This window comes from Magnolia sinica, chromosome 4 (genome assembly GCF_029962835.1).
Source record: "Magnolia sinica isolate HGM2019 chromosome 4, MsV1, whole genome shotgun sequence".
In the NCBI taxonomy this organism is placed as follows: Eukaryota; Viridiplantae; Streptophyta; class Magnoliopsida; order Magnoliales; family Magnoliaceae; genus Magnolia; species Magnolia sinica.
The window spans coordinates 113,137,699-113,207,445 of record NC_080576.1 but is presented as its reverse complement, the minus strand read 5'-3'; the positions used below and the strand labels follow the sequence as shown (position 1 = coordinate 113,207,445).

The 69,747-nt window shown below is 40.1% G+C and overlaps 3 protein-coding genes and 1 pseudogene across 3 annotated transcripts; 1 reads left to right on the top strand and 3 right to left on the bottom strand.

The window, feature by feature from the left end:
• Nucleotides 1–13,548: 13,548 nt before the first annotated feature.
• LOC131244648 (laccase-7-like) lies at nt 13,549–18,046 on the top strand. The gene is made up of 6 exons (XM_058244146.1): nt 13,549–13,806; nt 14,407–14,558; nt 15,425–15,669; nt 15,928–16,056; nt 16,337–17,278; nt 17,775–18,046. Exons 1-6 carry the CDS (start codon nt 13,720–13,722, stop codon nt 17,903–17,905), a joined length of 1,686 nt encoding a protein of 561 aa, XP_058100129.1. The 5' UTR covers nt 13,549–13,719; the 3' UTR covers nt 17,906–18,046.
• A 1,017-nt stretch (nt 18,047–19,063) lies between these two features.
• On the bottom strand, nt 19,064–19,600 carry LOC131243909 (large ribosomal subunit protein eL36y-like). Its single transcript, XM_058243524.1, has one exon. It carries the CDS (start codon nt 19,571–19,573, stop codon nt 19,241–19,243), a length of 333 nt encoding a protein of 110 aa, XP_058099507.1. The 5' UTR covers nt 19,574–19,600; the 3' UTR covers nt 19,064–19,240.
• A 9,567-nt stretch (nt 19,601–29,167) lies between these two features.
• Nucleotides 29,168–48,478, bottom strand: LOC131244303 (laccase-7-like; annotated as a pseudogene).
• A 12,940-nt stretch (nt 48,479–61,418) lies between these two features.
• LOC131244647 (laccase-7-like) lies at nt 61,419–65,548 on the bottom strand. Its single transcript, XM_058244145.1, has 6 exons — nt 65,430–65,548; nt 64,658–64,809; nt 63,424–63,668; nt 63,019–63,147; nt 61,763–62,704; nt 61,419–61,549 (listed from the first exon to the last, which is right to left on the bottom strand). The coding sequence occupies exons 1-6, from the start codon at nt 65,514–65,516 to the stop codon at nt 61,419–61,421; spliced, it is 1,686 nt and encodes a 561-aa protein (XP_058100128.1). The 5' UTR covers nt 65,517–65,548.
• Nucleotides 65,549–69,747: the final 4,199 nt, after the last annotated feature.

Genomic DNA, 69,747 nt, shown 5'->3' with positions numbered 1-69,747 from the left:
ATTAAAGAAAAGGAAAAAAAGGAAAACCTCATATTTGAGGAAAACTGTAGAAAAAGGACAATATTTCGTTTCCATAAGGCTGAGAAAGGAAAAGGAAATTATCCTTTCACGAAGAAATCTAACCAAAATTGAGAAAAAAGCATATCAATTTCCTCCATCCTTGTCTTTCACAAATGAGAGAAACTGTCACATATGAAGAAATTGATAATCTTTCCTGATGTAGAGCGGTTCGCGGACAGCTTCATGGCCAAGATGGATCAGAAAAGGCCCGGTCGACAACAGACGTGATCCGGACCGTCGGACCTTAGATCGGGCGTATCTCGTAATCTGGAATGAGTTACCTGACGTAAAATATATGATTTTGGGGTAGAACAAGCTACTTTAGCCAACCAACCCCGCTATGCCGGGTTACGCAGCCCGAAATTATGAAAAACCCTTAGATCGACGATCGTTTCCCTGTTTTAATTTCATTTTTACTATAAATAGTAAGTTTTAGTTTGATTATAACTCTTTATCCGTCGGGCTTTAGGAGTTGCGCCCAACGTGAAAAGAGCTTAGAATAATTAGGAGAACGGTTTGGTGAAGCCAAATAGGACACTTACTATTTTTGGCTGAAAACCTTGCGCACTAGTAGACATCACGACCGTCTATAAATAGTAAGTTTACTATTTACAGTAAGTCGCGGATTTTGAGTTGTAGTTTGATTCTGATTTCTTTTCCATTGCTTGGTACCCCTATTTAAAGGGTTGTGAACTCGTTTTTATTCATCAATTAATCAATTTCGAATTTCTTAGAATTTATTTCTCTTTTCTGCTTTCTTTCCTCTTGGATTCGAGAAGTCTCTTTGAGGAGTCCAGAGAAGCTCCGTGGATTGGGAGTAGTTATCCTCATCACGTTCATCCCTACGTCATTTCCTCAATTACTTTTATTTGTCACCGCTCTAGTAGTTGTTTAAATGATACTTAGATGGAAAATTCAACATTGGGACTTACATGACTGATTAAAGATAATGAGGTGTGGTAAATGGGCTGGTTCCAATGAGCCCCTAACTTGTGGAAGCTCATGCATTGTTACATGGAATACATGCATGCCATCTGAACTGTCCAAATAGTAGGCCGAAAACTGCAGCCAATACGATCTCAGCCATCCAATTTCATCTATTTTATGTGGACTAACCAGCTGTCAAATTACTTCTCACACAATCCATGTCTGGATCGGCATACCTGTAACACCACATGGATGGTCGGATGAGTTACCACGGACTAGTTGGTGCAGCAATGTCACAATGGCCTGTAGCTAGCTCATGGTAAATAAGGGTACCGTACCTTTGTTTTGTGTACATCATTTTTTTCTAAGGACTACAGTCGATCCTTTGTTGGGCATGGATGCATTTTCTAAGGGTAGAGAAGCAACAGGACTTTGATACAACCTGTCATACGCACCCCTCTCTCAGGTCATTTTCTACGTTCATGTGCTGAATTCCATCACTCTCAGGTCATTTTCTACGTTCATGTGCTGAATTCCACTACCATCTGTGTTTTCTTGTTTTTTATATAGGATAGGGTCTATGGAACGTTGGATGGGACACTTCAGTGGATTTTAAGGACACCCACTTACCATTTCGATGGTGTTTTTTTCATAAAATTCTGATTCTTATATGGGCTGATTGGTTAAAAGTTGTTGGATTTTTTTACCCATTTTGGGTGTGGACCATCCCATTTTTAGGATCTGAGGAATGCTTGTGGGAAAGGTGAACATGGCCTAAAATGATCGTTATCTGAATTGCTTATTTACAACTATATATTTGCAGTAAGTCCTTACTCATGCCTAAGTGGTAGACTCACAAGAGTTTCAAACAAGAGGTCCTGGGTTCAGAGTGCTCATTGTGGTGAAAAACCACTATGTTGGGCCACTGCCGATCCTTCCGTGGTGCATGATGATATCATTGAATGCTGTTTTTGTTTTTCTTCTTGTTGCTAATAGGAACTAACATTTATACTTCTTTATTTGATTTGTAATGATAATATCATTGAATGCTGTTTTTGTTTTTCTTCTTGTTGTTAATAGGAACTGACATTTATACTTCTTTATTTGATTTGTAAACCCATTTAGAACTCTCAATTATACCTAGCCAAACATCTCATCGTTCTGTTATCAAAAAGTTTACAGAAGGGTAATGTGTAGAGAAAGAAAAGGATCAAACCTATGATGTAACTTGGCACATGTGACACATGAAAGGCATATAGGCATATGAAGGAGAATTAAAAGAAGTCAAGCACGGCAAATGTACAACCTTCACATGTGACATGTTGGCACATGCACACATCAATTGAGTACACAACCACTTATTGTATCAAGGACAAGTATAAACCACACATGTAAGAACAAGGTAAATCTCTCCAATGAATCGTAGGTTTCAGTTCTGTATAGCATAACATATGACAGACGCATGGACGAGGATTGCGACAAAATAATGTCGTAAGACTTGATTGTGAAAGTACGATCGACTATGCATCATTTATGGAGATAATAAAACTGAATAATTGAATTTTTAATGCATTTTCTTTAGATGTAAATTGATGAACTTAATCTTTATACCTTACATCTTTTTACAAATCCTTTTAATTAGAATTTGAATTTTTTATATACCTGCTTGTGGGGATCAAGATATGTATTTTTATAAGTGGATTTTGGAGCAGTTCAACCAACTACAGGTATTCTTTCAAAGGAACCTCTACACTAGATGGAGTCTACCACCCAACTATGCATATGAATTAGTCACAACTGCTGTGGGATCCACAGGTATACTCAATCTACACATCCAACCGTTAGATCATCCAAACCATTGATCACCAGGGGCCACCTAATAGAAGTCTTACAAGTAAACCTGGACGGAACTGAATATTTTATAACTGCTATCAATCTTCTAATAACTTCCTGGCAACTCCTGTTAAAGGTCACTGTCATTTCACCACCCATCCAAGGCACGTCATACATGTACTGAAATCCAGACCGTCAAAATTGCTGACAGCGCGTGACGGATGGTGCATCAACCCAAAAATTCAGACTGAGTTATGGCAGTGCCCATCTGATCACTCATCAATTTAATTTTTAACTGTTCACTTAATAGACACCAATCGCTTGCTAGCACTGTGGTTGATGGTTGCCAGTCTTGATCTGTAGTTTTCAATGAGTCCCTCCAAACTCAAAAAAGAAAAAGAAACAAAAGTGGGATCCAGCTAGCTGGCCCATTGCCAACCGTTGAATGGATGAGATCTTGATCTGGTACAAAAGCATGATGGATTTTCCAATAAGTTGTGTCAGAGGGTAGAAAATTCTCCAATGCAGGCAATCATGTACAAGGCTGCTAAGTGCACTTGCGCACTCGAAAAAAGCAAGCTAGGCTCTTACTGATCGGCCCACCTACGAAATTGCCGAGATCACTTCGAGCTTGGATGGCTTTTTCATTTGTTTTTTTGAAGATAAAAACTCGGATATATACTCTGGCAGGGTGTGACGGATGATACACAGGTGTCTAGAAATTGCATACATGGCATGCAAGTAATTAAAGTTAAAATGTCGAAAATATGGCTCCTGGTGTAGATGATGGTGGACCAAAATTTAAGATCATTTAGTTATCTGCCTATGGGATAGGTGGGCATTTATTGCGTGGTTAAAAATGAAAAATATCTGATGGTCCTAATTCAAGGTAATTCAAGGCCCCATGTTGTTGCCATTCTTCCACCACATGCCTTTGAGGAAATTGGAAACCTTACCTCGTGGGCCTCAATCTAGTGATGAGACCATAACACTGGACTCCCGTTTTGATATTATTTTCATGGCAGACAACCAACCAGTACACAAAAAATTTCAGAGCTAATGGAGAGCTAATGGGGAAGGATCGATTTATTTCTATATGTAGGCCCTCCTAAGTAAACTTGGGCGAAACTTTCCCATGGGCAACTCCCACTTCGCATGGATCTCCGAATCGCATGATGCCACAATGGGCCCCACCTCGTGGTCACTATGTATCTCACAGACCCTACCTCATAGGCCACTCCAATATCTAGCATGGAGATATGTTGCATTCTTGGAATCACATTAAGATACTCTCGCATTAGTATCAAATAATTCCCTTAGTTAAGTACACTCGCCTTACACTATCATACATGAAAATCGAGGCACATGGTGGTGGAATTAAAGTTGCTCGTTAGGTGATCCCAACTATTAGAGCTCATGCCTTGGAAAACCAATATGAGCTCTTATCTATTAATTGTACGGATGTAATTAGGATGATCTTAGCCATAGATCATGATGACCATGAGTCTTTAGTAGATATCTTATTAATCTTCATTATAGATTTGTTGAGGAGTGATTCCTTTAATAATCTTTGAAAACTTGAGATTAGACATGATAGTCATTAACATGACAGAGTCGTAATTCATGACTCTAAGTAACTTATTAGACCATGATCTTCACAAGTGCATGGGACACACTCTTGAACATTAATTCTTGAGGAGTACGATGGTCTTGTGTGAGGGGCTGACTAGGGTTAGGACAAACAATCGCTATTGGAGACCAACTTAATGTCAATTTATCCCATGTCCCTACTAATTTGCATAGAAGTATGAGTGTGCCATGAACAAAGGATTTGAGTTTAGACCATTGGTCACTAACGTTGATGAATCGATATGAAATTAACAGTCTTGGGGCCATCACCATATACTGTAATAATGAAATTAGGACTTAATGATACATAAAAGATTGTTAATTATTAATCTTAAATACATATAAAAATTATAATTTTGATTGGTCGACTTTTGTTCTTCTTATAATATCCATAAAGAGATAATAAAATATAAATTCTAAGTTTATAAATAATTATTACTGAAAAATATAAGTTTTGAGTTCCCACCAACAACATGATGCATGTGCCGCATTATCACACGTGCATGACATTCAATCTCTTCATCATGTGCCTCAACTCTTAATTATGCTCCTTAAAAATAATCTAATCCAAAACTTAGATGGGCCACACCACATGTAATTGCTAGGGATGGGGGGCCATTATTGAAAACCTTTTCAGATTGTGTGTGGGACCTACCACATTTTGTATATGCCAAATCCATTCAGAAGATCATGCAACTCACCAAGAACTAGAGTACGAAACTGGATTGGGCAGGCCGAGTCCGAGTTGACTCAGACAAGTTACATTGGCATCGTCCGAGTCTTAAACTCATGTTCACAGTGCTGAATAGATTGTTGGACGGTGAACATCAGAAGTAATCAACGGTCTGAATTCAGTGAACAACTGTCCAAAAATCTGAGTGTTGGATGACGAAAGCCGTGTACCACCTCGTTCCAGTGGGTCCCACGAGTTGGACAGTTCATATCTGGTTACACGTATGCCACGTTTACCACTTTTGTGTGCACGCGTATATTAATCATTTAACTCGTACTAAGTCGGTGAAAAAATCATACTTTGCTGAGTGTGATGTTTGAGTTATGGAATACAAATCAAACCGTTGAAATCGTGGGCCTCTGTTTAAGTCGATCATGCACCCAAAATTACATTGATTTGATCTTTTAAATGGCTGATTAATGGGAATTTAATGAATGATTATTAAACAGTATTCAACATCCCATATTCAACCAACCAATATCCACTAATCAGAGGTTATAAGTGTTAAATCAAACTTTATAAGATTCATGACATATCTACAGTGGGTCCCCCAGTTTGGGCGGTTTACTTTTGGGTGTATGTATGCAAAGTGTATAACATCCGAGTGCCTGTGCATCAACCAGCACACGCTGTCCGAGTATCAAATAACTCCCTTTAAAATGAGTATTCATACAAGACTCACAAGCCCCCTGCACCTATCAAGCGAAGTGGATTGTTCGTGGGGCCCACCGTTGATGGGTTCCCACATATCTGCCGAACTGGGAGATCCTAACCATGGGTGGCAGTGGACCTGGCTTCAATGGTCAGATTTTTAAACAGGCCCAACAATTAGGTTGGAACACGGCTCATTAGTAACTGGGCCTCGAATTTAGGTCCAAGACAGCTATTCAAGTCATAAACGGTCCTTTACTCAATTGGGCCTCAACCATTTTTCAATCACGCTCCAAAACAGGCTGGCCAGACGCAATGGGCCTATTTCACATGCCTGAGCCCAACCCATATTAGGTAGCTGGACACACCAACAGGCCGACTGGGATTCTTGTCATCCTAGCCACTGATCATCTTTGCTGCTGTACTTCTCTTTCCTCTTCTCACCGTTTATCCTTATCATAACGATCTAAAGGTTAGGATTCTAGAAAATATTTGAACCATAATCAATTGATAGGGTGGCCCATTAGATTTACATGAGAGATAACCAAACCACAAATCCCACATATAATCCAACTGTACATGTGGGCGCGGTACGTGTTGGCCCGGCTCATGTAATGGTCCATATGGGCTGGTTAGAGGTTGACCACTCACCTAAAGGGTTCGAGTTCACGAAGTGTGGTCCCTATCTCTGTCTTTCTACGTACCCATTATTTTCAAACTATCATAATCCACGGGAAGAAGCAAGATGAGCCGAAAATAATATTTACATAACACATGTAAACGTCTGCCCTAACTCCTTGGGTTGTGTTTTGATGCTACTCACCCACCCCTTCTTTTTAAATTTTTTTTTTTTTTTCATTAATTTCTGTAAGTTAATAATATCTATTCTTCAAATGGCCCATCATCACATCTTCTTTTGAATTTGAATCTATTGGGCTTTGTACATCTGTGGTGGACCCATCAAAATGCCACTTTCGAGGGTTCACCCAAATGGGCCCTCAGGTCTAGGATTGATATCTTTATGGGCTATTATTGGGCCTTAAGTTCTTTAGGCCTTCAAGTGGAGTTCAGTCCAGAATTTTTGACCTGACAAACTAATGAGCTGGGCTTCAAGTGCATCCTATTGATAGTTTAAACTGGTCAGGCCTTCTAATTATTAATTTTTAACACAAATAATGAAAACTGATCACAAGCATCCATTTGTATGGGGCCCACCTTTCTAACTTATGCCTTTGGATTTTTTCGTTTCACCTTTTCCATTAAAATTATTTGATATTTTGAAAGAGCACCTGACTGTATACTCAGACCTATATTAAGCTTGAAATAGGTGTCTATATCCTTATTTGGTATAGTGTGCAATTAGAATTTCGAGTATCCGATTATTATTAAAAAAAAATTTAAAAAACAAAGTAAATATCTTACTATTAATTCAAAACATGCATCTTTATGCCACATCTAGCACTATTATTGTAGAATTACCTTGGCAAATTGAACAATTCCGTTTTTAGACGTCGTACGTGGTTCACATTGATATGTGTATGCCACACAACTATTGCATCAAGTGATCCTGACATCATGATGAGATACCCCAAAAATAAGACTATCCAGTCACCATGTGGGCCATTCCATAGAAAGGAATGATCAGACAAATGAAATTCTAGTTTCACATGGTGGGATGGTGTGTGCACTGCTTTGAACTTTGGGATTGCCTAGTTTCTAGGTGGGGTGATCCTCTTGGATGGGTTGGATGGCATACACAATGTACGTACCACTATAGATGCCACAGGGAATTGTTCTATTTTTTAAAATATAAATTTATAATTTTAAAAAGGTATTAATATGAAGATAAATAGTAACTTATTGATTATAAATTAATTAGAGCACCATATGTGTGTGGAGAGAGAGAGAGAGAGAGAGAGAGAGAGAGAGAGAGAGAGAGAGAGAGAGAGAGAGAGAGATGGTCTCCTGCCCATGATAGTGACTTTATATTGTTGGCTGAAGAGAGAGAGAGAGAGAGAGAGAGAGAGAGAGAGAGAGAGAGAGAGATGGTCTCCTGCCCATGATAGTGACTTTATATTGTTGGCTGAAGTGGGCTCTACTGTGATGTTTAAGTGAAATCTATTGTTAGTTGAAGTGGGCTCTGCTATGATGTTTAAGTGAAATCCACCCTGAGAGAAATGGTCTCTTGCCCGGGAGTGGCGTAGGTGATCACTTTATCCATGGTCATGAGGTCACTGGCTGAAGTGGGCCCTACTATGATGTTTATGTGAAATCCACTCCGAGAGAGATGGTCTCCTCCCCACTAGTGCCACAAGTGACCTTATCAATGGTCATAAGGTGGCTGGCTGAAGTGGCTCCACCGTAATATTTAAGTGAAATCCACCTGATCACCAAGAGCATAATACTATTTTATTAGCTGGCAAAATTGGACTCGGTCCTTGATATGAATTATATATAAGGAAATAGTTGAGAGAGGGACATCTGCTTTTAAATTTTATATGTTTAAGAGAAATCCATTCCAATCATTAGATGCATGGCTTCAAATCACTTACAGGTCGAAACATCAGGCTCAAACCTGATTCAGTCAATGAAAAAGTTAGAAGACAGATATTAACCCTTAAATTTTTTAAGAATCTACGTGATGATTATATGAAATCCACTCCATCCATTGCATGAAAAACTAAAATTTAGACTCAGGGCTAAAATATCAGCCCAATCTGTGATTCAGTTTGACCACACAAGGGAAAATAATTTCAAGGGTGCGTGTTGTCCTATATACTATTTTTCAATCATGTGGTCCACTGAATCATAGATGGGGCTAAATTTTGATGTCTGGACTAGTCGTCCAAAAATATTTCACATAAATATTACTGTGGGACCCACCTAAGCCGCCAACCATTTTACTTGCACCCGAATACTTTTCTGGTCTGGTTAGCAGGAAACCACCACCGAGGAACATCAAAGTCTCCAACAAAGAAGTTTGAGCGAAATTCAGTTTGCGGAGTTTGGGGCTATGGTTAGTCTATCCAACGACGGCCCCACACGTTGGATTGACTATTCCCCATAAATTCCCCGAACAGCTAAACTCTAACCTTCTCTTCAATGGCACGTGAATAAATGATTAAAAATAAATGCATTGCACACGCTGCATTTAATAGAGAAAAGACGAAAGATTTAATGGCTAGGATTAGCTGATTTGGGAGAGTTTTTACAGATTGTCTAAACATGAAGGTGGATGTCAGATCAATGGCTTGGATATATCAACCATGACTTCAAATTAACAAATTGAGTTTTGCACAAGGAACTAGCTTATCAAATGAATAGGAAACTCGGATTTATATATAATCGTAGTCGGGTCCATTTCGGGTGCAAGTTTTGCATGGTATCTTTTGTATGTGTTCTAAACTTATTGGACGGTTCAGATTGAGCGATTGGACTATACAAATGAACCATGCCAGTAGGAGCACTATAACTTATGGTACTTATAGATCACTGGAACATATCTCTTAAATTAATTAAGATAAGACATTTTTAAATGTCTCTTAAATTCAATACATATAAAAGATGTTGACATGTGATAAATGGTTATATAAAGATAACATTATTTACATACAGCCCCATCCTTACTGCCAACGGTCATTTGTGCAGCTCATCAGAGCCATGCAAAAAGAGGGCCACACCATGGAGATCTTCCAAGGTGAAAATCAGGTTGTTCTATTAATCAGAAGGTGCAAATTGATGCAAAGGCAATGGTTTGACTTAAGCAAAGTTGCAGAGCACCTAATGAATGGGATCATCCTGATTTTCATAGGATGTGATCTTGATGGCATGGCCTATCATTCAAACAGCTCAGATTTCCTACATACATGGCACATTGGAGGAAAAGATGGTGCCATAAAGTTCATTTGTTTTTGTTTTTGTTTTTGTTTTTTTTTTTTGTAAGTTTCCAAGTGGTTAATCGCCTAACCCATTTAAAAGTCGTGGTTGACAAAGGTTGGAAGGGTTTAATATTGACTGCGTCAGGTGGTTGCCAGCTAAGAAAATCCCTTTTTATGGTTTGGATTTTGGAAGGGAGAAGATGACAGTCTTATTAAATTACTAAAATACCCTTGATATGATATTAGGAAAATGATTAAATGTATAAACAGTACAAGGTATAAACCATGTCTATTATTTTTATTTGTATTGGTGAACGTATCCATATCCTAAAAGTCACTTGTGTATAGAGCTGGGCACCAATTGGCTCGACTCGGCTAACTCGACTCGACCCTAGTCGAATGGGTGAGTCGGTCCGAACCGAGTAAGCTTCACCTAATCCAAACTCAAACTGAGTCGAGTTCGAGTTACCTAGTAACTCGACTTGAAGCTCGATCTTTCAGACTTGACCCGTTTCGAAACCCAACTCGACTAAGATAATAGAGTATATAGAGTGGGTGTATATGTTAAATCCAAGTGGGTGTACATGTCAAATCCTAGAGTGAGGTGAGGGTGTACATGTCAAATCCAAAACAACAATTACGGAAGCAGATTGCGTAGTGCTACGCTTAGGGCTTGTTTGATTTTTCGAATTCATTGTAAATGCCCTGTAAATTCTTACTTATTACAATTTCACCCAGTTTGAAAATAGGCAGATACTTCTGCTTGGGAAAACGGTCCAAAAGGATTAACGTAAATTTGTGGGCCCCACCATGATGTATATGATATATCCGTGTTGTCCATCTGCTTTACTATGATATTTTGAGGCATGAGCCAAAAAATGAGGCAAATCCAATGTTGAAGTGACCCACACTAAAGTAAACAGTGGCCCCAAGAAGTTTTTAACAGTGGGTGTTCGATTCCCTTTTTCCTTATGGTGTGGTCCACTTGAACTTTAAATCTGGCTCATTTTTTAGCTCATGCCCTAAATTTAGTTGGCATAACGGATGGACGGTGTGGATAATCCACATACATCATGGTGGGCCCACAAATATTTAGTAGCATTCTCAATTTTAGTGTTGAGAAAAGTAAGAGTCAAATTAATCTTAGAAAACGATGACATAATTGCACATGGAAATAATTATTACCTATTTACAATGCAATTACGTTTATTTTAGAAAATCAAACAGTCCCTTAGCGTATTGAGTAAACTCTGTAAGGTCCACCATGATTTATGTATTTTATCCTCTCTGTCCATCCATTTTAAAAGATAATTTTAGCTCTTGAGCTAAAAAATGAGGCATATCCCATGTTCAAATGGACATGGACCACACCATAAGAAATAATTTAATTGAATTTCTAACGTTGAAAAATTCTTGGGAGCCATAGAAGTTTTGGATCAAGCTTATATTTGTTTCGTACCTTCATCCCTATCTTTATGATCTCATGAAGAGGTTGGATGACAAATAAACATCACTATGGGGCTAGAAAGGTTTCAATGGTGGAAATCATTATCCCCACTATTTCCAGTGGTTTGATCCACTTGATCTTTGAATGTGCTTCAATTTTGGGCTCAACCCCCTTAAATTAAATGGAAAAACGGATGGATGGTGTTGATAGACCACATACATTCAAGGTTGGCCCAACTAAGTTTACTCAGTACGATAAGAGTGTACTTAGTACGCAATCTGATTTCAGCAACTGCGCTAGAGAGAGAGAGAGAGAGAGAGAGAGAGAGAGAGAGAGAGAGAGAGAGAGAGAAGGTGATACAATAATAGGCGTGGAATAGGGTGGAAGGGCTATAAGCATGTAGGACAGCACGACTGGGGTGGGGGACATCATGCGATTGTATGAGGAGATAGGGGTCATACAAAAGAGTGGGCGACATCCTTTTCAGGTTAGAAAAGAAAAACACAGGAGTCGTACTCGATCCGAATCAGTATTTTTGATCGGGCCGGACTCAGTTCGGATCAACCTAGCCCAAACTTGAACTCGGATCGAGTCAAGCATGCTGGACTCGATGTCGAATTGGATCAAGTTCGGGTTAGGCCATTTTCAAAACCGGATCGAATCGAGTTAGACCTAACTTGGTCTGACTCAACTCGATGCCTACCTTTACTTGTGTATGTTTAGCGTGATCTAGATTGTTGACTCAGTGGGGCACTATTTGGATGGGCCATTCCTAAAAAGCATGCTACTAGACTGGTAGTTATTAATGGTACAGGTAATTAAAATATGATGATTGCCGGTTGCATTCATTAAAAAAAATAATTCAAAATAATCATATGATCAGCGTTGTCCAATCACCACTAATTTTCGCCTACCAACCATAAACATTGTGGCTCATAGGACCAACGGTCCCGACTATGGTAAAAGGCTTACCACATGTATGGAGTGGAAATCCTGAGTAGAATTCCATGAATCACGGTGAATCCTTTGGAATGCAATTCAATATGCATGCCTAAGTCCAAACATTTTAGCAAATAGGGCAATTTAGAAGGTTTCAATTGTGGATCTTCACAATGTTTCCTGTCATCTGGCCCACTTAAGCTTTGAATCAACTTCATGTTTTTAGTGCATGTCATAACTTGAGCTAGCAAAATTGATGGACAGTGGGGATTTCAGCAGACACCATGATGAGTGTAATGGATAAAAATGGACTGACAAAAAAGAAGAGATTAGCTTGGACATCTCTGCTAGACACAAGGTCGGCCAGTGCCGGTCATGACCAATGAGCTCCTCAATGGCCAAAGAAGAGAAGTTACCATGTTTGCCATCTGCCCAATGATAAGGGGAGGCTTAAAGCTCATTCAACTCAGGTTAGGTTGGCTAAGATAGGTTGTCATACTACCCCCAGGTCAGGTCTTCAACAGGTTGGCATCGGTAGGTCAGGTTGGCCATAGACCTCAGCCTCGGCCATCTACTTCAACTTTCTTATGGTTCGACCGCTAGAACTTATCTTCACTAAAGATCATGCGAAACGGTTGAGAGACGTCCATTGAGTACGCACCTGTAATTCAAGAAACGTCTCCACCCACATAATAAACTCTTGCCCTATAAATAAATGACTTATCTATTGTGAAAGGTACACAAAATCTTTTACCCTAAATCCCTCAACGCACCTACACCCAGATACTTCACCTGACTTTAGTATCGGAGGGTCCCTTGCTCTAATCAGGGTCTCCTTTGCCCTTCTCTTGTGGGGGTGCTCGGAGGCCTGAAGAGAGCGGTCCTTGCATCAACAATGAGTACAAGGGATCTACTTATATGTGGGCGTACAGTAAAGTCAGGTACATATTAAAATCCAGTCAACTCATCATGTGGGCCACAAAGTTTGGTTGGATATAGGCCGTAGAGTTGCTTTCTTTCTCACCATCCATCTTACTCGCATGAGTACGTTCAACCTGGTAAGTGCACTCCCTGATTCATGTGCTGCGGAATCTAACCTTTACAATAGATTCTTCAAAGTCCAAGGGTATTTTGGTCATTCCAAAAGAGAAATGGATATCATACACGTGTTCCCATTTTGACGCATGTGCCCACAGTTTATCCCTTTCAATAGATTCTTCAAAGTGTAAGGGTATTTTGGTCATTCTTCATGAGAAACGGTCACCGGCGATTACTTGAAGAAATGAAATTCTACCTGCTCATTTTCATTCTGGCTAGTCCTCTTACCAAATTCGTGCCGATTGTTTTAGAACCGTTCCCGATTCAGAACTTATATATAGTGCCATTGGAGCTCATTTTTTATAACATAGAAATTTCTTTCAAACGGATTAAAAAGTATATACATAGAGATATTGTGTATATCCTTCGTTGGATTCTCAACAATCTCAAATACATAAAAAGGAAGTGTTTTTCCTCCCATTCTTTCTTCCATCCCTTCAACCCCATTGCCCACACTCCAACAAGGAGAGCTTCTCCTCCCATTCTCTCTTCCATCCTTTCCATCTCATCGCTCACACTCCAACATGGCACGTGCCATGTGGTTGCTAGTGTGCACTTTCGCCGTGCTTGCCTTCATGGCTTCTGCCAATGTTGTCCAGCACACATTTCGGGTATGCTTACAAGCATTGTATTTTCTTCTACCCTTTTTCTTATTAATTCTTGAGATATGATTACACACTATTGAATATTAATTCAGTAGTTACAACCATAGCTCAAGCTGTGTGAGGCCCACCAATGACATGTATGCATAATTAAAATTGTACATCTATTGCTCCTCTCATGGTTTTTTAATTGTGTGTGTGGCTACAATGATGTCTCTTAGGGCCCATTTGGATACCACTACATAAGTTACTTTTTCTACTTCCAATATTAGTAGATGGTTATAACTTATTTGAGATAATTAAGTTTGGTTTAAGATCAATTATAAGTAACTATTATTTTACTTAAAGGTACTTAATCACTTACAGCTTAATAATTAGTAGAAATCAAAATAAGCTACTTGAGGCATAAGTAGTTTAAGTAACTTGCAATCTTCAGAAAGAGACATCTAAGATACTTATTCACCCTTTCTTATCTTCCAATTCATTTCCAATGTCCTTCTAAAACTCGTTCTTTCAAAGAATGTTTTAAATTTTGTGAGGTTGATGAATTAGCCTCTTATGTTATTATTATTATTATTATTTTTCTTTCTAAAATTTATACATGTTCAGGTCGGCAATCTAACGGTCAACCCACTATGTGAAGAGCGGGTCATCGTTGCCGTGAATGGGCAATTCCCTGGCCCAACGATCCGTGTTCAAGAGGGCGACACGCTGGTAGTTCATGTCATCAATGAGTCACCCTACAACATCTCCATACACTGGTAATTCTCTACTTATTCTTATGACACAAAACGTGTTTTTTTTCTTTTTTAATGCCCTCGTTGATTTTTTCCTATGGGCCCCACATGCAGAAATGGGATGATTGGAACAGAATACCACACAATCGTAGATTGACCATCCAGTTACATGCCTGAACAATGACCATCTGTGTTAATTTCTTGAATTGAATGTGAACTTTGGATAATTCACCTCTCTACTGTCTATTATCAACCCAACGACCGAATCCACTGCAAAGCTGTATAGGTTAATCTTAATGTACATCGAAATCTACGAGGCCTATCATGGTATGTGCATGACATCCAATCCATCCATCATATGCACCCCATCATCTTCTCCTTAGCACCAAATAATCAGGCACGTCAAACATTTAGGTGGGTCGTGCAATCGTCTTGATGGTGTGCATGTTAATTGACTGGATGTCATACACAAAGCACAGTGAGGCCCACACAATCTGGCAGGTTTTAATTGGGTGTCCCGGTCACAACTGTTCCCTATGGTACGGCCCGCTTAGAGTTCTCTATCAGCCTGAAGGGTTGGGCATGATGGACGGATTGGATTTTATGGACACCTTATTGTGGGCCTCACACATGGAGTTGTAGGTTAAGCTTAGCCTACAAATCTTTGCAGTACTGTATCCAGCCCTCCTCATCTATAACTATATATTTAGCTTAGAATTATCCATTTAGCATGAGGTTTGGTACGTAAACCACCTGAAATACGTCTAATAAGATGAACCGTTCAGATCATCCGATCATATTTAAATGTGGGCCCAACAGAGTGATGCATGTTAGATGATCACATTCTCAAAATTTGCTAATGGCCCGTTATGATGGCAATGGTTTTACAGGCATGGGATATTTCAAAAGCTAAGTGCTTGGGCTGATGGGCCAGCGTACGTGACCCAATGTCCGATGGTTCCCGGGAACAGTTACACTTACAGGTTCAACGTCACAGCTCAGGAAGGGACACTTTGGTGGCATGCCCATGTATCGCTGCTCCGAGCAACGGTCTACGGTGCTCTGATCATTCATCCTAGAGCCGGTCGATCCTATCCTTTCATCAAACCTCACAAGGAATTCCCCATTGTTATAGGTAAGAAAACATTCTCACCATGGATCGATGGATATCAAGATCTATCATGGATCAGATCATGGTAGCGGTCTGGTCAAGCGCCACTGAAAATAACAGTTAGACCAAATTCATTTTAAATGGCTTAGATCATCCAATTGGGTTGATTTTGGTCGGGCGGGTCATTGGCAATATCAATGGTCCAGAATCATTGACGATGGCCCCCCCACCATTCAAAACCGTACTTCTATATTTTTAAATGACGAAAATGCCCATGCACAGGGGAGTGGTGGAATGCGAACGTGGTGGATGTTGAGGACGAGGCTACTCTCACTGGAGGTGCACCCAATATCTCTAACGCCTATACAATCAACGGAAGGCCCGGCGATCTCTACCCATGCACCAGCATTAGTAAGTTAAAAAATTACAGAAAACATACAACACCAGCGCATGTTAGCATCTATGGGTCGGATGTTCAGGTTCAGGTCGAGCTAGTTTGGGCTCAGCCCTATCCTGAGCCCAGCCCATTTACTAAATAGGCAAATGGTCTTAAGCTTGAGCTAGGTTCGGGCCTTGGACCATACTTGTTTCTGGGCCTGAAAATAGCCTGCCCCCCCAAACATGACCACCTGCGCATGTTAGACTCTTTCGTCCTTTCCATTCTCACGTGACACTCTCTTTCATAATCCAGAAACGCACAAGATTGAAGTGGTGCAAGGTAAGACATATATGCTGCGAATCATCAACGCTGCCATCAGTAACCAGCACTTCTTTAAGATCGCTGGCCACAATCTGACGGTTGTGGGCATCGATGCCACCTACACTGAGCCGTACGTTACCAATGTCGTTGTTGTGGCCCCAGGCCAGACCGCAGACGTCCTCTTCGTTGCAAATGGCCCACCTGGGGCCTACTACATAGCGGCTCGCCCTTACGCGACGGCCCAGGGCATAGATTTTGATGACACGACCACCACCGCCATCCTCCAGTACAAGGGCCCCACGTCATCAGCAACGCCCCTGATGCCGGTCCTACCAGCATTATTCGACACCCCAACAGCCCACCGGTTCTACAGCAACCTAACTGCCCTGCGTGGTTGGGGTCACAAGGTGCCTCTCCACGTGGACGAGCACATGTTTATGACCGTTGGATTTGGGCTCGAACCGTGCGAGGAGAACGCCACGTGTGCGGGTCTAAATGGAATGAGGTTCGCAGCGAGCTTGAACAACGCTTCGTTCCGGCTGCCCACCACGCTATCCATGCTGCAGGCGCACCATAGCGGCGTGCAGGGCATCTTCACGGACGACTTCCCAGACACGCCCCCGCTCGTGTTTGACTACACGAACGCTAACGCGAGCCAGTTAGTATCAACGACCCTGAAGTCAACACGTGCCAAGAGGCTCGCGTACAACTCGACGGTGGAGATAGTGTTTCAGAACACGGCGATAGTTGGGGTAGAGAACCACCCGATGCATCTACATGGTTTTAATTTCTACGTGCTCGCACAGGGGTTCGGAAATTACGATAGTGCCACGCATAGGAGCATGTTCAATTTGGTGAACCCGCAGGTGCGGAACACCATAGCAGTTCCCGTCGGCGGTTGGGCTGTCGTCCGATTCCGAGCCAACAATCCCGGTAAGAAAATGACATTCCAATGTACACATAAAGTTTATGTTTATGTTCAATCCAGACCGTCCATCGGGTCTCACATTACATCTCAATAATCACCTAGATCCAAAACTGAAGTGGGACACACCAAGGGAAGTTATATACAATCACGCCTACAACATATATTATATTTTTTTGTGGCCCACCTAGGTTTATTTATGTCCTGTCATTCCCGTTGGCAGACCTGATCTGAACGGGCAGAATGACATAGATAAAACACGATGGATTCCACGTTCCATCCATCTGGAATGTCCCCTTTGCTGCCTTTGGTATGGCCTACTTCAGTTGTGTGAAGAATTTTGTGATCTAAGCCCCACATCTTGAGTCACATTTAATGAAAAGGTAGGATGGCACTCACACGTCTTGAACGTTAAAAAAACGCATGTGTATGATCTTTCTTTTTAATTTTTTTCATGGGAAACTGACATACTAACGATTCTCCTTGGCCATCTGAAACGTACAGGTGTATGGCAGCTCCATTGCCACTTGGATGCCCACCTGACATGGGGATTATCCACGGCTTTCGTGGTAGATAATGGACCCACTGCTTCATCGACACTGCCTCCACCACCACCCGATCTACCTCGTTGCTAGATCATTACCATTCATTCATGATACTATCATATTTGTATATGTTTCCTAGTTTCATATGCATCTCTACTCGCAGGCAAACGACACGTGTATCAGGTGGGGCCCATTTTGTAGATGGTCTAAACAAAAATGCAGGCCGGTCTGCTTTTAGTTGGCTGCTTGTATCAGAAATCAACAGACAGGCGCCTAAAAATAAAAATAAAAAAAAAAAAAAAAAATCAGACAGCCTAAAAAACTGCTGCCTTGATTATACGAGGCAGCCATTCTTGTCTAGCAAGATCTACACTATGGGTCCCATCAGATACATGGCTGGGACACCACACGTGCCTGCTTGTAGAAATACATGTGGAGCTTGAAACCTCATATTTGTTTGATTAATTCATTGCTTAGTTGTCTACGAACTTTCATGCTGTAATTGTCTCATGTAATAAAGTTATTAGTTATATATGGCCGAGTAACATTAATTCATTTTTTAATAAGCTCTGTGTAATAAAGTTATGACCATGGTCATGTGTAGGTTTTATACATTTATAAAAAGAATTGTTTCATAAATATTTGTATTTATACATGTTTCTTGAGTTGAATTTACGGTATTAAAGTAATGAAAGTTCGGCGACAATGATGGGTAACCTACCCTACTACCGTCCAAAAAATACATTATTTTGTCATTTCTCTTTGGATACAGATGGCTCGTATGTGGACAACAAAATAAATAAATCCAGAAAATACATTTCTTATATATATATTTATATATGGTAATTTTGCCCAAGATATTTCATATTGCTTATTGGTAAAATGTAGGACTCATGCTGCAAGAAACCATGACGTGGGTTCGACATATGACACATGATAAAATAAGATCTACGTGGCATTTCCATGCACACGTTCTTATTGTTTAGAGTTAGGATATTTTCCAGTGAGAAAAGCAATGCAGAACTGTCCTTGTCCGAAAGAGAAATTATGATAACTGCCGCGTGAGAAGTTGTATCCGCTGACCACATTCACAGTTTCGCGGGAAAGGGAACATGTATGTCTTGAACATTTACACGTGTACAAATATCCCGAACAAGAACGGTCTCTTAAAGAAAGGCAGTGTCCTTATGAAATATTTAAATTCAGGACATTTTTTTTTTTTTTTTTTCTTTTGATAGATAAGTCAGGTGTGCGGAGGCATGGTTTGTAATTATAAACGGAAACAGATGAAACAAAAATTTCAGAATCCAAACATTGCATGAGCTAATTAATAACCTGTTCGACAGCAAGGGGAGGGATGTTCCTACTACTTGAGAGAAAATTAAAAACACTACAACTTCTCACTTCTCTCCAACTCCACTTTTATCACTTCTTCTTCTCTCCACCTCCAGCGGACCTCATCCTGCGTAGAACATTAGACATCTCCTCACGCTTCTTTTGTGCCCTCTTGTGTGTGCCCAGCTTTCTCTTTGCAACTTTCAATGCCCGCTTGTCTTTCCCAACTTTAAGAAGTTCGGTGATCCTCTTTTCGTAAGGTGCAAATCCCGCAACTTCCCTGATTATACTCCTGACAAAATGGACCCTTTTACTTGTTTTCCCCTTTCTAGCAGATGGGCGGGGAGCCAATTCTCTTTTAGTTACAACATGGCCTTTGTTTAGCCCCACAAAGAGGCCACTATTTGGCTGTGATGGAGCCATTACCTTCCGAAAAAGAAGAACCGAAGAAGAGGAATTTTATCTAAGAGAAGTTGTCATAATACAATTTTAAACATTTAATTCATGGTTTGGGATTCATTTATCTTTTCAGGTCCTACATATGTAAAATCCAATCCATCCATCGATAAATAACCTTATTTTCACTGTACATGCGATTAAATTATAGAACCTACTAAGTTACAATCCAAAACTCTAGTTGATCGAACAATCCTAACTTTTGATTTGTGGGCACCTGTTTATTGAAATAGGGTTTTATCGGATTCTTTTCATTTTTATCTGTCCAATAAGTGTCTGCCAATCTGATAGCGAGATAATCGAATAACCACACATTTTGGTACATGATCCACAACTAAAGTGGTACCTGACATGAATGATTTAATTTGAATGACCTGTATAATGCGTGTACAGTTTTTGAGTAAGTACTGCTCACGTATCATCCATCACACAAGCTTTCATAGTTTTTACCTTTGCAAGACTCTCTCTGTTGTATGAGTAAATTTGTAGAGTGTGGTATTGTTGATGTCTTAAATCCGTAAACAACAGGGTCTGTCGATGCTATTGACAAACAACTCGATATCATTGAGTAGACGTCGATGCCATTGGAAAAATCCACAAAATTCATATTTTTATCACTGGAACATTTTGGTGCATTCCTCAATGTTATCGAAGGTGTTCAATGCCATCGAAGTCCCATTGAAGGTGCCATCAAGCGTATACGCAGAAGAGTGCGGATCCTCTGCCTCCCGGAGGCAGGAACTCCCTGCCTCCAGCGTTTTCATTGGTCAACGTCAGTATAAGTGCCATGTAATCAGATATTTTAAATATATTAAAAAAATACATTTAATAAGAAGTATAACGGAGACGTTAAATAGAAGCGGTTTGCGTGCCGAGTAAACCAGTAGGGTAAGCGTACTGAGTAAAGTCTGTGGAGACCACCGTCGTCATTCGTGCATTGTATCAACTCCATCCATCTCTTTTATCATCTACTTTTACGGTTTTATAACAAAAATTAATCATATCCAAAGATCAAGTGGACCACACCACCTGAAACAGTATGAATTGAATTCTACTGTTGAAAAGTTGTTGGGGGCCCACAGAAGTTTTATATCAAGATGATATTTGTTTTTTCCATTCATCCATCTCTTTCTGATCTTATGAACAGTTTGGATGAAAAATAAACATCAATGGGAGCTTAGAAACATTTCAATGGTGAAAATCAATACTTCCATTGTTTCCTTTGGTATGTTCTACTTGAGCTTTTGATATACTTCAGTTTTGGGCTCAACCCCTAAAATGATCTGAAAAAATGGATGGACGGCGTGGATAAACCACATGAATTCAAAGTAGGCCCAACAGAGTTTACTTGGTACGATAAGACTCGTATGCCATCCGATTTCACGTGTATAACGGGGGACGCGGATTTCCTGCCAATGCCTTTTGTAATAATATCCTGGGCAAGGATTACGGATGGGCCCACTTTGACATTTGTGATAAATCCAGCCCGTTCATCCATTTTTAGATATCATTTTAAGACATAATACCAAAACTAAGGTGTATACAAAACTCAAATGGGCCACACGAGAGGAAACAGTGGGGATTTAGTGTCTATTGTTAAAATATTTATATGGCCACAAAAGTTTTGCATCGGCCTAATATTTTGGTGTTTTCACTTCATCCTAGTAAAAATGACCTTATAAACAGTTTGGATGGCATATAAACATCAAGACGCCTAGGAAGGCTTCAACTGTAGGAATTTCTTTCTCCATCGTTTCAACTTATATGGCCAGTTGAGTTTTTGATCATCCTAATTTTTAGTTACATGTCTTAAAATGAGATCTAAAAGTGGATGAATGGATTGGAATTCTTATAAACATCATGGTGGACCCCACCATACATCCCAGTGCTGGAACTTCATGCAAAAGGTTTTTCCCGGTGAATCTGCGTCCACGGTTTCCATTGGAAATGGACTGACTACTCCCCTACCACTCGGTACTATGTGGGCCCACCATGATGTATGTGTTTCATCCATGCCGTCCATTTATTTTTCTAGATCATTTTATGATCTAAGATAAAAAATGAGGTATAACCCAATCTCAAGTGGACCACATTACATGAAATAGTGTTGAATGAACGTTGACCATTAAAAACTTTTTGGGGGCCATAAAAGTTTTAGATCAAGCTTTTCCCTTCATTTGGGTCTTTATGACCAAACCAACAGATTGGATGTCAAATAAACAGTACGGTGGGCCTTAGGAGGACTTTAATGATGGATATCCAATCACCATTGTTTTCCTGTGGTGTGGTCCATATGAGATTTATATCCCTCTCATTTTTGGGGTCAACCCCTAAAATTATATGTAAAAATTAGTGTTGCAACCTCTTCACTTTGTCTAGTGAACCCCGTCACTTTGTCTACTGAACCCCGTCACTTTGTCTACTGAACTCTGTCACTTTGTACTGCAACATCGTCACTTTGTCTATTGTACCCCATCACTTTGTGCTACAACCTCGTCACTTCGTCTACTATACCCCGTCACTTTGTGTCGCAACCTCGTCACTTTGTCTAGTGAACCCCGTCACTTTGTACTGCAACCCCATCACTTTGTCTACTGAACCCCGTCACTTTGTACTGCAACCCCGTCACTTTGTCTATTGTACTCCGTCACTTTGTACTACAACCCTGTCACTTTGTCTACTGAACCTCGTCACTTTGTACTGCAACCCTGTCACTTTGTCTACTGAACCCCGTCACTTTGTACTGCAACCCCGTCACTTTGTCTACTGCAGTACAAAGTGACGGGGTTCAGCAGACAAAGTGACGAGGTTACAGTACAAAGTGACGGGGTTACAATACAAAGTGACGGGGTTCAATGGATAAAGTGACGGGGTTGTAGTACAAAGTGACGAGGTTCAGTAGACAAAGTGATAGGGTTGTAGTACAAAGTGACGAAGTACAATAGACAAAGTGACGGGGTTGCAGTACAAAGTAACGAGGTTCAGTAGACAAAGTGATGGGGTTGTAGTACAAAGTGACGGGGTTCAGTAGACAAAGTGATGGGGTTGCAGTACAAAGTGACGAGGTTACGGCACAAAGTGACGGGAGTATAGTAGACAAAGTGATGAGGTTATAGTACAAAGTGATGGGGTACAATAGACAAAGTGACGATGTTGCAGTATAAAGTGACAGAGTTCAGTAGACAAAGTAACGAGGTTGCAGTATAAAATGACGGGGTTTAGTAGACAAAGTGACGAGGTTGCAGTACAAAGTGACGGGGTTCACTAGATAAAGTGACGAGGTTGCAACACTAAGTGACAGGGTTCAATAGATAAAGTGACGGAGTTGCAGTACAAAGTGACGGGGTTCAGTAGACAAAGTGACGAGGTTTAAATTGGATTCAGTCGTAATAAATGGTGGGCGTGACTTTCTCCACTATTTTTTGTGGTAGGATCCACTCGAGTTTTGGATCTGATTCATTCTTTGGCTCATGCCCTAAAATGATCTCTCCAAATGGATGGACGGTGTGGATACAAAACATATATCATAGTGGGACACATATAAATAGGTGACATCACTTCAGTAGCGAGTCTCATTGCTCAATGTGACACTGAATCCTAAATGGAAATGAAAGCGGATTGGCTACTCCCCCCACCACCAGCCCAGTGGTGGTCGTGGTCGGTACTCTGTGGGCCCCACCATGATGTATGTATTTCTTCCATTCCGTTAATCTATTTTTACATATAATTTTAGGGGTTGATCCCAAAAATGAGAGGGATATAAATCTCATATGGACTACACCACAGGAAAACAATGGTGAGTGGATATCCATCATTAAAGTCCTCCTAAGGCCCACCGTACTGTTTATTTGACATCCAATCTGTTGGTTTGGTCATAAAGACCCAGATGAAGGGAAAAGCTTGATCCAAAACTTTTATGGCCACCAAAAAGTTTTTAATGGTCAACATTCATTCAACACAATTTCATGTAATGTGGTCCACCTGAGATTGGGTTATACCTCATTTTTGGTCTCAGACCATAAAATGATCTAGAAAAATAAATGGACAGCATGGATGAAACACATACATCATGGTGGGCCCACAAGTACCGAGTGGCAGGGGAGTAGTCAGTCCGTTTCCAATGGAAACCGTGGACACGGATTCACCGGGGAAAGCCTTTTGCATGAAGTTCTAGCACTGGGATGTATGGTGGGGTCCACCATGATGTTTATAGGAATTTCAATCCATTCATCCATTTTTAGAGCTCATTTTAAGATATGTAATAAAAAATTAGGATGATAAAAAACTCAACTGGGCCATACAAGATGAAACAATGGAGAAAGAAATTCCTATAGTTGAAGCCTTCTTAGGCATCTTGATGTTTATATGCCATATAAACTGTTTATAAGGTCATTTTTACTGTTTCCTATCATGTGACCCATTTGAGTTTTGTATACACCGTAGTTTTGGTATTATGTCCTAAAATGATTATGTCCTAAAATGATATCTAAAAATGGATGACCGGGTTGAATTTATCACAAACGTCGCAGTGGGCCCATCCGAAATTCTTGCGCAGGATCTTACTGCAAAAGGCTTTGACAGGAAATCCGCGTCTAGACATGTGAAATCGGATTGCGTACTAGTCTTATCGTACTGAGTAAACTCTGTTGGGCCCACTGTGAATTCATGTGGTTTATCCATGCCGTCCATCCATTTTTTCAGATCATTTTAGGGGTTGAGCCCAAAACTGAAGTATATCAAAAGCTCAAGTAGACCATACCAAATGAAACCGAGGAAGTATTGATTTTCACCATTGGAATGTTTCTAAGCCCCCAATGATGTTTATTTTTCATCCAAACTGTTCATAAGATCACAAGGACATGGATGAATGGAAAAAACAAATATCATCTTGATATAAAACTTCTGTGGGCCCCAAACAACTTTTCAACGATAGAATTCAATTCACACTGTTTCAGGTGGTGGGGTCCACTTGATCTTTGAATATGATTAATTTTTGTTGTAAAACCCTAAAATTAGATGATAAAAGAGATGGATGGAGTTGATACAATGCACGAATGACGACGGTGGGCTCCACAGACTTTACTCAGTATTCTTACCCTGCTGAGTTACTCGGCACGCAAACCGCTTCCGTTAACGTCTCTGTTATACTTCTTATTAAATGTATTTTTTTAATATATTTAAAATATCTGATTACATGGCACTTATGGTGACGTTGACCAATGAAAACGTTGGAGGCAAGGAGTTCCTGCCTCCGGGAGGTAGAGGATCCGCACTCATACGCAGAATTGCATAAGTGCGGGATTTGTCTCCTATTCCGATTGTGATTCTCATGCAAGGTATAAATAGGGGTCGTTTGGCACCGTGGATTGGAGGGGTTTTGAGGGGGTTTTTGATCCCTTGGTTGTTTGACAACATAAAGTAACTGGGGGTTTTAAATCCCCTATTTGAGGGGGTTTGCAATTCACAGTGAGAGCTTGGATTACACCTAAAATCATTTCAATAGTTGCAGATGTAACATGTGTGTCACTATACACTGTCATTCTATTGGGCACATGACCCACTAATGATGATCAACACCGTCCAAACATTGTCCATGTAAATTAGCACCGTCCAAACATTGTTCGGCACCGTCCAAACATCGTCCATGTAAATCAACGATTAAAAATCGTTGGTTAATCACTTAGATATGATCTTGTGCTTGTGGTCCATCCGAGACTTGGAGTTTCATTATTTTCAAGCAAAGCATATATTTCAACGGGCTTATCACAACCATTGTGTCAAGAATTACATATCTCACTAATTAGAGATTAAAGTCAATGTAGTAATTAAATTCAAACCTATGTAAATATATCATCGATAGGTACTTTTGGATTAAAGTTGATTCACACTCCAGGGTGCTAAACACATTGGGAGGATTGTAAATCCAGAGGGTTTCTAATCCCGGGGGTTCTGAATCCAGGGGGTTCCAAATCCACATTCCCAAACAGGCCCTTATGGGTGTAATTGGGATTTAGATGTACAGGGAGCTTTCTAATTCATTCGGATATACCTTTAGGAGATTCGAGGCTTGTTTGAATTGAATAATCTTAATTTCTTGTAATTTTTTACTTTCATAGTGCATTATTGTGGCTTTATGTTGTGGCTTTTCCTCGCAAGGATTTTTCTACATTGAATTTGATTTGTTTGTGTTTGAACTTGGTTGTGTGATTGTAATACTTTGTTTGATTCAATTTTGTATGCTTCTGCAGTTCCCCAACACGTAATGTGGTGTTTGTTACTCATTTTTTCATTGTCAACATGGTTTTTAAACTCCATGGCTCCAATCAACTCTTTCCATCTCAAATTGAATCATGAGCTGCAGGAGGCAAGGTGTAGCGCCCTAACTCACCCGAGTCCCATGCTACCGGGGGTGACTCGTGGAATTAAACTGGATGGTGTAGCACCGAATACAAGTTGACAAGTCTTATCGGACACATCCAAGTCTTAAAACCATGTATTCATCAGTGGTTGGCTTTCGCGCAGCATAAACATCAATGTAATCCAAGCCTATCAATAAATAGGCTATGCCTTAGATGAAACATAAAACCACATAGAGGTGACCAACCTAACCATTTATTGAAAAATGGAAAGAAAGAAAAAAAAAAAAAAAAAAAAAACAAAAGTTCCATGGATATATTGCCCATATTTTTACAAATTTTAAAAAAAGAAAAAGAAAAAGAAAAAGAAAAGAAAGATACTCTGAACCAATGGGTAGAATTGTCTAATTGGGGTGAAAATTTTGGATATGACCTTCATAGTAGTGATTATTCCATGCCCTATTCAAATAATCTTTTTTTTTTTCTTAATTATCCTCCATTATCAATCTTGACAATTTGGCTTTGTGGGTCTGTATAAACTTATGTCAGTTCAATTGCAAAGATGAAAAATTAGTCTTTCTTCCTACGCACTTTCTGAGCAAACAATGCTCCTAATCTATGAATCGATTTGGTAGTGCAACTAGAGCAGTGAATATGATTTGAGAGTGGGTAATTCAAATCATGAGAACATTTGTTATATGATGAGCTTATATTAGATTAATTCATGCCTATGATCATCTAAATCTTTTTCATATAGGGTTGGCCCTAGCTCAGCCCACCCCACCCCTCAGGACCAGGGCGTTTTCAACCTGAATTGAGCTAGGGTAGGTAGGGCTATCAATGGACCAGACTGGCCAGTTTGGCATTTGGGTCGGACTTGGGCTAGAGTATCTGGCCCGATGGGCTGAGCTTAGACCACTACAATGGCCCATCAGCCCAGCCCGTTAGGCCTATTAAGGTAAAATTGAGAATTTTTTATTCTCCACTCCTAGCAACTCTCTCTCTCTCTCTCTCTCTCTCTCTCTCTCTCTCTCTCTAGATAGGACATCATCAGTGTAATAAAGTTGCAGGTGGAATGTATGCAAGCAAATGATAGCTCTAAAACTCCCTAACTCAACTTGAATTATTAAAATATATATATTGAGTCGAGTCATAACTCACCTCAGCCCAGTTGGCACGGAGTGCAGTTCAAGTTTTTGAGCTATATAAACCACCGTATTCTACCAGAGTATCAAAGCTTCTCCAAATTAATATTTTAGTCTAATATTTTCTTGAGGTCCACTCAAATACATTCGGACTTTAATATGTTGGGACTTTAGTGTTTGAATCTGGGTCATCTTCTAACAGTTTATATGACAGGCATCAATTTGTACAATGGAAAGGCAACAAATAAAAAGTCTCAATAGGATTATTTTAAACCAATAATAATATGGGTCTTTTTCTATAAGAGGGTTGAAATATTCAATTTGATAGTTTTTTGGGCATCCCCCATCAAGGTGAGTCCTGATATTTTATTATGTTTAGTGAGCAACCATTAATAATATTTTATGTCATTGAAAAAGGCCAAATCCAACTGCTAGAGTCCTGATATTTCTTATTATAATGAGTTTCAATGGAATCAAGCAAACCTATACTTTATGATGTTTAGTGAGCAACCACTTATGAGACTTTTACCAATCTGACACATGAAATCCGACCCCAAATTCATGGGAAAAAAGGCTACAATAAGGTGATGATGATGTTAACTGTATTCAAACACAACATTAATTTGTCGTTTGAGGTGCAAATAGTTTAAAATCTGTAGAGCGTTCAAATGAAAACAAGATGATTTGAGATAAGAAAGTGATAGACTTATAGGTTCACATCCCGATTCGAGCAATATCTAGACATATAGTTGCTGCAATTTTCTAGTAAGTGCTAAAAAAAATAAAATGAAAATGATAAACTTACAAACTTGAATTCCAACATTCACACTTCTAAATATTGAAATCAATCTAAAATAAAAAAATAAAACTTTCAAATGAACATTTAAAAGAGGTTGAAATGGGTGCGAAATAAGCAAGAACAAATGAATATAAAAATTGCATTATGTTAACTTCTCTTAGATAAAATGTCATGGATTTATAGATTTCATAAGGACTTGTGCCTTTCTTTGAGAGACCGTTCTTCTCCAAGATATTCATACACACTTCAATACACGTGTAAATGTCCAAGACATCCCATGTTGGCTTTCCCACACAACTGTCATTGCAGTCAGCATGCCATGTCATTGGATACAACTTCTCACGTGGGACTTATCATAGTTTGGATAAAGACAGTTCTATATTGCTTTTGTCACTCGAAAATATCCTAACATTAAATAACAAAAACGTATGCAGGGAGATGCCACGTAGATCTTAATTGATCACGTGTCAAGTCCAACCACGTCATGGTTTCTCGCAGATGAAGCCCTACGTTTTACCAATAAGCTACATGAAATATCTTTTAAAATGTTACCATATATAATATAATATTTACTTTCTAAATTATATTTATTTTGTTTTCCACAAACCATTAACCAAAGAAAATTGTGAAATAACATCCCAATCGCATCGAATTGCAAGCCATCTGAGCTTGACATTTGGATGGTGGTGGGTAGGTTACCCATCATTATCGTTGAACTTTCATTACTTTAATACCGTAAATTCAACTCAAGAAACGTGTATAGATAAGAACATTTATGAAACAATTCTTTTTATAAATGTATAAAAATTACACATGACAAGAGTAGCTAGCTTATTAAAAAATGAATATTACACGACCATAACCAATGACTTTATTACAGGGGACTATTATAACATGAATGTTTGTAGACAACTAAATAATGAATCAAAAGAATATGAGGTTTCAAGCTCCACATGTATCTCTATAAGCAGGCACGTGTGGCATCCCAGCCATGTATCTGATGAGACCCTTAGTGTAGATCTTGCCATACAAGAATGGACGTCCTGTATAATCATGGCAGTCATTTTTCACGCAGTCTGTTGATTTATGATACGTGCTGCCTACTTGAAGGCAGACCAGCCTGCATTTTTGTTTAGACCATCTACATGATGGACCCCACCTGATACACTAGGTTGTTGTCTTTTGCCTGCGAGTAGAGATGCATGTGGAGCTTGGAAACGTATACAAATATGGTAGTATCATGAACGAATATGGTTATGATCTAGCAACGAGGTAGATCGGGAGGCAGTGTCGCTGAAGCAGTGGGTCCATTATCTATCACGAAAGCCGTTGATAAGCCCCATGTCATATGGGAATCCAGGTGGCAATGGAGCTGCCATACACCTGTACGTTTTAGAAGGCCAAGGAGATTCGTTAGTATGTCAGTTTCCCATGAAAAAAAAATAAAAAAGAAAGACCATGCACATGCGTTTTTTAACGTACAAGATGTGTGAGGTCCACTGTGATGTGTGAGTGTCATCTTACCCTTTTTTTTCTCTCTCAGAAAGTGGACATCTACCACGCCAAATTCATTTGATGAAGAAAATTTACATCCATTCAGGACGGTCCCAACAAAAAGGGAGGACCAGACCTATTATATCGACTATAGACACCTAACATGGGTGACATCAAAGGGATCTGATAGCTCCTAAGCCTATATTATCTAAAAAAAGAAAAAAGAAAAAAAAGAAGAAGCCTATATTATCTAGCACTAATGCTCCTCTGACATTCCTCGGCAATTGAGCGTGATTAGAGTAAATTTGATTTGTGCAACCGTCACTTGCCAGTCTGGCCAAAGCATCAGCAACCGAATTCCCCTCCCGGAAAATATGGCTGAAGGAAAGGCTCATGGAGCGACGTCTTTGCTGAATAGCTCCCATTTTATATCAAATATTCTAGGGGTGAGGAGCTAGCAAGTCCTTAGCCGATTCCGCAATAAGTTTAGAATTAGTTTCAACCATGATGTTGGTAAGACCGAGTGAGAAACATATGTCCAATCCGTCTAGGACAGCCTGAACTTCTGCAATCGTGTTGGAGGCAGTCCCATGATATTTGTGGAAGGTGAAACCATCTTGCTTAGGTGGTCCCTGCAAACTCCTCCTCCACTCTCGCTCGGATTACCTCTCGAAGAACCATCAATATTAAGCTTCAGCCAGGCTTCTAGGGGTTTACACCATCTGACTAAGAGGGTCTTACTTGCAATGGGAGAACTGGGAGTGACAATCTTAAGGGTCTGGAGGATCATGCTGTTAGCCAGCTTGTTCCTGGCCGGGCTGGGCAGGTTAGAGGCAGCTTCTCTTAGCCAACGAGAAACTGTTGAGATGATGGAAGTGCGGGACATCTTGTGGCCATCAAATCTGGCCGCGTTTTTGTTGAGTCATAATTCCCAGATTATGAAGCTTGGGCCAATGCCAATGAGAGAGGAAACTATGGATTGGCTGTAAGCCCCGTATTCTAGACCGTACCGTTCTATAGACTTCTGCGGTCTTTCCGGTCGAATTTCGGCAACCTTCAACCCTTAATCGGTATTTGCGTGCGACCTTGATTCTCATGCCGTCAACTCGAGTCGACTCAACCTAAGATTTGTACCTTAGCGACCGCGTCGTCAACGCGGTTCCGATGCCGCGACTCGCGCGCCGAGGCGATACCCTGGTTAGAAGATGTGAGCCAGCATTCGGTGCAAGGAAAACGCCGCGCGTTGCAAAACCCGAGAGAATCTCTACGAGATGTCACCTCAATCAATCAATCAATCAATCCCATCATGTCAAGTACACATCACCTTTCACCCTTTCCCAAGCAAGCCCCAAAGTCAAAAAGTTCTTACACAAGCCCATACCTTTCTTACACCATTAGCCATAAAAGTAAAAAAAAAAAATCTCTTACACCCATCACTCACCACATCCATCACTCCATCACCCATCACTCTCTCTCTCCCTTTACAAGTCTCTCTCTCATTTTCAAACTTTCCCAAGCAAGAGAGAATCCACACGTCCAAGCCTCTCCCCATATCTCCCAAACTTCAAGTGTGGCTCATTTCTTACCCTTTCATCTCCCATCTCAACCATCCAAACCTCATCTCCTCCATTGGAATCGAAGCTAAGGAGCTAAGGAAGCCAAGGGAGCAAGAAGATCAAGTGGTGGGTGCTTTGATAGGGTAGTTTTTAATGTTTTTAAGATTGGCCAAGTGAGGCTAACCGATCAATGGTTTGGATCTCACTTTGGACCCTAAGATGTGGCCGATGGCCCACTTGGATCATCATGATCATTCCATGATGGGGCCATTCTCCATGGACCTCATCATGATGTTTATTTTCCTTGTATACCTAGGGTAATCTAGACCATCTATTTTAGTGGAGAATGGATCTCCACCGTTGGATTTCGATTTAAAAGGGCCCACATGTAATGGCTCACTTGATTTATGTTGTAGATCATTGAAGGGAGGGCCCATAGTGCCGGGGTCCCTCCATCACGCGTGTCCCACTCTCTATCTCTCTCTCTCCCTCTCTTTTTCATTTCTTATTTTTAAGATCATGATATGATTGTGTGGCCCACTTGAATGGACCCCACCATGAAGTATGTATTTTGTCTAAGCCGTCTATAAGTGAGACCCACTTCATGTGTGTAGTACCCACACCATCCATTATTGGTGGCCCACCTGAGCAGGCCCACCTTGCACAGCCAGACCGTCTAACGTTCTTGGACGCTGGACGTTTGTTGGAAAACACAAATGTCAGCTTGTTTCCAAGCTTATGGGTGGCCCACTCATATAGGTCCCACCTTGATGCAGGTGTTCAATCCATGCCATCTATCCTATATACCAGCTCATTTTAGGCGTTGAGCCAAAAAATGAGGTTGATCGGATCATCTGATGGGCCATACCTTAGCAAACAGTGATCTCCACTGTTTAAAGTCCCCCAGATTTTTCTATACACTGAAAAATGCCCAATATTGGACTTGATGGATGTGTTATGGGCTGTAGAAATCAGTGGGCATGGTGGATTCTTCCGATGTGGGTCCTATGTACAAAAAAACCTTGAAAAAAACCAAGATTTCAAAAAAAAAAAAACAAAAAATATAAGCAGCAGCGTTGCTGCTGCTGTTGTTAAAAGGCCGCAGGCAACGCCTCCGCACGTCCGGGCGGATGGGCGGGCGGACAGGATCCCACGGCTCTAGCCGTGGGCCCCACCTTGATGTTTATTTGTCATCCAATCCATTCATATGGTGGGCCCTCAGGGCAGTGGACCACCCTCCAAAATTCAGGTCCATCCAAGACTCAGGTGGCCCACATTATAGGAAACAGTGTGAATTGAACTCTACCATTGAAACCCCTTTTGGGTCCACAGAAGTTTAGGATCAATATGAAATTTGTTTTTCCACTTCAATCCAGGTCTGCGTGACCTTCTCAACAGGTTGGATGGAAAGCAAACGTTATGGTGGGCCCCACGTGGAGCCCACAGTGATGTATGTGCCTTTTTTTTCTGCCGTCCACGGCTGTGGACGGTGGAACCCACCTGCATTGTGTTTCATCCATGCCTGGCCACACCTGGCCCACTCGGTTGGACCCCACCGTGATGTGTTCTATCCGCACCGTCTACACTGGACGGTGGGACCCATCCCCCACGTGTGGGACGGTGGGTGTGCATATGTATGTATATATATATATATATACATATATATATTATATAGATTATGTATATATATATATATATATATATATATATATATATATAATATGTGATGGTTGGCCTTCATGTGGACCCCCCACCATGAGGCAGGTGCTGCATCCAATCTGTCCATCCATTTTAATAGGGTTATTTTATGGCATGGGTATATAGAATGAGCCAGATCCATAGTCCAAGTGGACCCCACCTTGGCATGGGTTAAGGCCCATTAAGGTGTATTGGGGCCTATGGGTTGAGGCCCTTTTGATGTACATATGGGGCCCAATTGGTGTGGCCCATTTGGTACACATAAGACCCATGAGATTAGGCCCATTTGATGCATTCTAAGGCCCACGGGTTATGGCCCATTGCAATGTACATAAGGCCCATTGGTGCGGCCCATTGATGTGGCCCACTTGATGAATATAAGGCCCATGTGATTTGGCCCATTTGATGTATTTAAGGCCTAATGGGATGTACCTAAGGTCCATTGCAATGTGTGATCCCAACATGGTTTATGTAATGATGTTTATGACAGTCGTGCCTTGGGAGCAATGTTGGTTTGATGTCCACACTGCACGTTTAAATGTTGGTTAAACGTCCACATTACGACTCTCCCTATGGCCCATTGATAGGCCTGTACTCGTTGTGCGTAGGCCGTTTAGGCCATCTGCGTTGTAAGGATAATGCATTACTTTATAACATGTGTAGTATAGCTCCATAACTCATGATCATACGCATCATATGTATGCTTGATATGAGAAGTGACTGATCATAGCATATGCCTTCAGGCAGATTGTTTAGGGGCTCCCAGATAGGGGGTGTTGCCCTATATGAGCGCTTGATATGCGCAGAATTGCTGTATGACTGGATAATATGATTCATGCATCCGCATTGTGTGATATGGTTACTATACACCCTAACGACATCAGGGCCATAGCCTCCACTGACATATCGTAGTTGGCAGGATTGGATACCGAAAATATTGTTCTACATGGGGTGCTATAGATATCCCTGGGTGAAAGTCCCTAAACCCTTATAATACCAAGAGGTTGCTCCAACATCTAGATCGAGTGAGTGCATGAGCGCCGGGTGCCGATTACTAGACGGTTGCGCTTTCCACTGTATCGTAGTCGGTTAGAAGGGGGTGCGGCCTTACCCACCCGTGAGTAGGGAGCAATGCTAGGCTGAGTCTGACCAGCTCGAGGAATGGGTCCGCTATTGACGAGCCGAGCCTGATATTGGCAGGCGGATAGCGTGGTCTTTTCCACTCACCTTATTGCGCGTGATGGGGCGGCAATCTAGCTTGGAGTGTACTAGACCCCAGTGATATTTCAGATTTTTAGCTATATTGATATGTGAACTTAGATGAGAATTTGTATGCTTGAGTTACATTTCATATTGCATGGCCTTGGTATGGCCGACATCATTCATGCTTTGCACCGCATGGTCTTGGTACGGCTATGGTATTCTTGGCTTTCATTAGCATGTTCCGCATTACTCTGTACTGCATAACTGCATTACTACCTTGAGCACACACTTTCACCACCTTCTAAGCTTTCTATAAGCTTATGCACGACCGTTGCATGCAGGTGACGTTGGATCGCAGCAGCGCTGAGGCTTGAGCATGTGGCAGATTATTTTGGAGTTTTGTTTATCATCATTGTATTTTCCTTTATGCTCATTGTACGTATAAAGTTTTTTATCATAGTGAAAATGTGATAGAGTTTTTGGTTGTTGTTTGTGGGTTATATCTTTGGTTATTCTTATTACGAATCAAACTGATGTTGAAAAATCCTCCTCGTAGCATCTCAGGATCAGAACCTGGCGAATGGGCGCTGGGAGTCGAGAATGGGGTTCTACGGAGGCTGTCGGTGCCAGATTCGGAGATCGAAAATTTTGTGAGCCCGGTTTCTGAGTTTGGGGCGTAACATTTGCGGTTGGCCTTGGAGTGCCATAGGAGAATCTTCTGGTGAATGTTTTAATTGGCGATGTAAGGGATGTCTAGAAGGCTGTTGAAATAGCTCTACACCTTAACTGTGACACTGCCATAGCAGGATAGATGGTCTAGAGTCTCCTCAGCTGCATGGTGGTGGCTAGAACGTGGGCGTTGCTGGCCGTCCCTGTTAGGTAGGTCATCCGGTTGTCTACCAAGCCGGGAAGAGGTGTCATAAAGTCGAGAGTCATTAGCATTGGGAGTTGGTACAGTAGCTGGGTTCAGCAGGGGACTGGGAGGACCAGGATTGGGGTTGTAGCATTCGCACCTGGATGCCAGGTTAACACCAAAATGCTACACAGCTGCGTCTACTGGAACAGCTCCGTGTAGAGATTTCCAGACAAAGATGGCTACTTTAGGGGGGAGGAAATTATTCCAAATCCACTTGGATGACTGGAAGAGGGGCTGATGGATTCATATCCCATTCCAAGCTGACTTCAAGGAGAAATTACCTGAAGAGGACATGTCCTAGATCTGTTTGTCTTCTCTGTTTGACTACGAAATAGATCTGTTAGTGATGGTTTGCAATGTAGCTGTGGTGGTGATGTGGTTGATGTTGGATAGATTCCATCTGCCGTTATGGGGAATAAAATCTTTCACCCTGGCATTTTGCATATGATTCGGGATTTGCGTGACCGTCGCACCTACAAGAATCCCACCACTCAACCAATTCTGATACAAAAAACTGATGTTGCCTTTCCCGACGAGCCATTTAGAGTGTTGGAGAAGGAAGGGCAAAGTTCTGAAGATGTCCCTCTAATCTGACGATTTAGCAGATCTAATCGCTCCTTTGTTATTTACAACCTTCTGGAAGTATTTGGTCGTTATGAAGTTAGCCCATAAAGAGGACCCCTGAAGCATTTTCCAGCCCATTTTGACTCTAGAGGCTCTCATAATATCTTCAATTCTTCTGATTCCAAGACCGCCCTCCCGAAGAGGGGCACAAAGAGACGACCAGCTGACCCAATGCCTTTTGTTGCGACCTTCCGAAGTGCCCCAGAAGAAGTTAGCCATGGCTCTTTCCAGAACAGTGCTAACCAATTTTGGAATGTTGATGGCAGACAGAATGTGGATCGGGATGGTAGTGAGAACATGGTTGATGAGCACCGGTTTCGTTGTAGGGTTGAGAAGCTTGGCCTTCCAACCTTCAATCTTACCTGTGGTTTTCTAGATGAGCTGCTGAAGGAGGGGCCGATTGATTCTACCTTTTGTCAAAGGAACTCCCTGGTAGATCATGGGTAAGAAGGATTGCCTAAAACCCGTGAGAATGCGTAGCCTTTGAGCTTTGCTTTGAGCTGCTTTCTTAGGGATGATGAAAGAAGTTTTTGAGGCGTTGACCCTTTGGCCTGATGCATTTTCATATTTAGTATTAAATCTAAGGAGGACATGCACGTTAGACAGCCCACCATTTAGAAAAAGAATAGTGTCATCAACAAAAAAACAGATGGGAAATCCTAAGATAGGATAGGGGGAGTTTGAATGGTTGGCAGCTCCTCGAAGAGAACAGATTGTGCACCCCTCTGCTGAAGACTTCAGCTCCTATGATGAATAAGGATGGTGATAGTGGATCTCTGGATTGGAAGAATCCAAAACTTCTACCATTGATTGTGACTCAAGATGTGGGGCTTAGATCGCATAATTCTTCACACAAGTTAAGTGGGCCATACCAAAGGTAGCAAAGGAGGCATTCTAGGTGGATGAAGCGTTGGATCCAACATGTTGTATCTATGTCATTCTGCCCATTCAGATCAAGCTAGCCTACCATCAGGAATGACGGGTCATACCAAAACCTAGGTGGGCCACAAAAAATGATAATATAGGTTGTAGGCGTGGTTGTATATAACTTCCCTTGGTGTGTCCTACCTCACTTTTGGATCCAGGTGATTATTGAGATGTAAGGTGAGAACCCGATGGACGGTCTGGATTCAACATAAACATAAACTTTGTATACATTGGAATGTCATTTTCTTACTGGGGTTGTTGGCTCGGAATCGGACGACAGCCCAACCGCCGACGGGAACTGCTACGGTGTTCCGCACCTGCGGGTTCACCAAATTAACCATGCTCCTATGCGTGGCAATATCGTAATTTCCGGACCCTTGTGCGAGCACGTAGAAATTAAAACCATGTAGATGCATCGGGTGGTTCTCTACCCCAACTATCGCCGTGTTCTAAAACACAATCTCCACCGTCGAATTGTACACGAGCCTCTTGACACGTGTTGACTTCAGGGTCGTCGATACTAACTGGTTCGCTTCAGCGTTCGTGTAGTCGAACACGAGCGAGGGCGTGTCTGGGAAGTCGTCCGTGAAGATGCCCTGCACGCCGTTGTAGTGCGCCTGCAGCATCGATAGCGTGGTGGGCAGCTGGAACGAAGCATTGTTTATGCTCGCTGTGAACCGCATTCCCGACGGACCCGCACACGTGGCATTCTCCTCGCACTGTTCGAGCCCAAATCCGACGGTCATAAACATATGCTCGTCCACATCGAGAGCCACCTTGTGGCCTCAACTGCACAAGGCAGTGAGGTTGCTGTAGAACCGGTGGGCTGTTGGGGTGTCGAATAATGCTGGTAGGACCGGCATCAGGGGCGCTGGTACTGACGTGGCGCCCTTGTAATGGAGGATGGCCGTGGTGGTCGTGTCATCGAAATTTATGCCCTGGACGGTCGCGTAAGGGCAGGCCGCTATGGCCTGGGGCTACAACAACAACATCGGTGACGTAGGGCTCAGTGTAGGTGTCATCGATGCCCACAACCGTCAGATTGTGGCCAGCGATCTTGAAGAAGTGTTGGTTACTGATGGCATCGTTGATGATATTCGCAGCATATAGGTCTTACCTTGCACCACCTCAATCTTGTGCGTTTCTGGATTACAAAAGAGAGTGTCACATGAAAATAGTAAGGATGAAAGAATCTAACATGCATAGGTGGTCATGTTTGGGGGCCAGGCTATTACCAGGCCCAGAACGACAAGTATGGTCTAAAGCCCGAGCCCAGCCCAAGCCTGAGATTGTTTGCCTGTTTAGCTAGTAAATGGGCTGGGCTGAGCCTAAACTAGCTCGACCTGTACTTGAACATCCGACCCATAGATGCTAACCTGTGCTGGTGGTGTATGTTTTCTGTAATTTTTTAACTTACTGTTGTTGGTGCATGGGTAGAGATCGCCGGGCCTTCCGTTGATTGTATAGGCGTTAGAGATATTCGGTGCACCACCAGTGAAAGTAGCCTCGTCCTCTACATCCACCACGTTCGCATTCCACCATTCCCTTGTGCATGGCATTTTTGTCATTTTAAAAAAAATATAAAAGTACGGTTTTGGATGATGGGGGGCCATCGTTAATAATTCTAGACCATTGATATTGCCGATGAGACCTGAATTACCCGCCCCGTCAAAATCAACCCAATCGAATGATCCAAGCCATTTAAAATGAATTTGGTCTAACTGTTATTTTCAGTGGCTCTTGACCAGACAGCTACGATGATCTGATCTTGGCAATCCATGATAGATCTTGATATCCATCGATCCATGACCATAAAAGGTGAGCTCACCTAAGTTCCATGGTGAGAATGTTTTCTTACCTATGACAATGGGGAATTCCTTGTGAGGTTTGATGAAAGGATAGGATCGACCGGCCTTAGGATGAATGATCAGAGCACCGTAGACCGTTGCTCGGAACAGCGATACGTGGGCATGCCACCAAAGTGTCCCTTCCTGATTTGTGACGTTGAAGCTGTAAGCGTAACCGTTCCGGGGAGCCATTGGACATTGGGTCACGTACGAGCTGGCCCATCAGCCCAAGCACTTAGCTTTTGAAATATCCCATGTCTGCAAAACCATTGCCACCATAATGGGCCGTTAGCAAAATTTGAGAATGTGATCATCTAGCATGCATCACTCTCTTGGGCCCACATTCAAATATGATAAGATGATTTGAACGGTTCATCTTATTGGACGTATTTCAGGTGGTTCACGTACCAAACCTCAAGCTAAATGGATGATTCTGACCTCAATGATGAGGAAGCTGGATACACTGCAAAGCTTTGTAGGCTAAGCTTAACCTACAACTCCATGTGTGGGTCCCCCAATAAGGTGTCCATAAAATCCAAACCGTCCATCATGACCGTCCTCTAACTTTCTCTTTGGTATCCTAGAATCAGGCTGTTAGAGAACTCAAGTGGGCCATACCATAGGGAACAGTCGTGACCCCGGACAACCTGTTAAAACCTGCCAGATTGTGTGGGGGCCCACTGTGCTTTGTATATGCCATCCAGCCAACTAACATGCACAGCATCAATACGATGGGACAACCCAAAAAACCGGGCCTTTCCTAAACTCAAGTGGGTCATACCACATGATTTGAAAGGTTTTAGCTTTTTAAGGCATGATTTTACATTTTATAAGGTGTGGCCTGCCTAAATGTTTGATCAACCTGATTATTGGGTGCCAAGGAGAAAATAATGGAGTGCATATGATGGATAGATTGGATGTCATGGCACACCATGATAAACCTCACAGATTGCTATGTATTTTAAGATTAACCTACAAAGCTTTGCAGTGGTTCGATCATTTGATTCAGGGTAGACCGTAGAGAGGTGAAATATCCAGAGTTGACATTCAATTCAAGAAATCAACAGAGACTTTCATTGTTTCAAGCATGTAACTAGATGGTCAATCTACGACTTTGTGGTATACTGTTCCAATCATCCCATCTCATTATGTGGGGCCCACAGGAAAATTCATCATTATAGTCAACCAAGGCATTAAAAAAGAAAAGAAAAACTCGTTTTCTGTCATAAGATTAAGTAGATAATTACCCATGTATGGAGATGTTATAGGGTGACTCATTGATGACATGAACCAGGTGTCGCCCTCATGAGCACGGATCGTTGGACCAGGGAATCGCCCATTCATAGCAACGATGACCCTGTTTCACACAGTAGGTTCACCGTTAGATTGCTGACATGAACATGTATAAAATTTAGGAAAAAAAAAAAAAAACATAAGGGGGTTACTTTGTCAACCTCACAAGACTAAAAATGTTCTTTGAAAGAATGAGTTTTAAAAGGACATTGTAAGATATTTCAAACATAATTAAAATCATATCTTGACCCTACTTCCTAAAAAGATAATGGATGGTTAGATGACATGTTTAAAATCATACATTAACCATAATTAAAATTCAATATTATTTTGAGAATTATGGTTAAGCTATGATTTTAATTATACGTGATTTTTATGAATTTATGTGGGGTATGGATAGAAGCCTTGCCCTTTGTCCATTTTGAGAGTGATACATACTTCGACTCTATGTTGAGTTGGCCTTTTGCTCCTTTTCCCTTATTCTTGTTGAGTTAGCCTATTTACTACTTTTCTCTTTTATTAAGATAATTTAATGCTACTTTTATCTTTTATTAGGTTAGCCTTGTGCTACCTCCCTTTATAACTTGGGCATGTGTCTTGGAATTTCAAAATTCTCATGGTTCAATTTATTTCTCATTTGGTGTAAGTGATATGTTAGAGGTCTCACATCTAATGATTTATATGTTTTATCGTGAACGTAATGCGCTCTGGGTAGTAACCATCTTGATTGATACGTAATTCTATGAATTTTGGATAGTGGTGCACAAATCAATGTAAGTAATTCGATTTAACACATCGTATTTTTTAGTATACAGGTGTTACCATTTAAATCAAATCTAGCATGAACACATGATAAAACACACGTAATCTATAACTTACATCATGCATGATTACTCATGATCCGCCCTTGAATGATCCCTTATGTCTTAACGTAAGATTACATCGATACTAACTAGCCAACCCATGATCCAAATCTAACTGTTGAGGCATGTGTAATCGCACCTAAACACTTCGAGATCAACCTATAAACCCAACCGTGCAACAATCTAACCATCAAGAATAGTAGTTTTTATCCACTGATCAAACCATCCATCAATTGATATTAAGATGGACCATCACATCCTTAAAGAAACTCATTTCTAAGATTTCAATCACTTTGATAAATAAGTCAAACCACCCATCATTAATATTAAACCCCTAAGACCATTATAAATTAGGTTTGGAAACTACCTAACCAGCAAATTTATGAAGATTAACAAATTTAGATAGATATAACTGCAAATTCCATAATAAATCATAATAAAATTCATAATCATGAAGTGTGGCCCTCTTACTCACATCATTCACCTTAAAATAGGGCCCTAGGTCCCAAGAATCTTTGAATACCAAATTACTTAAGATATCTGGCCCTTAAAATGGTATTAATAGGCACCCAAACCATAATTTTTAATTTATATGGCTCCCTGAGCTATGAATCTGCCTGATACTTGGTCAACGTCTATAATTGGGCCCTCCAAATGAAATGGACGGAGTAGATTTGTCAAATACATCTGTGGACCCCACTGGAGGAGTGCATGTGCACAGACCGTGCATACCCGCGACACACCAATCTAAGTGCCGGGCAAACTGGGTTTCACCCGATGAAAACCTAAAAAGAGGATTTTCCTCTTCCTTTCTTCCTTTAGTTTTCCCGCCAGCAACGGCGTTTGAAAAACATTGTTCTGTGTTCCGATTGTGGACCACCATCTGAGATCTGATGGATAATCTAAGCCGTTCATCGGGTGTAGATTGTGAATCCAACCAAACAGCTAATTTTTCCACCGTTACCACGCACATGTGCATGCACGAATGCGGGATAGATACTGCGTGCATGTGGTGCGTTTCGAACACGGAAAAGGATTTCGTTCCTCCTTGCCACGTCGACATCTCCCACATCTTAACCATCCATTTCAAGAGATCCCAACCCTCCATGCATTCTGCATTTTAGGGCGTCCGCAACGGTAAAAGAGCAGAAGGAATCTTTTCGTTTCCATTGCTGGCATAATCTCAGCCGCTGGGATCCTTCTAAAAATAATCCTGGATCATCCCAGGCGTCGAAACTAGGGCATTAGGAAGACCTTTCGCTCATGGTGTGGAGATCTCGGGAGTGAAATTGTCGGCCCAAGAAAATGGCGTTCGGAATGAGAAAATCTCACATTTTCGTCAATGCACCTGGCCGTTCATATAAAACGTGAAACTCACAGTGACCCTAGGGCCAATCCAGACCATCCAGGTGCATTGGATCTGCGGATCGGCCATCCAGAAGTGATCCACCATTAACGGCTGGATCATCTTCCCCGTCAAAGCCAAAGACCCACCTCCTTTAAGTGAGTCCCACCTCCGGATCAGAGACGTTAAATGGGTGGGTCAGGGTCTCATGAGTGCATCCCTGGCACTTGATCAAAGCCATGCAAGCTTGATTCAAGTCCATGGCCATAAAACCCTATAGATTAAGCAACCAAAATTGTAACTAATTGGTTGATTAAGAGCCGATGCTTTTTGGCTCCTATAAGGCTATAAATAGCCTCTTTCTTTTAGGGCAACCCATCCCAAAAGTGAAAAAATGCAAACAAATGAGGGGCGTGGGCGCCGTTTTCTTACTACCTTGGGTGGCTCGAACAAGTCTCGTGTCTGGTTCGAGTTCAGGCGATTTGGGTGCGGTTTGGTCAAGACCAGACGCTTTCTGGATGGGATTAGGAGAAGCAGAGAAAGGAAAGGAAAGAGAGAGAGTGAGAGATGCTTCCATTCGTGTCGCACTGAGCTACTGCACCAGATGACTCGGATCTGGTCGAGTTCTCCTCTGAGTCATGATCCAAGTTGAATTGAGTATGCAGAGTTCAACTGCCACATGTAAAAGAAGTAGAGAAGGAAGAAGAAGAAAAGGAGAGAGAGGAAGAAGGGAGTATAGAAGAGATGACCGGAGGGCTGTAGCTCGCTGTCGCACTCATGCCCGATTCGAGCCAAGTTCAGGGCCGAGTTGAACCAAATTCAGGGCCGAGTCAGGCCAACTTCCGGGCCGAGTCTAGCTAGTCCGACATCCATTTATGGACCGCCAGAGAAGGAAGAAGAAGAGAAGGGAAAATAAAAGAATTGGAGAAACAGAAGGAAGAAAAGAAGTGATAGGGAGAGGAAGAAGTCGAACCGAGTCGACTCACTGGTTTTTAGGCGAGTTGAATCGAGTTTGGTTAAATCTAACAAACTGCTGGACATTCCTACAGGGAGTAAAAGAAAGTTGAAGGCTATGTTGACTTAGTGAGTTAAAATCACTCATTCTACGGGCGGGTTAGGCCAATCGCAAGTCGAGATTGGCAGACATTGCATCAGGGAATGGAATCGATCTCAAAGCCATCCGCAACTTTTAAACATCATTTGACGGAAAGAGAGTTCCTACTTTAAGGTGAGGATTACCTTCAAGCTTTTCCACATCTTGATAGCTAGCTTGTTTATTCATCTTATTGATTGCTTAATGTAGTTCATTACTTTTATTGATTTTAATTACTTATGATGATTGATGAATTGGATTTAAATTCAATATTTGAATATGGGATAAGATTTAAATACCTCTTTTTTGATTTAAAATGAACGCTTTAGATATGCATGTGCTATATCGATATTATACGTGACTTAAATTTGTCATTCATGGAATGCTTGAAGGTCCTCGAAGAACTAGTGGCTACTTTGTCTAACAGATTAAATGGAACGTTTGATGTGAGTTTACCATCTTGTTGACCATTTGGGCCTATGTGGCTTTTAGGGAATAACCCGTTTTTATCGCTTCATTGAATGGAATATTTGGCCCTTACGACCTTGATGAAATAATAGCCTTATGTGGCTTTGTTGGACTATTTATATGTAACCTTGTGATGGTATATTCCACCTATCGAACTATGATTGGCCACTAGTTGGAGAGATCACCTTTAAAATATCATATTTGTTAGATTTCACTGAGTTGTTGGCCTATATTGGGTGACGAACCCTTACAGTGGCCTTTAAGTTTTCATAAATTGGCTGGTTGTAATTGTAATAATAATGATTGGGCTAATTATGCATTTTCATGATATACAGACTTTACCGGGTGGTCAATGTAAGACATAGGGGTTTCTCGAATCATTATGCGCTGTACTATAAAGTATTTTACCGGGTGATCTTAAGTTATTATTGCATGCATTCGAACCACGATGGGCTGTCCTTTTCGCATGGACTTTTTAGGGTGTTTAGTCCTCCTTAAGGCATACCTGTGTGTGCTTTTTCGGGAGACTAATTCACCTTGGGTATCTTTGTTGCATAGTCTTTTCCGGGTGGCTAGTCCTCATTAAGTCGTACCTTTGAGTACTTTTTCGGGTAGCTAGTTCTCATTGGGTGACTTTTTACCAACTGGATGTGTATCCTCAGGTATGTGTGCATGTGCATTCATGCATTTAAATAAGAATATCTTTATGAAATTTATTCAATGTATGCATATCTGATAAACTCTGTCTTATTAACATGATGATCATTGTGAAATATTTATTATAGACTGTTCTTGATAACTATACTTACTTATCTTGATGATATGATAAATCTTGGGGGTTATACCTCACTGGGATAGCCATTGACGCTATTAAATCGTATTCAGTATGCAAGAAACGTAGAAGACGCGCAAGCTGATGTTTATGTGGAATAGGAGGAGCCAGATGATCTTGCGACTCTCCATTCTTAATTTCGTCTGTATTTAATTTGTATTGTCATATTTTATAAAAACTTAAGACATTGTTTTGTATAAGTTTTCAGGCAACTACTAGAATATTTGGTTATATATATTGAGACTCCCTCTTATATTTGATTTTTTTTTATTCTGCTAGATTACTAAATTTGATAAAAAAAAATGTAGGTGAAATTTGAGTATCTTTAAAGGTTAACACTCGAATTTTTTAAAAATGAGTAGTATACTTGGGTTTCGGGAATTAGGGTGTTACATTCGCAATGCGTATTACACACTTCCGGGATTGGATGACGCAAATAGTTGTTATATGAACAAATCGTATCACGTAATTCATCTGATTCATGTGTTATACCGCTTCGAGGTGTTCATGTAAATTCACGGTAGTGTTGGACATGCCGGCTAATCTCTGTAGTTATGGGATGCGGGGTGAATTGAGTTTTTTTTATGAATTATATTCCACATTATGATGATCACTATGTATGATGAGCCGCATACACTTTGCTAGGCATGCAATCATATATATTCGTTGCGCATACCGATACCACTCGTAATTGTGGAGTACGAGACATATCTGAACCCTTACATTACTCTTATGAATCTCTTGAATTATTATTAATTTTAAAGGATAACCATCACTATGAGTAGGGTATTGACCATCTCCAATCGTACAGATGATGTAGGTGATCTACAGATTAAAGACACGAATGACAATTCCCCTACGAAAGATTATTCTGAATAAATAAAGAGATAGCTTTATGTTTAGTCCTATTTATTTTCGCTGCAAACTTTAATAATGTAATAAACTCCCATTGAGAGGACATTTGATAATTTGTTGAATTCTTTTAATCTAATGGAATAATAAATACAGTTAATTTTATTCTCATGAATGGTTACCTTCGTGAATGTAGCTAAATGTGTTATAAAAAAAAAAAAAGGTGTGCTTTAAAGCATTTGATTACTTATTAACACCCAGAATTCTCAGTCGCAAGTATGTACTCAGGCCACGAAAATTCGGGATGTTACAGCCATATTCCTACCAAAGCTAGACCTTCTCAAATGGACTCTCAACTTCTTCAACTCTGCGATGAAGAAATCAAATCCCTCCTCCGTAAAGGACTCATACGTCCTTCCAAATCTCAATGGAGTTGTACTGCCTTCTATGTAGAAAATGGAGCTTAACTCAAAAGAGGAGCTCTCGGACTTGTAATTAATTATAAACCACTCAATCAAGTCTTAAGAAGTATCTGATATCCAGTTCTAAATAAAAAAACACTTATTAAACAGACTTCATAATGCCAAATTTTTTTCAAATCTGGCAAATTCAGATTCACCCTAAAGATAGATACAAGACGGCCTTCGACTGTTCCCTTCAGTCACTTCGAATGGAGTGTGATGCCCTTTGGTCTAAAAAAATGCTTCCTTAGAATTCCAAAAGTTAATGAATGAAATCTTTCACCCTTTCAAAGATTTTATTATTACCTATATAGATGATATACTCATCTATTCTCAAAATATCTAACAACATTGGAAGCATTTAGAAATTTTTAAATCAACTATTGAAAGAAATGGTCTTGTCCTTTCTCAAAGAAAGATCAAACTCTTTCAATCTGAAATACAATTTCTAGGTTTCGAAATTTGCCAAAATACCATCCAACCAATCCAAAGAGTAATAAACTTTGCAGAAAAATTTTCTGACAAAATTACTGATAAAAAACAACCCTAAAGATTTTTAAGATGTTTAAATTATATCTCTGATTTTTACCAAGTTGTAGCCAAAGATAGATCGGTTTTACAAAATCGTTTGAGCAAAAACCAAAATCATCTTGGTCCAAAGATCATGTCAAAGCAATTTAAAACATAAAGGCCAAAGTTAAAAGTCTTCCTTGTCTCAACCTTTCCAATCCTGATTTTTTTAAAATAATCCAAACAAACACTTTTGAAATTAGATATGGAGGTACTTTTTTACAAAAAACCTCAAAAGGACAAGAACGATTTGTTCCTTTTTTTTTTTTTCCAAACTTGGAACCAAACACATCTATGGTTTCTTGCATCCTTAAATTCCAAAGTGATGTTTTAAACCAAAAGTTCATATTGTGTGTAGATTGCAGAGTAGCCAAAGAAGTTTTGAAAAAAGTCGTCAAAAATCTTACGTCCAAACAAATTTTTGCTAGATGACAAGCCTTCTTAGCCATATTTGAATTCGATATTGAGTTTATCTCCGGCAAATTAAACTCTCTGCCTAATTACCTTTCTCGTGAATTCTTTTAGGGAAAGCCCAAAAATGTCACCAAAAGCCAACCCTCAAAAGGCTAAAAAAAAAGCAAAAGAAAAAATGGAAATTGAAATTTCCAACACCTTTTTCCCTCTCATTCCTTCTCAACAACCTCACCAAAATCTTGAGAAAAACAACCAAATACGTAGCCAAATGTTGAAGAATACCAACTCAAAGGAAAACATAGGGTTTTAACCATAGATTCTGAACTTGCCAAATTACTAGAAGATATACCGATTCCAAAACTCTTCTTGCCCCAAAATCATTTTCATCCCAAATAGCTTAATTTATTCAGAAGATACTATGAAGCTATCCTAGTTCAAACAAGCAATGCGATTTTTAAACACCGTACTAACAAAAGTCAAACAAAATACTCATTTTCCAATATGAAGATACTGCACATCATCAGAAAAAATGAATGGGGGAAACCCCTTTCCCAATATCGAAATATCCAAAGTCCAAATGGGCAGTCCCGCTCTTTCACTTACTGGGATTACATGGTCGCATGGAAATACCCACTCCCTTTTCAAATTCAGAAAAGGGCCATTCTTGGTTCTTAAACTTTTTAAGACCATACACCAAAGACATCCCTCCTTGGTTCTACTCTCAATGGTGGACGTTGTTTGGAGCACACTCTGCAATTCTTCTAGAGGTCCTCTTTACACACTATGCCAAAATGGAGAAATTACAAAATCTAGAATTCCTTGCTCATTCTGTGATGATATACTTTGTCAAACATGGACTTCAATGAATCTTAAAATGGAAGCACGAAACTTCACCCATCTGAATACCAAAAAGCCAAAGTACTTTTCCAAAAAACCTATATTGAATGGTAGAATAAATTTGATTGTGATATAGTCCTTGCGGTGAGTAAATAGTCAATTCTTCAAAAAGAATGCTAAAAACCTTTAAAGAAATTATTTCGACTTCAAGACTTGATGAAGCAGTAATATTGAAGAAAAAACTAGCCAAACTCAAATTAGCATTCATCGCCCTTCAAGATCAAGTATCCAGCCGTCATGGATATACTTATCTTGAATCTATAGAAACTTCTACAACCCCTCCCAAAAAAGACAATGCAAATATTTTCTTCTGAAGACAAGCCAAAAGGATGAAGTCAAGCCAAAAGTCATTATTCTCTTTAAAGCTTAGCCACAAAGCCGCCAAAGCACCGACTACGCCAAAAGCCAAACAATCAGCTACAAAAAGAAAAATTTCAATCATTAAAGAGTTATTGTAGCACGGTACTATAGTAAGATACATCAAAATTACTATAGCACTTTTACTATAGACTTTTATTGTAGCAAATAGTAAAACTATACAGTAAAACTGCATAGTTGTCAAAACTAAATACTATTCGCTCACAAATTTTACCCACAGTTTTTATATAGTATTTCTATAAATCTCTATATAAAGAGATGTTTTCTTTGTATTAGAGATAGAATTCAATAGCGAATTTGCAATTAATCCTAAGTGAGAGCTTAGTTAACAAGATAGAGTGTTTTTTTTGTAATCCGCTTTTTTGCTCCCTTTCTACTACAACTTCGACTGTGATTCTCGATCTTATTTCTGGTATCACACACACACACACACACACACACACACTAAACTTACTTATTTCAAATAAATTACTCATCTACTATTGTAAGTAAAAAAAAAAGAAAAGAAAAAAGAAACAAACTTATTTAGTGCTATCCAAATGGGCTCTAAGAGACAGAGACATCATTGTAGCCACACACGCAAAAAACCATGAGAAGTGCAATAGATACACAAATTTAATTCAGCATACACGTCATGGGTGAGCCTTACACGGCTCAAACTATGGTAACAAACAAACATTCAATAGTATGTAACCTTGGCTTGAAGAATTAATAAGAAAAAGGGTAGAAGAAAATGCAGTGCGTGTGAGCATACCTGAAATATGTGCTCGACAACATTGGCAGAAACCATGAAGCCAAGGATGGCGAAAGTGCACACTAGCAACCACCTGGCACGTACCATGTTGGAGTGTGGGCGATGTGATTGAGGGAATGTAAGAGGAAATGGGAGGAGAAGCTCTCCTTGTTGGAGTGTGGGCAATGGGGTAGAAGGGATGGAAGAAAGAATGAGAGGAGAAGCTCTCTCTCTCTCTCTTTTTCTTTTTTTTTTTTTTTTTTTAAAAAATAAAATAAAATTTAAATTTATGTATTTGAGATTGCTGAGAATCCAGCAAAGGCTGTACACAGTATCCCTGTGTATATACTTTTTAATAGGTTTGAAAGAAATTTCTATGTTATAAAAAAAGAGCTCTAATGCTAATATATATAAGCTCTGAACTCAAAACCGTTCTAAGACAATCTGCAATTTGGTAAGAGCAAAAGCTAAAATGAAAATGAGCAGGTAGAATTTCGTTAGTTCGAGTAATTGACGGTGACCTTTTCTCTTGAAGACCAAAATGCCGTTAGACTTTGAGGAATCTATTGAAAAGCTTAAACTGTGGGCACATGCGTCAAAATGGGAACACGTGCAAGATATCCAATTCTCTTGTGGAATGACTCAAATGCCCTTTGACTTTGATGAATCTATTGAAAAGGTTAGACTGAGGTATCAAATCTGATAATTAGGTGGGCAGCTTGTTAACATTTCCTGTCCCATGAATCAGGGAATGCACGTGCCAAGTTGGTTGTGCGAGTAAGATGGATGGTGAGAACGGCAGTAACTCAACGGTCTATATCCTACCAACCTGAGTGGCCTACCTGATGACTTGACTGGATTGTAATGAGGACATACCTTTCCTATGCCCCATTGATGTAGAGCGGCTCATGGACAATTTCATGGCCACGATGGATCAGAAAAGGCATGATCAACTACAGAAGTGATCCATACCATCATACCTTAAATCAGGCATATCTTGTAATTTGGAATGAGTTTTCAATGTACCATATATGATTTTGGGGTAGGATGAGATACTTTAGCCACCCAACCCTGCTACGCCGGTTGCCCACATTGAATTTGTGACATACCATCAGATCGACGGTTGAAATCCCATTTTATTTTCGTTTTTAGTATTTATAATAAGTTTTAGTTTAATTATAACTCTTCATCCGTTGCCCTTTAGAAGTTCTGCCCAACATGGAAGTGCTTAGAATAATTAGGATCATGGTTCAGCCAAATAAGACACTATTTTTGGATGAAAACCACGTGTAGTAGTAGACATCATGATTGTCTATAAATAGTAAGTTTACTGTTTATAGTAAGTTGCGATTTCTATGAGTTTTAGTTATAGTTTGATTCCGAATATTCTCCAATGGCTTAGTATCCCTATTTAAAGGGTTGTGAACTCGTTTATTTCATGCATCAATCAAATTACAAATTTTATAAAATTTATTTCTAATTTTCTTATTTTTTCCTCATGTATTCAAAAAGTCTTTGTGAGGAATCCGGAAAAGCTCCGTAGATTTAGAGTAGTTATCTTTGAGGTAAACGGTGCTCAACCTCATCACGTTCATCCCTGCATCGCCCACCGGGAGCAGCCCATGTAGGGGAAAGGTTTGTTTACATCCATGATGTCCACTTAAATCCAATCCAGACAGAAATTTCACCTTTTTAAGGTAGGGCATGAGCTAAAAAATGAGACATATTCGGCCATACAGTAAACAGTGAGAAACACCCGCAATTAAACCTTCTTAATTGCCACAACTGCTAAATTCTGGATCGGGGCATATGGGCTGAATTGCATTCCATGAAAAGAAGGGTTTACTGCGTTTCATGGAATTCCACGAAGGATTATTTCCACACCATATAAGAGCTAGACTTTTTAGGACAGCCAAACCCGTGGGCGGCCACGTAGATGGTCAGTAGGCTAAAATTAGCAGTGATTGGACAACTCTGATCATATGATTGTTGTGGGTTTTTCTCCATTGAATGCAAGCAATCATCATATTTTAGTTAACTGTTCCATTAATAACTACCGCTGTCTGATGGTGTGCTTTTTAGGACATGGCCCATCCATGTGGTGCCCCACTGAGTCAACGGTCTAGATCATGCTAACCATACACAACTGTTATGTAAAAGTAGCATGCAGATCTACAGAACTAGTCTATGAGTCCATGCACCAATAAAAATAATTGAGATGGTTTATACTTGTACTGTTTATACATTTAATCATTTTCCTAATATAATAGCAAGGGTATTTTAGTAATTTGATAAGATCCGTCATCTTCGCCGTTCCAAAATCCAAACCACGGAAGAGATCTTCTCGGTTGGCAACCATCTGACCCAGTCATTAGACCCTTCTATCCAAGTTCCAACAAAAACAAATGAACTTTGTGGCACCATCTTTTCGTCTGATGTGGCATGCATGTCGGACATCTGAGTCGTTTGGATGATGGGCCATGACATGAAGATTCAGTCCCATGAAAATCAGGATAATCAACTCATTAGGTGCTCCGCGTATGTATTTAAGTAGAACCATCACCTTTCCTTCGTTTTGGACCTTCTGATTAGTAGACCAACCTGATTTTCACCGTGGATGATCTCCATGGTTTGGCCCTCCCTTTGCATGGCTCAGATGCTCTGAACGAGTGACCGTTGGTAGGAAAGACGGGGCTTTATGTGAATAATGTTCTCATCACCCGTTATTACAAGTCAACGCCTTTTACATGTATTGAATTTAAGAGACATTACGTGGAAAGTGTCTTATATTAACTAACTCGTTTAACCCAATCGGACTGGGGAAATGCTCCGGTGCTCTATGAGTACCATAAAGTTATAGTGCTCCTAGTTGCCTGGTTCATTTGGAAAATCCAATCAGTCAATCTGAACCGTCCAATAAGTTCAGAACACGTATGTAGGCTACCATGCAAAAAATTCAATTGAAATGGACCCAAGTAAGATTATATATGAATCCGAGTTTTAATAGGCAAGTTCCTTGTGCAAAAACTAATTTGTTAATTTAAAATCATGGTTGTTGTATCCAAGCCATTGATATGACACCCCCTCACGTTTAGACAATTCGTTAAAACTTTCTCAAATCAGCCAATCCTAGCCATTGAATATTTTGTCTTTTCTCTATTGAATGTAGTTAATTAATTTGCTCATGCATTTCTTTTTAATAATTAATTCACATGCAAATAAGAAAAAGGTTAGAGTTGAACTTTTCAGGGGATTTCTGTGGAATAGTCAATCCAACATGGGGCAGTCAATGGACGGATCAATCATGGCTCCGGCTAGACAAACTGAATTTGGTTCAAACAACTTCATTGCGCCCGACTTAGAAGTTACTCTGCGGTTTTCCACGAACCAGACTAGAAAAGTCAATGTGGGTGCGTTACATGGTGGGTGGATTAAGAAATGTCAATGCAGGGAGGGATTTGTCTTCCAGGATATTTACTTTGAATCCACGGAGTTCTTTGTAATCCTCTGAAAGCTTTATCAAATCTAGACAAGGATAAAAGTGAAATAATTTTTAATAAATTTGAAATAAATTGATTGATTATAAAAAAAAATAAAAATGCAACTCTTTAAAGAAGGAACTCAAACTTAAGACCGAGTTTTAGATTAAAAATCCAACTCAAACACCTTAAAAATATGACTTATTATTGAAGAAATAAAGAGAAAGAGAGAGATTATCATAAAAATTCTGTATTTCAATATGTATTGTATTGGAGGAAGAACACCCTCTTTATAGTATGATTACAACCTATTGATAGTAAATATGCATAATTGTAAGAAAAATCCTACATGCTAAATATAAGATATTACATAGCTAGAGAGAATATTACATAGTTGGAGATTTAGAATATAATATAACAAAATCATACAAAGTATGGTAACAAGATCACACAATATTCTAACATCCTCCCTCAAACTCGAGATGATGAAGTCAACTTGAGTTCAGAAACAAGATCACGAAGTCGACCAGGAGGATGAGACTTCGTAAAAATATCGGCAAGTTGATCATCGGAGGAGATGGATTGAAGATGTAGTGTACCCTGTTGGAGGTGATGCCGAATGAAGTGACAGTCAATCTCGATATGCTTGGTCCGCTTATGAAAAATATCATTGTGAGCAATCTGAATGGCACTTCGATTATCACAATAAAGAGGGAAACTAGTCGACTAAGAAACACCCATGTCTGTCAAAAGCCATCGTAGCCACAAAAGTTCAGCTGTAGTATCAGCAAGTGCACGGTACTCAGCCTCAGTACTGGATCGGGCAACAACAGTCTGTTTCTTACTACGCCAAGAAATAAAAGAAGTACCAAGTAAGAAACAATAACCCGCAGTGGAGCGACGATCGGTAGGATCACTGGCCTAGTCAGCATCAGAATAAGAGCGGAGCTCTAGAGATAAGTGCGATGAAAAGTGACGACCATGAAACAAAGTTCCCTTGACATAGTGCAAGATATGAAGAACGATAGCATTGTGAGTAGAGCGTGGTGCACTCATAAACTGGCTAACCAAGTGAATAGCGTAGGAAATGTCTGGGCAAGTAACTGTGAAGTAGATGAGACTACCAACCAATTGCCTATACAGAGTAGCATCTAGAAGAGATTCATCGTCAGTAGCGAGAAGCTTAACATTATATTCAAGAGGAGAAGTGCACGTTTTGCTGTCAGTCAAGCCTGCTTTGGAAAGCAAGTCAAAAGCATACTTAGCCTAAGATAGATAATAACCATCTGAACAGGAAGTCACCTCAAGACTAAGAAAGTAGTTAAGCTGCCCTAAGTCCTCCATCTCAATATTCTGACTCAAAAAGTATTGAAGATCTCGAATACCAGAGAGATCATTCCTTGTAATGATCATGTTATCAACATAAAGAAAGATAAGAATAGTACCAGCACCAGTAGTTCGCAGAAACAGTGCAGAGTCATATGCACTAGGGACAAATCCCTGTTGAGCAATAACAAAACTAAATTTGGCAAACTAGGCTCGAGGTGCCTGTTTGAGACCATAAAGAGCACAACGAAGACGACAGACTTTGTGAGGAGGATGATCATAGCCAGGTGAAGGATACATATAGACTTCTTCAATAAGATCATCATTCAAGAAGGCATTTTTGACATCCATCTGAAAATGTTCCCAATGACGCACAGCAGCTACTGTAAGCAAAGATCTAATAGAGGTAAGTCGAGCAACAGGAGCAAAAGTCTCCTCATAGTCAATACCATACTCCTGAGAGAAACCCTTCGCAACAAAGCGAGCTTTGTATCGTTCCACTTATCCATTTGCCCGAGTCTTGATTTTGTAAACCCACTTATAACCAACTATAGACTTTCTGGAAGGCAAATCCAGCAGGTCCCAAGTATGAGTTTAATTTGGTAAGAGCTTCTAGTTTATTAGACATAACTTTTTGCCAAAGAGGATCAGTACTAGCCTCATGATAAGTATGTGGTTCGTGAAGAGTGACAAGGGCATAAAAACAATGATAGTATTGAAGATGAGAAGGAGGGGCTCTTACTCTAGTGGAGCGACGAAGTGCAGATATCTGGATAAACTCGGAGGCAGTTGATGTAGCAGGAGGATCAGCAGACGTGTCAGTTGGATCAGGAGCAGCTGTAGAATAAACGTCTAAGGAGCTTAGCATCTCTGCAGAGGGGTGAGGTACTAAAGCAATAGATGGATCAGTAAAAATAGGAGCATAACTGGAAGAGGACTGTGGAAAAGGAGAAAGACTCGTAAACATCTTATGCTCTCAAAACTCCACATAACAAGAAATACGAAGATGTTTGGCTATGGGATCATAGCAATGATAACCTTTCTGAGTGAGACTATAACCAAGAAGGCAACAAAGTCTGGATCGTGGTTCTAGTTTAGTGCGTTCATGTGTAGGAAGAGTGACAAAACAGACATAACTAAAAAGTAGAAGCAAGGAATAGTTAGGGACTGTACCATGGAGAAGCTCAAAAGGAGTTTTATTGTGGATGGTAGGTGAGGGAACACAATTGATAGTGTAGACAGAAGTGAGAGTAGTTTCACCCCAAAAGCGTTCTGGAAGAGAAGCAGAGATGAGAAGTTCTCTTACCGTATCTAGAATATGACGATGTTTACGTTCTGCTCGACCATTCTGTTGAGAAGTGTATGGACAAGAATGATGAGAGACTGTTCCATTTTGTTGTAAAAGGGTAAGAAAAGATTTATCTTTATATTCCATAGCATTATCTGAACGAAAAGTTTTAATGGTACAAGAAAATTGAGTATGTACCATTTTGTGAAAATTATGGTAAACATTTGTGAATTCAGACCGATATCGTAAAAGACAAATCCAAGTATAACGACTATAATCATCTACAAAGATAAGAAAATATCAAGATCCCCCCTCAGTCGGAATCGGGGCGGGACCCCAAATATCAGAATAGACTAGGTCAAAAGGTGCAGAAGAAAAAGATTCACTTTTATTAAAGGACAAATGTGTTTGTTTTCCAAGATGACATGAAACACAATCAAATGACTGAAAATTAACTGATCCTAGATGACCCTGAGAGGCCAAGAACTGGACATGTGGAAGCGAGGCATGACCTAATTAGACATGCCATAAACTGGAAGTGACAGTGATAGCAGTCATGGAAGTGGTTGTTGAAAAAGGAAGCTGCATATATGAGAGCTCAAAAAAACGTTCAACTTTATGGCCTGTCCCAAGTAGTTGACCCGTCTGTGAATCCTGTACATCAACACCCTTGTTAAAGAATTTCAATTCAAGACCTAACTCACATAGTTGTCCAACGGAAAGAAGGTTTAAAGATAACTTAGGAACAAGGTAAGTATCACCAACAGATAAATTAGAGGTAGAAATAGACCCTGTATGACTAACAGATATATGAAAACCATTGGTAATATGTATGACAGGATTGGGAGAGATGGCTGTTTTATGGGAGAAGATCGTAGAATTAGATGTCATGTGATTACAACAGGTAGAGTCTAGCAAACACTGGGATTTATCTGGGGTGGCAGACATGGCAGTTGAGGATTGGGACAAAACCTGGTCAATTAAGTCCTTCACGTCAGCTGCAGTAAGAGAAGTGAACTGAGGTGGAGTCTCAAGTACAGGAGGATCAGATGAAGTAATTGCAGTTGTCTGTTGGGAAGCTCTTTTCTGCTTAGAATACTGAAACTTGCGGCATTCATCGATGGCATGACCAGTTCGTTTACACCACTTGCAAAAACCAGGCTTGAAGGTGGATTGAGAGGAAGAACGTCCAGCAGAAGACTGAGAAGCACCATGAGAAGCGGTGGCCATAACCATGTCAGAAGATTGCATCTGCATAGTGGAACGTTGAGTTTCTTCAGAGATGAGTTCAGCAACTGCAGCATTCAATGTTGGAAGTAGCTTACGATGAAGAAGAGAAGCTCGAGTGGATTCAAAATCATCTTGAAGAGCCATCATAAAGTGCATAAACTTCTGTCGATCAAGCCAAGTGGCAAACTTTTGAATGTCTTTAGAACATTCCAACTTAGGGTTTGCTGCAGATAATTGTTCTCAAAGATGATTAGTTTGAGAATAAAAATCAGCAATAGACTAACCTCAGTCTTAACACATCTGATAGAGTTTAGCTTCCAGTTGAAACTCCAATGAAGCATCATAGGTGCAGTTGTATCTTTTTACCAGAAAGTTCCAAGCAACTTTAGCATTCCCAAGTTGTGGAAGAAGGCTATTGATGGATGGAACGGAAGTGTTGATGAACAAAGACAGAATTTTGTAGTGAATACTATCCCACTCTTCCTGACGAGATGCAAAGGCATCGTCTTTCTCACCGTCTCCCGGTGTAGGTTGAGGGGCTACTCTAGTCACATAACGCCATAGCCGACGTCCTTTTAAAAAGACTTTCATATTCTTAGCCCACAGACTATAATTGGATCCATCCAATATAAGATCAATATGACGGACAATTAAATCAAGACTTGAGGTAGATAGAGACATATTGAAGATGGCAAAAAAAAAAACTCCAAACAACTGCTATATATATATATAAAATTTATAGGCCACAAGAGTGTGGCTCTGATACCATGAAGAAATAAAGACAAAGAGAGAGATTGTCGTAGAAATTCTGTATTTCAATGTGTAGTATTGGAGGAAGAACACCCTTTTTATAATATGATTACAACCTATTGATAGTAAATATGCATAGTTGTAAGAAAGATCCTAGGTGCTAAATATAGGATATTACATAGATAGAGAGAATATTACATAGCTGGAGATTTACAATCTAATATAACAAGATCACACAAAGTATGGTAACAAGATCACACAATATTCTAACAATTATAATAGTAAATTTACTATTTATAGAGGACATTCATTCCTACCAGACTTCATGGTTTTAAGCCAAAATTAATAAGTTTCCAATTTGGCCCAACCATGTTATTTTCGTAACCTTTCTAAGCTCTTTTCATGTTGGATGTCACTTCTACCACTCAGGATCAAAATTTATTCTTGAACAAAAACTAATTATGTATAGTAAAAACGAAAATAAATGAGACTTTTGTCCATGGTTATGATAGAATCTCACAAATCCAATTTGGGCAATCTAGCAATGCCGGGTAAAAATAGTCATTAAAAAATTTTGTCAATGGAAATAACAAAGGTGAAAATTACCCTTTTTCTAGAAGTGCATCCAAATGGCCCCTAACTTGGGCCATTGCCCAAATAGGAAGGGAAAAACATGGGCCTCATTCTGAAAAACGAGAGAGAGAGAGAGAGAGAGAGAGAGAGAGAGAGAGAGAGCTTGTTGAGAACTAATCATACATAATGTGAGTCCAAAATCTGAACAGTTCACATGAAGCAATACCCCATGAAACCCGGCCCTAAGGCCCAACTTTTACTTTGATCAAAAACTTTGTTGGGCCATAAAAAAAGAAAACGGCTTCCTCCCTTGATTTGGATATCTCTTTGCTATGGCCCACTAGAGTTTTAGATCGGGGTGAAAATTGGTTCCTTGGGGTTTCATGTGATGCCACATCACATGGACCATTCGGATTAAATGCCCATGACACGTGTACAAAGGTGCGCATGTGCGCAGGTGAGCATGCCTCTACACACACGGTGCTTTAAATATTTTACAATCAATAAGTTACTATTTATCTTCGTACTAATTCTTTTTTTAATTCATAAAACTATAAGAAAAAATAGAATAATTGTGCATGCCATCCAACCCATCCAAAAGGATTGCCCCACCTTGAACGTAGGCAATCCCAAAATTAAAATCAGCGTACCATGTGAATCTAAATTTTTGTCTGCCCATTACTTTCAGTGTTATGATCCACGTGATGATTGGATAGTCTTGATTTTGGAATATCTCATCATAATGGCACGATTGCCTGATGCAATAATTAAATGGCATACACACGTCAGAGTGAGCCATACACTATCTCAAAAAGAAATTGTTCAATTTGCCGAAGTAGTTCCAACGATAATAGTTGTAGTCTGTGGCATACAAATGTTTTGAATTGATGGCAAGATATTTACTTTACTTTTGTGAAATTTTTAAATAATAAATGAGTACTCGAAATCCTAATGGAACACAACACCAAGGGTATGGGTACCTAATTCAACCTTAACATAGGACTGAGGAGAGGGTCAGGTGACCTTTCTAAATATCCCATAATTTCAATGGAAAAAGTGAGAACAAATATTCCAAAAGCATAAGAAAAAAAGGTGGGTCACATACAAATGGTTGCCTTATTAATTTGTGTGCTAAAAAGTATTAATTAAAAGAAGGCCTGACCAGTAGGGCTGAAAGTCAACCCGACCGACCCGACATTGTTGGGCTTGGGCAAGATGCATCGGGTTTGCTCTCGGGCTTGGGCTATACAAACACTAACCCGATAAAACTTGGGTCGGGCTCAGGTTGGTCGGGTTGATACATGCTAATATTTTCGTTATCACATTAGTCTATTATATTTTCAATACAAATCTTATTTATTTATTTATTATACCTATGATTTTATTAATGATATGTGTAGTTATTTATCATAAGGAACTTCACTTTTTCTAAATAAACAAGCTAATAAAATATAAAATCACGCCTTTCAAAAGTCGTATTGTGTAGCACGCAATCTATTTGAGAGAGAAATCCGGCGTATCTTGTTAGCTTGAGTCATCGGAAATGACGTGGACCAATGAAACCTAATCTGCACTCAATTATTATTTATAAGTCACTTATATATCGATTGGGTTCAGGTTGGGTCAGGCAACCCGAGACCTCAACCAGGGCCTGACCCAAGTTTTATCGGGTTGTTGGTTGTATAGCCCAAGCCCGAGACCAACCCAATGTCGAGCTAGTCATGGGTCGGTTCGGTTGACGTCGCCCAACTTTCAGCTCTACATACAATGGCGCATAAGGCCCGCCCGACTAGGCCCATTAAGGTAAAATTGAGAATTTTTTATTCTCCACTCCTAAAATCTCTCTCTCTCTCTCTCTCTCTCTCTCTCTCTCTCTCTCTCTCTCTCTCTCTCTCTCAGCCATGGCAAACCCCGGCCAGCCCTTGCCTTGCCTGTTGATCACCCTTAATTATACAACTCATAATGGTTGACTTTGATGACTAACCATACTTGTATCCATGACATGGAGTTGTTAAATGTTAATAGGTGAGTTATTTAATACTCTAGCAGATGTTTAGGCTTGCCTCAGGATTATATATGTGGCATATATTCAACTCGGATTATTATAGGCAAATGGATAGAATGATCCTTTAAGCTGAATCGTGGTCCATTGTTGGTCAAACTCAGGCCCCTGATTGTTTTTTATCCGAACCGTCCATTAGATGTCCACCAATCAAATAGATAGGACATCATCAGTGTAATAGTTGGTTTTTGACACATCTATGGTAGACTCAACAATTTGGATGATGTAACAAAGTTGGAGGTGGAATGGGAATAGAGTTTATGAATGCATGCAAGTAAATGATAGCTCTAAAACTTACTAACTCAACTTGAATTATTAAAACATACTGAGTCAAGTCAAGACTCAGTCTCCGTGTCACCCCAGCCCAGTTGGAACGGAGTCGAGTTCAAGTTTGTGAGCTATATAGACCACCACATTCTACCAGATTATCAAAGCTTCTCCAAATTATTATTTAAGTCTAATATTTTCTTGAGCTCCACTCAAATACATTCAGACTTTAATATGTTGGGACTTAAGCATTTGAATCTGGGTCATATTCTAACTATCCAAACAGTTTATATGACAAGTATCAATTTGTACAGTAGAAAGGCAACAAATAAAAAGTCTCAATAGGATTATTTCAAACCAATAATAATGTGCGTCTTTTGCTATAAGAGGGTTGAAATACTCAATCTGACAATTTTTTGGGCTTCCCCCACCAAGGTAAGTCCTGTTAAATAAATATTTTTTGTCATTGAAAAAGGCTAAATTCAACCGCTAGAGTCCTGATATTTCTTATTATAATGAGTTTCATTGAAATCGAGCAAACCTATAATTTCTGATGTTTAGTGAGCAACCACTTGTGAGACTTTTACCACTCTGACACGTGAAATCTGACCCCAAATACTTCTAGGAGAAAAAAAAAAGCTACAGAAAGGTGATGATGATGTTAAATGCATTCAAACACAACATTAATTTGTCGTTTGAGGTGCAAATTCTTTAAAAGCTGCAGATTGTTCAAACGAAAACAAGATGAATTGAGATAAGAGAAGTGATAGACTTGTAGGTTCACATCCTGATTGGAGCAATATCTAGAAATGTAATTGTTGCAATCTTTTAAAAATTTCGGTTAGTGCAAAAATAGAAAAAAAAAAAAAAGGAAAATGAAAAATTGTCTGGAGAATGAAAAACATGAATTCCAACACTAACATACACACTTCTAAATAATGAAATCAATATTAAAATAATAATAATTCAAATGACCATTTAAAAGAGGTTGAAATGGGTGCAAATAAAGCAAAAACAAATGAATAATGTCATGGATTTTTAGATTTCACAAGGACTCTGTGCCTTTCTTTAAGAGACCGTTCTTCTTCAAGATATTTATAGACACTTCAATACACGTATGAATGTCAAGACATCCCATGTTTGCTTTCCCACACAACTGTCATTGTAGTCAGCATGCCATGTTATTCCATACAACTTCTCATGTGGGAGTTATCATAGTTTGGATAAAGACAGTTCTGCATTGCTTTTCTCACACTAAACAACAAGAGCGCGTGCATGGAAATGCCACGGAGATCTTATATTATCATGTTTCATATGTTCAACCCACGTCATGGTTTCTTGCAGCGTACCAATAAGCTACATGAAATATCTTTTAAAAAGTTACCATATATAATATATTTACTTTCTAGATTATATTTATATTTTTGTCCATGAACCATTAACTAAAGAGAAATGACGAAATCTAAACTCGACATTTGGATGATGGTGGGGTAGGTTACTCATCATTGTCGTTGAACTTTCATTACTTTAATACCGTAAATTCAACTCAAGAAACGTGTATAAATAAAAACATCTATGAAATAATTCTTTTTATAAATGTATAAAACGCACACATGACAAGAATCATGACTTTATTACATGGAGCTTATTAAAAAATGAATATTACACGACCAAAACCAATGACTTTATTACATGAGACTATTACAACATGAATGTTTGTAGACAACTAAGTGATGAATCAAATGAATACGAGGTTTCAAGCTCCACATGTATCTCTATAAGCAGGCACGTGTGGCATCCCAGCCATGTATCTGATGAGACCCTTAGTGTAGATCTTGCTAGACAAGAATGGAAGCTTTGTATAATCATGACAGTCGTTATTTAGGCTGTCTGTTGATTTCTGATATGTGCTGCCTACTTGAAAGCAGACCGGCCTGCATTTTTGTTTAGACCATCTACATGATGGACCCCTCCTGATACACTAGGTTGGTGTCTTTTGCCTGCGAGTAGAGATGCATGTAAAGTCAGGAAACATATACAAATATGGTAGTATCATGAATGAATGGTTATGATCTAGCAACGAGGTAGATCGGGAGGTGGTGGAGGCAGTGTCGATGAAGCAGTGGGTCCATTTTCTATCACGAAAGCCATTGATAAGCCCCATGTCACATGGGAATCCAGGTGGCAATGGAGCTGCCATACACCTGTACGTTTTAGAAGGCCAAGGAGATTCGTTAGTATGCCAGTTTCCCATGAAAAAAGAAAAGAAAAATAAGAAAGATCACATCTTAGATCACAACATTTATTGGATTCGTTAGTATGTCAGTTTTGTATCCAGATGATTATTGAGATGTAAGGTGAGCAGCTGATGGACGGTCATATATTGGAATGTATGTAATCATTTTGCAATTTCTTACCGGGATTGTTGGCTCGGAATCGGACGACAGCCCAACCCCCGACGGGAACTGCTATGGTGTTCCGCACCTGCGGGTTCACCAAATTGAACATGCTCCTATGCGTAGCATTATCATAATTTCCGAACCCCTGCGCAAGCACGTAGAAATTAAACCCATGTAAATGCATCGGGTGGTTCTCTACGCCAATTATCGCTGTGTTCTGAAACACTATCTCCACCGTAGAATTGTACGCCAGCCTCTTAACACGTGTCGACTTCAGAGTCGTCGATACCAACTGGCTTGCGTCAGCGTTCGTGTAGTCAAACACAAGCGGGGGCGTGTCTGGGAAGTCGTCTGTGAAGATGCCCTGCACGCCGCTATAGTGCGCCTGCAACATTGATAGTGTGGTGGGCAGCTGGAACGAAGCGTTGTTAATGCTCGCTGCTAACCGCATTCCCGACGGACCCGCACATGTGGCGTTATCACCGCACGGTTCGAGCCCTAATCCGACGGTCATAAACATATGCTCGTCGACGACGAGAGGCACCTTGTGGCCCCAACCGCGCAGGGCAGTGAGGTTACTGTAGAACCGGTGGGCTGTTGGGGTGTCGTATAATGCTGGCAGGACCGGCATCAGGGGCGCTGCTGCTGACGTGGCGCCTTTGTACTGGAGGATGGCTGTGGTGGTCGTGTCATCGAAATCTATGCCCTGGGTGGTCGCGTAAGGGCGCGCCGCCATGTAGTAAGCCCCAGGTGGGCCATTTGCAATGAGCAGGACGTCGGTGGTCTGGCCGGGGGCGACAACAACGACATCAGTGACGTACGGCTCAGTGTAGGTGGCATCGATGCCCACGACCGTCAGATTGTGGCCAGCGATCTTGAAGAAGTGCTGGTTATTCAGCGCAGCGTTGATGATTCTGAGCATGTAGGTCTTACCTTGCACCACTTCAATCTTGTGCGTTTCTGGATTAAAAAAAGAGAGTGTCATTTGAGAATGATAAGGATGAAAGAGTGTAACATGCGCAGGTGGCCTTGTTTGGGGGACGGGCTATTCCTAGGCCGAGAATTACAAGTAAAGGCCCCAACCCAGCCCAAGACTAGGATTGTTTGCCCGTTTAGTAAATTGGCAATCCTGAGGCTAGGGCTGAGCTCAAATTGGCTAGACTTGAACATGAACATCCGACCCTGGATGCTAACCTGCGCTGGTGGTATATGTTTTCTGTATTTATTACTCTTATTATGATTATTATTATTTATTTTTAAAAAAATTAACTTACTGTTGTTGGTGCATGGGTAGAGATCGCCGGGTCTTCCGTTGATTGTATAGGCGTCAGAGATATTGGGTGCACCTCCAGTGAGAGTAGCCTCGTCCTCTACATCCACCACGTTTGCGTTCCACCACTCCCCTGTATAAGGGTATTTTAGTCATTTGAAAAATAGAAAATTACAGTGTTGGCTGGTTGGAGGCCATCGTTAATGATTCTGGACCATTGGATATTGCTGATGAGACTTGGATTACCGGCCCAGTTAACAGCAACCCAATTGGATGATCTAAGCGTGGCTCTTGATCAGGCATCCACGATGATCGGATCTTGGCAATCCATGATGGGTCGTGATATCCGTTGATCCATGACGATGAAAGGCAAACCCACCTAAGTTCCATGGCGAGAATGTTTTCTTACCTATGACAATGGGGAATTCCTTGTGAGGTTTGATGAAAGGATAGGATCGACCGGCCTTAGGATGAATGATCAGAGCACCGTAGACCGTTGCTCGGAGTAATGATACGTGGGCATGCCACCAGAGGGTCCCTTCCTGAGCTGTGACGTTGAACCTGTAAGTGTAACTGTTCCCGGGAACCATCGGACATTGGGTCACGTACGCTGGCCCATCAGCCCAAGCACTTAGCTTTTGAAATATCCCATGCCTGTAAAACCATCACCACCATAATGGCCCATTAGCAACATTTGAGAATGTGATCATCTAAGCATGCATCACTCTGTTGGGCCCACCTTCAAATATGATTGGATGATTAGAACGGTTCATCTTTTGGGACGTATTTCAGGTGGTTCTTGCACCAAACCTCATGCTAAATGGATAATTCTGACCTAAATATATAGTTATAGATGAGGAGGGCTGGATACAGTACTGCAAAGATTTGTAGGCTAAGCTTAACCTACAACGCCATGTGTGGGGCCCACAATTAGGTGTCCATAAAATCCAATCCGTCCATCATGCTTGCCCCCTAGCTTTCTCTTTGGTGCCCGAGAATCAAGCTGATAGAGAACTCTAAGTGGGTCATACCATAGGGAAGAGTTGTGACCGGGACACCCAATTAAAATCTGATAGATTGTGTGCGGGCCACCGTGCTATGTGTTTGCCATCCAGTCAATTAACATGCACACCATCCAGACGATTGCACGAACCAGAAAACCGGACCTTTCCAAAACTCAAGTGGGTCAAAGCACGTGATTTGAAAGGTTTTAGCTTCTTTAAAGCATGATTTTACATTTTACAAGGTGTGGCCCACCTAAATGTTTGATCTGCCTCGTTATTGGGTGCCAAGGAGAAGATGATGGGGTGCATATGATGGATGGATTGAATGTCACGTCACACCATGATAGGCCTCACAGATCGCAATGCTTGTTAAGATTTACCTACAAATCTTTCGTTCCGTGGGTTGACAATATTAGACAATAGAGAGTTGAATTATCCAAAGATCGCAACAGAGAGTGTCATTGATTCAAGCATGTAACTGGATGGTCAATCTACGATTGTGTGGTTTTTTGTTCCAAAAATCCCATCTCAGCATTTGGGGCCCACGGAAAAAAACATCATCATAGTCCACGAGGGCATTAAAAAAAAAAAAAAAAAAAAAAAACATGTTTTCTGTCATAAGAATAAGTAGAGAATTACCAGTGTATGGAGATGTTGTAGGGTGACTCATTGATGACATGAACCACCAGTGTGTCGCCCTCTTGAACACGGATCGTTGGGCCAGGGAATTGCCCATTCACAGCAACAATGACCCGCTCTTCACATAGTGGGTTCACCGTTAGATTGCCGACCTGAACATGTATAAAATTTAGATAGTAAAAAAAGAAAAAAGAAAAACATGAGGCGTTAATTCGCCAACCTCACAAAATTAAAAACATTCTTTTAAAGAACGAGTTTTAGAAGGACTTCAGAAGAAATTTCGAACACAAGAAAGGGTGAATAAGTAACTTGGATGTATCTCTCTAGGGAGGTGTTTGGGTTGTAAGTTACTTAAGCTATTTGTGCCTCAAGTAGCTTATCTTAATTTCTATGCATCAAGTAGCTTATCTTAATTTCTACTTCTTAAGCTGAAGCGATTAAGTAACTTAATTTAAGTAAAAAAAGCATTTACTTATAATTGATCTTAAACCAAACTTACTTCTGTCAAATAAGTTTAATCATCTACTATTCTAAGTAGAAAAAGTAATTTATTTAGTAGTATCCAAATGAGCCCTAAGAGACATTATTGTAGCCACACACAAATAACCATGAGAGACACAATAGATGTACAATTTTAATTCTGCATACACATCATGGGTGGGCCTCACACGGCTCAAACTATGGTAACTACTGGATATTCGATAGTATGTAACTATATATAAAGAATTAATAAGAAAAAGGATAGAAGAAAATGTGATGTATGTGAGCATACCCGAAATGTGTGCTCGACAACATTGGCAGAAGCCATGAAGGCAATGGCGGCGAAAGTGCACACTAGCAACCACATGGCACGTGCCATGTTAGAGTGTGGGCAATGAGATGGAAGGAATGGAAGAGGGAATGGGAGGAGAAGCTCTCCTTGTTGGAGTGTAGGCAATGGGGTGAAAGGGATGGAAGAAAGAAAGAATGGGAGGAGAAGCTCTCTTTTTTTATGTATTTGATATTTCTGAGAATCCAACAAAGGCTATACACAGTATTTTTGTGTATATACTTCTTAATTCATTTGAAAGAAAATTTTATGTTATAAAAAGAGAGCTCCACTGGCACTATATATAAGCTCTGAACTCAAAGCCGTTCTAAGGCAATTTGCACGAATTTCGTTTGTTGAAGTAATTGCCGGTGACCGTTTCTCTTGAAGAATGAACAAAATGCCTTTAGACTTTGAGGAATCTATTGAAAAGCTTAAACTGTGGGCGCATGCGTCAAAATGGGAACATGGGAACACGTGCAAGATATCCAACTCTCTCATGAAATGACCAAAATACTCTTTGACCATGAGGAATCCAGTGAAAAGGTTGAGACTGTGGTATTAAATCTGATCATTAGGTGGGTATAGATTGTTAAGATTTCCTTTCCCATGAATCAGGGAACCCACGTACCAGGTTAGTTGTGCAAGGAAGATGGATGGTGAGATCCACAGTAACTCAACGGTCTATATCCTACCAACCTGTGTGGCCCACATGATGAGATTTTAACGAGGACCTGACTTTACTGTGCCCCCACCAGTAGGGAGCGGCCCGTGTAGTGGAAAGGTTCATGGTCCCACCATGATGTCCGAAATCTAATCCGTTCATCAATTTCAGCAGGTAGGACATGAGATTAAAATAAAAATAAAAAAAGGCAAACTTAAAGCTCAAGTGGGCCACATGATAGGAAATAGTGGGAATCACCCACCATTGAAACCTTCTTAATTGCCCCACCTGCTAAATTGCTTGAATCTAGGCATGTGGGCTGAATTGCATTCCATGAAAAAAAAAAGGGTTCACTGCCTTTCATAGAATTCTAAGAAGGATTTTTGTTGTGAGTTTTTCTCCATTGAATACAAGCAATCATCATATTTTAGTTAACTGTCCCACTAATAGCTACACTGTCTGATGGTGTGGTTTTTAGGATATGGCCCATCCATGTGGTGCCCCACTGTGGCAACGGTCTAGATCATGCTAACCATACACAAGTGTTATGTATAAGTAGCATGCAGATCTACAGAACTAGTCTATGGGTCCATGCGCCAATAAAAACAATTGAGATGGTTTATATTTGTACTGTTTATACATTTAATCATTTTCCTAATATAATAGCAAGAGTATTTTAGTAATATGATAAGATATGTCATCTTGGCCGTTCCAAAATCCAAACCACGGAAGAGAACTTCTTACTTGGCAACCATCTGACCCAGTCATTAGACCCTTCTAGCCAAGTTCCAACAAAAACAAATGAACTTTATGGCAACATCTTTTCGTCTGATGTTGCATGCATGTAGGACATCTGAGTCGTTTGGATGATGGGCCATGACATGTAGATCAAGTCCCATGAAAATCAGGATAATCCACTCATTAGGTGCTCCGCACCTGTATTTAAGTAGAACCATCACCTTTCCTTCTATTTCGACCTCCTGATTAGTAGACCAACCTGATTTTCACTGTGGATGATCTTCATGGTGTGGCCCTCCCTTTGCATGGCTCAGATGCGCTGCACGAGTGATCTTTGGTAGGAAGTACGGGGCTTTATGTGAATAATGTTCTCATCACCCTTTAAGAGACATTTCGTGGATAGTGTCTTATATTAACTAACTTGTTTAACCCAATCCAGACTAGAGAAATGCTCCAGTGCTCTATGAGTACCATAAAGTTATAGTGCTCCTAGTTGCATGGTTCATTTGGAAAATCCAATCAGTAAATCCGAACCGTCCAATAAGTTCAGAACACGTATATAAGCTACCACACAAAAATTTCACTCGAAATGGACCCGACTATGATTATATATGAATCCGAGTTTTAATAGGCAAGTTCTTTGTGCAAAAACTAATTTATTAATTTAAAATCATGGTTGTTACATCCAAGCCATTGATATGACACCCCCCCTCACGTTTAGACCATCCGTAAAAACTCTCTCAAATCAGCCAATCCTAGCCATTGAATGTAGTTGATTTGCTCATGCATTTCTTTTTAATAATTAATTCACATGCAAATAAGGAAAAGGCTAGAGTTGAACTTTTCAGGGGATTTCTGTGGAATAGTCAATCCAACATGGGGCCTTCAATGGACGGATCAATCATGGGTCCAGCTAGACAAACTGAATTTGGCTCAAACAATTTCTTTGTGCCGCACTTAGATGTTACTCCGCGGTTTTCCACGAACCAGACTAGAAAAGTCAATGCGGGTGTGTTAAACGTGGCTGGATTAAGAAAAGTCAACGCAGGGAGGGATGTGTCTTCCAGGATATATACTTTGAATCCACGGAATTCATTGGACTCTTTTAAAACTTTCTTAAATCTAAGGATAAAAGTAAAAATAATTTCTAATAAATTAACTTATTATATATATATATATATATAACTCTTTAAAGAAGGAACGCAAACTTAGGACTATGTTTTAGATTAAAACTCCAACTCAAAAACCTAAAAACTATAACATATTATGAATAGTAAATTTATTATTTTTAAACTACCTTCATTCCTACTGGACTTTATGGTTTTCAGTCAAAATTAGTAAGTGTCCAATTTAGCCCAACCATGTTATTTTCATAACCTTTCTAAGCCCTTTTCATGTTGGATTTCACTTCGGCCACTCATAGGATCAAAAGTTATTCTTGAATTAAAACTAATTATTTATAGTAAAAACAAAAATAAATGAGACTTTTGTTCATGGATACGACGGAATCTCATAAATCCAATATGGGCAATCTAGCATAGGCAGGATAAAAATAGTTACTAAAAAACTTTGTAAACCAAAATCACAAAGGTGAAAATTACCCTTTTTCTAGAAGTGCATCCAAATGGCCCCTAACTTGGGCCACTGCCTAAATAGAAAGGGAAAAACATGGGCCTCATTCTAGAATATGACTAGTTCTCACATTATGTATGAGAACAAATCATACAAAATGTGAGTTCAAAATCTGAACAGTCCACATGATGCAACACCTCATGAAATACCTAGGTCCCAACTTTTACTTTGATCCAAAACTTTGATGGGCTATAAAAAAAGAAAACGGTTTCCTCCCTTGATTTGTATATCTCTTTGCTATGGCCCACTAGAGTTTTAGATCAGCGTGAAAATTTGTCCCTTAAGGTTTCATGGGATGCCGCATCACATGGACCATTCGGATTAGACGCCGAGGACACGTGTGCAAAGGTGCGCATGTGCCCCGGTGAGCATGCCTCTACACACAAGGTACTTTAATTAATTTACAATCAATGAGTTACTATTTATCTTCATACTAATTCTTTTTTGAATTCATAAAACTATAAGAAAAAAATAGAATAATCGTGCATGCCATCCAACCCATCCAAAAGGATTGCCCTCCCAAAAAAAAAATCAGCGCACCATGTGAATCTGAATTCTTTTTTTGTCTGCCCATTATTTTTTATGTTCTGACGCCTGTGATGATCGGATAGTCTTGATTTTGGAGTATCTCATCATAATTGCAGGATCGCTTGATGCAATAATTGGATGGCATACACACATCAACGTGAACCATACACAATACCTCAAAAAGAAATTGTTCAATTTGCCAAAGTAGTTCTGGCAATAATAGCTGTAGACATGGCATACAAATGTTTCGAATTGATGGCAAGATATTTACTTTATTTTCTCAAAAATTTTAAATAATAAATGGGTACTCAAAATCCTAATGGAACACACAACCAAGGGTACAGGCACCTACTTCAACCTTAACATAGGACTGAGTACAGGGTCAGGTGCCCTTTCAAAATATCTAATAATTTCAATGGAAAAAGTAAAAACAAACATTCCATAAGCATAAGAAAAAAAGGTGGTTCACATACAAATGGTTGCTTGTGAATAGTTTTTATTATTTGCATGTTAAAAAAAATATTAATTAAAAGAAGGCCCGACCAGTTTAAATTATCAATAGCCCCACTTCAAGCCCAATTCATTTGTTTGTCAAGCCTAAAATTCAGGCCTGAACTCCACCAAAGGGCCTATGGAACTTAAGTCCCAATAGAAGCCGATAAAGATATTAATCCTAAAATGGCGCATTGGGCACACCTTCAAAAGGGGCATTTGATACTT

Excerpts from the sequence above, each read along its gene's own strand:
- LOC131243909 (XM_058243524.1), bottom strand. The coding sequence starts at position 19,573 with ATGGCTCCATCACAGCCAAATAGTGGCCTCTTTGTGGGGCTAAACAAA.
- LOC131244648 (XM_058244146.1), top strand. The coding sequence starts at position 13,720 with ATGGCACGTGCCATGTGGTTGCTAGTGTGCACTTTCGCCGTGCTTGCC. Across the intron at positions 13,807-14,406 it reads TTGTCCAGCACACATTTCGG|GTCGGCAATCTAACGGTCAA; the intron begins GTATGCTTACAA and ends ATACATGTTCAG. Across the intron at positions 15,670-15,927 it reads GGAATTCCCCATTGTTATAG|GGGAGTGGTGGAATGCGAAC; the intron begins GTAAGAAAACAT and ends GCCCATGCACAG.
- LOC131244647 (XM_058244145.1), bottom strand. The coding sequence starts at position 65,516 with ATGGCACGTGCCATGTGGTTGCTAGTGTGCACTTTCGCCGCCATTGCC. Across the intron at positions 63,669-64,657 it reads TACAACATCTCCATACACTG|GCATGGGATATTTCAAAAGC; the intron begins GTAATTCTCTAC and ends ATGGTTTTACAG. Across the intron at positions 63,148-63,423 it reads GGAATTCCCCATTGTCATAG|GGGAGTGGTGGAACGCAAAC; the intron begins GTAAGAAAACAT and ends ACCCTTATACAG.